Below are 72,089 nucleotides of genomic sequence, written 5' to 3'. Positions count from 1 at the left end.
ATTTGCAGTATAAAATCTGATTATGATCCCTTCATAACAACTGACTCATTGTATCTATAAGGTCATTACAATATAAAATCCTTTTTGTATGCGCCACATAGACCACAGAGTAACTCTTAACCCAAATAGAAACGGCATTGCATGAAGAGTCAAATAACATGTTATATATACTTATTTGGCATAGTTTACTTTTAAGTCAACAAAAGTCGTTGATATGGTTTTCACTGAACCCTAATGTATGCAACTGCACACAGTAGATCATAACTAAGATAAAAACAGCATAGCATGATTATGGATGATCTATGATCAGCATATAAAAAGTCAACCAAAGTCTTCTACTGATTTTCTGCTAAACCCTAATGTATGCAAGTTCATGCAATCCTTTGTGTATGCGCAACATAGATCATAGAGTAACTCTTAACCCAAATAGAAGCAGTATAGTAGGCATTTAAAAGGCTTACAATTGTAAAAAGTGTCTGTATATGCATTACATTAACATACTGAAACAATCAGCATCACATATTAAGTCAACAAAAGTGTTCGACTTCTTTTTCACTAAACCCTAATATATGTAACGGCACACAATAGGTCTTAACTCGAATTAACACAACATAGCATGAATGTGGTTAATCTGCAATTCATTGCTCAAAGTGTAACTGGTTTCAAATGCGTGACATACATCAAGTACAAACTGCATTGTCTTAGTATATTGTAGGTCAGTTAGCGTCAGATAGAAACTCTCATTTGCTTAGGATTATCGTTTCAAATAAAACATTTGCATAAAGTCTAATAATAAATAGGTAGCAACATGTTAGTAGGGTAGCTCGTTCTGCGACGAAGTACGGTATCATAGTAATCGCAATAATCGTTTTTATGAAAGAGTAATTTGGGAAACAACTAACAAATATTGTACATGCATCTTGTAGTAAGTATTAAATGGTAATTGAAACGGGTAAGAGAAATGTTATTAAAAACTGCAATAGCAGATAATGCACAGGTAACGAAAAGTTTATGCGAATAGGGGTATCATAACGGATAGTACATCAGCAATTAATTCAGTAAATGTGTTGAAATACGAACATTCAGAATTTATGATGCGTGTCAATGAATTGAGTTTTCCATTAAATTGTGAGCTTCAACATTGCTATCAGTAACATATTAAACCGAAACAAAGCTACTACAAGTAGGTAACCTTTTTTTGGCTTACCAATTTGTCGACTAACATGCAACAGGTATGTTCAGCAAAAATACAAACCGCAATACCATGTATGCAAGAATTTCATGCATCTTGCGTTCAACACGTATATCATTCGAAACAACAACTGCAGCTACACAATTAAACCGACTTAACCACAATTAAAATACATATAACTTAAGAGAAAACAAAACAACATAACAATTGCATCAGCCTAAAGGAGGTACCTTGGTTCCCTCAATTTGACGAATGTGTATTGTGAGAGCATCAGCCACGATATGACAGGGATGATTATAGTAGGTCAGGCCATTGATAACAGGTACTCATAGAGATAAAAAAAAATATATAACCCAGTTGTGTTAAAATGGATCATCTCAGAATGTATTTAAAACATAAAAACAAAACCAAAACAACGTTTGATACAGAAACAGATAAAGAAATAGTGAAAATGCCATGTATTGCTTGTCCATGATGTTATTTGGATTCAATAAAACTATGTCAAGGATGTTAACTTTTATCTTCATTAGTTGGTTAGTTCTCTAATGTGGGTGTAGAAATTGTTGAATCCAAATAACAACAGGTACATACCTGGATGTTGTCGGATATTTTCGTGACGGGTTGTTGTAATGGAATTGAAATATGTCACTCTTTCCTCCGATTGCATGTATTGCTGGTGGACTATCCTCTTCATCACGCAAAGCAATAGCACTATATGAATCACAACCCTGCATAGACTGACGACAATGATATCATCAGTTACAAAGATGGAAGCCAATACCCTAAAACACATAGAAAAATTAAAAAAAAAAAAAAAAAAAAAAAAAAAGTAGAAACAGGTAGAAGGACAAAAATCAAAACAGTATAAACACTGATAAATACAAACCTTAAAAAAATTCAAATGCTCTATAACACAAGTGATCTAGCCCGAATATGTTCAATGTCCTTATAATTCTAATCCAAAATTATCTATTTTGATCTGGACTGCTCACTTACTCCACCATAAAACTGCCTCTTTTGTCACAGATGAATACCAAAACCTTAAATTATCTAATTTATCTTGCAAAAAGTGACTAAAATACCTTAAATTAAACATTATTGTATGATTAATAAAAAAATCCTAAAAGTAAACTGTAATTGACATAAAAGGAGCAAAGATGGCAGCAGTTAAAGGAACAATCGAATCGTTCCTTTAAATGTTGAAAAATCGTTCCAGGCGAATCTATACACATATTACAATCCGTTAATTGTTATGCAGGTTAATAATTGGCCGATTCCTGTAAATCCTTTGTTGAAGAACTCGATTCCTGCAAAACATAAACTGATTAACTAAATGCAGGACCTCGCGAGTAAAAAAAAAAAACTGGGTATATTATAGAAAAGTTATACCGTATTTTGGGAAAAATTCGACCGGATTAATTATTGTAACCTGCGTTCTCTATTACGACGGCATGAGGCCGTAGTCGACGGGTCGAGGGATTTTTTTTTATTTATTATTTTGAAGATAGAGGGTTAGGGTTGGTTTTTTCGGCGTATTGGATTTACAGGGGATGGATCGGAGAGGAGCATTAGGAGAAGAAACATTAGGTTTTTCTGCATCGTGTGTTTTGATTGTCTGTGTTAAGATGCCAGCATGGATAATAAGTAGATTAATTAATATTAATTGTGATTAAGTATAAGATTTACACGTCACCAAAAGTGATTAAGGGGTAATTAAAGACTGACACGTTGGATTATATTTCACGCATCGTGTGTTTTGATTGTCTGTGTTAAGATGCCAACATGGATAATAAGTAGATTAATTAATATTAATTGTGATTAAGTATAAGATTTACACGTCAGTAAAAGTGATTAAGGGGTAATTAAAGACTGACACGTTGAATTATATTTCACGCATCGTGTGTTTTGATTGTCTGTGTTAAGATGCCAGCATGGATAATAAGTAGATTAATTAATATTAATTGTGATTAAGTATAAGATTTACACGTCAGCAAAAGTGATTAAGGGATAATTAAAGACTGACACGTTGGATTATATTTCACGATTTATATATGTTTATTATATTATTATTATTATTATTATTATTATTATTATAGATAGATTATAGATATAGATATTTGTTGTTGCCGTTAAAAAAAAAAAAAAAACCCAATAAGGGGACACATTAATTTGTTTATAAAATGGGGAAAGTAGCGCTTCTTTTTACACAATAACACATTTTTAATTTTTTTTATTGCTAAAGGGTAATGTGAATTAAGCTTTTTAACTCTATGCACGTACCCCACAAAAGGTACTCATATTGTAATGGGAATAAAGAGAGATATATGATCATATATGCACAAGTATTTGACCAAAAAGATTGGGGATTTCAATGTCGTAAAACAAACGGATTATGCTTATGCTCTATCGCCTATCGACATTCAAGATTTAAGCTCGTTTTCATTACTTTATTTCTATGTGGTCTAGAGATCTAACAAATGACTTTAGTTCGGTTACAATACCCAAAGGGAAAAAAAAATAATCAATTATAAATTATTATTGTCGTAACAAGCTATCATTATGTCACAACTAAATAAATAAATAATGTGGTAAGCTAGATCAAATTATTTGGTAAGATCTAATTGTGAACACTCTAAGACATATGCTGAAAAGTATTACGTATGATACAAGATGTTTTATGTGTGGACGTGTAGTGAAGAATTTTTTTTATGGACAAACCGTTAGAAGATTAAAAAAGTAATATACTCAGTAATAGATTAACATGTAATACACTGATAAATTCTATTGTAGGGGCGACTGACTTTAGTTGTCCTATACACAAAATCCACCAAATTTACTCTACTTAGACTACTGGTTACGTAAGTATACCCACAACGCGGGATCCTTGTTGGCACACCACCAACGCCCCAAATTTCTTGTTGTGGGTCGTGGCCGAGCAACGTTTCTCGAGCGTGAGTTAGTTTCCCACGGCTAAATCAAACGTGCGCCGGGGTGATGTGCCATCATTTAATTGGTTGGCTTTTCCTTTTAGTTTTAATATATTAGTATTATTTTTATCCTTTTTTTATTAAATCTATCATTCATATTTTACCACACCTCTCACACACTACCATAACACAACACTTTCAACTCATATTGCCACGTCGTCATCACAAAAACACACACATCAACTCACATCACTAACCCACACCACCAATTCACACCCTTCCAATAACGAATAGTCTTAGGTGTAAGGCCTAATAAGATACTACTAAATTCTGAAGAGTTCTTTTAATCATAACCTTTGTGACTATGTTTAAAACAACTATTTATGCATGATTATTTGTAAAAAAAAAAGTTAGTAAGTGGCTTATTAAGAAGTTAGTAGGGTAGTTACTATCAAGTTACAAGTCAGTTGAGCATCTCTTTAAGATCTCAAAGATAGCTTTTGGGGTTAGAAAAATTCAAATTTTAATCATGCCTGCTTAAGTAAACGCCCTTAGATGATTTTGATTTTACGAATGTGCCCTTAGAGATTTGCTAGTTTACATAATGGTAGTTTTATGAGCTAGAAATAAAAAATGGAAGACTCCATAGTGGGTGGTGAATAACACTTGGAAGCTCAGATCTCAACAATAGGTTAGTGGCATGTAAATAGATATAAATATATGTTTTACATACATCCAACACTCCCTTTGACCATACTTTTTTCTGTATTGAGATTGAGGACTATGAGAAGAATATAAGCATATTTACAAACTGACATGCCCCATAGCCATAGAGAAAAGTTAACTGTTTTGTATATACTCAAATTTTAAAATAATACTACAGTAATTGTTTTTTTTTTCTTTCAAAAACTATATATTATTCTCCGTAACATCCGTTTAACAATGTTATTATCAGTTGGTTTCGTGAATAGCCTTTTCGTTTAATTAACTATAATAAATAATAAATAATAATAATAATAATATATATGTGCCAAACATTACTAATCAAAATTTTAGCATATCACATAAGTAATGTCGTTTTGTCTGAAAACGTACATATGAATTATGATATGTTTGCTACATACTTTAAATATAATATTAGATATTAGATATTAGATATATACATATTATTACATATTTGATGTAGAAGATTCATTATATCTTCAATGGGAAGTGATCCTCACACACCACTTTTTGATTTATGTATACATAATTACCTATTTACCCTTAATTATACTTACAATAATAATATAAGTTCTAACTCCCTAGATTAACTGAGAGTTTATGAGACAAAAGTGTAAATGGATCAAAAAGTAATGTATGAGAATCACTTCTCATCTTGAATTCATAGAAGAAGAGTTACTTTTTTTTTTTTTTTTGACAAAAATATTAATATGTATATATATAAAAGAACCAAGGTTCCGGTGGAGCTACAATAAGCAGATCAAAACGATCTATAAACTGGAGTACTTGGTCACAGACTACCAAAACTCCATGACACTCACCCTATTCGTTCTAAACACACTGAACGACAACATTAAATACAGAGTGAGCACTATATGAATTACGATTGAAATGCCAAACAACAACGACAACCACCTTACCTAAGCCTAATACAGACACATAAACCCGGTCCCGAATCCAACCCCGCATCATCATCCTCAGAAACCGCCAATCCAAACCATTCACTGGGCAACCCAAGAACACCTAACCCGAGGCCTATTTACCGAAGTCAACAAAGTCGACAGCGCCGACAACAACATCAAGCCCACTAAAGACCCGACGACGGGAAAAATGGAATGAATGACCCAAACCAGCCGCAACAAATCAGAACCAAACGCAGAACCAAACCATATAGGAACCATTCATCTTCGCCAAATTTTCTAAGGACATTTACAAACCCGCAAACACCGGCTAACTAGCAGCAGTCGTTACCACTAATTGACGCCACCTAGACCCACCTTGAGCAGTTTACAGCCGCGAGCAACCAACCATGGCCGCCAGCAACCGCCAACCACCCACAATAGCGTCGACAGCGGCCGTACCAACAGAGTCATCGGGCTTCAACACACAAACACAAAACCGTGACTGAAGAAGAGTTACTTTGTACATTAAGTAGGTGCGTTTTTAATACGCAGTCAAACTAAAAAACAGTAGTCATGCTTTTAAAACGTGACTGTATCTATTGAACGTTAAATTAAATACGAGAGAAAAGATCAAACATTGAATTAAATGTCACTGTTAAATATTTTTTTATATATATATACGGAAAGATGGTAAAGAATCGGAAGTGAGTACGTGACTAAGTTTGTCACTGAAATAATATATTCTGATAGGTTATGTAACATTGCACCTTATTTTACAATTGGATACAGTGAATTATACCATCAAAGAAAATTGAGAAAAAGAGTATCTTAGACCACTTGTGTTTTCAGTGTGAGATAATTCATTTTTTTTTTTTTTTTTTTTGAAGAAAAACAAATAAAATTTTATTGATAATATTGAAATTTACAATAGGCCCTATAAAATCTATACATATATGTAAGTGGAAGAATATAATGACGAAAAAAGCCTTCAAGACATGAAAACCATAAACGCTGCGGAACTTGAAAAGACAAGCTGGGGCGAGACAACCGACAGTATCGCAGTGCGATGACAAAGTAGGCTGCAACTACCTATTTAACCAAGTGAAAATGAACCTCCTACAACTCTCCCCCAATGTGTTACACTTAACGGAAGTTCGTCAAGGAGTTATGCGACGTTTGTAGCACTGTTATTTTTTATTTTTTATTTTTTTTGGCAAAAATAACGAAAACATTAAACTTAGCCTTTTCATCGGAAGATGAAAAAGACAAACAAAGATACAAAGTCGTGCAAAACGCTCCATGAATAACTAAATTAAATCACATATAAATAATGATGTAAATTAATTTTACAATACATTTTTCTTTCACTTGTGCACCTCATACCTAACTTTAAAAATAAAATTTTGTTTTTCATTTATGTATGCACTATTATTATATGAACATTCAAACAATTTATATTTTTCCATATATAAAATAATAATTTACAATTTAATATACAATTTTTTATTTTTAACTTTTGTTTATATAAATACTAAATAATATATAATATAAGGTTAAAGTTATAAATCAGTTATTTGCTTTCATTTGTTCCGATATAAGCTATAAAAAAAATACTAGTGCATGTCTAAACTTATTGTTCACGTGTTATTATAAACATATAAAATTTTACGTGATAAATTTATGTCAAGTTGATGTGGAAATGACTTTGTGCGTACGTCCCATCTTGGTGGAATTTTACCGACGAAGAATGAAGTTAGTAAAATTGTGAGTAATTTTTTTTATAAACTTACCAAAAAAAAGTTAAAATTTCTGAGTTGAATAACATTATTTTTAACAAATCGTTCTTCTTTTTCTTTATATCTCTTCTTCTTAGTAATCCCCCAAAAAAAAAAAAACAGCCACACATAAAGTTTTTAAAATGCTAAATAATTAGTTTTACAGGTCACTTTTTGTTTACATTAGTATACATTTTGAAGTTTATGATCTACACTGATTTTTTTTAGAATATATAACCAACATCAAAATAATACTAATAATATATAATCTATTTGTAACTTCAACTCGATAATATATCCAGTTAATTTGTTTAAAAAAAAATCTAATTAAGAAATCTCATGTTGATTTTTATGACATGTTTACTTTTCGCTTAATGATCTATTTCTTATATGACTTAATTAATTCAGCAAGTAAAATTCTTATTTCAATCTACAACACTTCATAGATAATAACTAAAAATATCTTTTATTTCAATCTACAACTAGTATCTACATCTACATGCAATACTGTAAAAAATCCGATTACTCCTGATTAATCTCCGATTAGTCATTTTGTTCCGATTTTTTAAAACCCGTTTTCTTAATCAGTCAACATGGATTGATGGGTCAAAATCGAATTTGATAATCAAAGTCGGTTAAAGTCAAAATTAGTCAACATTTTAACATACATTTAAACAAAATGAATAATTCAAAGCAATTATTTTAAAATTTATGTTAATGTTTACTGCTTTCTTTTATATTTACACACATAATTTTCAAATTTAATAATTAAATGTTTTAATTACAATCCGATTACTAATTCCAAAGTTCGGACTTATTAATTCCTCGAAAAAGAGTTACATGTGCTACATATAAATACCGCAAAATATCAACCCCATTCCTACCCATCATCCTCTACATAACATAAACCGCATTATTTGCAATAATTTTTTTAAACTCAATTTCCATTTTATTATTCGTACAACAAACTCCCTCTGTTTTAGCATTATTCTTTGAAATTTTCTGCATCTTTTAAGCTATTCCTATATTTTCATTTATCATTAGCTCGTTGAATCAATAACATAACACTTCAGTACAAAAAAACATCTTTTTTTTTTGGTCTTTGAAGATTTTGAAATGATACCCAACATTGATTTCTTAGCATCAAGTTTACTGTGTGTAGAAGATAATAACTGTTTATGTTATGATGATGAAGATTATGATTTTGATAATAATCGAAGTTACACTTTTGTTAATCATTTTAAAACAGAGCACTCTGTTCTTGATATCCCTTTGCAAACTGATGAGTGTTTAAATTTGTTGATTGAAAAAGAATGTGAACAATTTGATGCATTTATTGATTATTTATATAAACTGAAAAATGGGAAATTGGATCTGGTTGCAAGACAAGAAGCTATTGATTGGATTACAATGGTTTGTGCTTTAGCATTTAATTGACTTTTTGTTTGAGCTATTATTCATATATATATATATATATATATATATATATATATATATATATATATATATATATATATATATCACTACATATCATTTTGGGATTTTTATAAGTTGCTAATGTTCTTTAATGATGTATTGTACATAGGTTCATGCTCATTTCAATTTCAGACCTTTGAGTGCAATTTTAGCAATAAATTACTTGGACAGATTTCTTGCTGTTTATGAATTGCCTGTGAGTTGTCATTTTTTTTTCTTCATAATTTATGCTTGATTTGTCAATTTATTCCTTAAATTGTTAACTATAATGAATTAATCCTTTTATGGTGTTTATTAATATAAGGCCAAAGATTGGATGATGCAATTGCTAGCTGTCGCATGTTTATCATTGGCAGCAAAAATTGAAGAGACTGAAGTACCCCTTGTATTAGATTTGCAGGTCAAGATTCTTCTTTGACTAAAGTTGTTGACATTCTTTGTGGGGTCAGATTAAATTTGACAATGAAGTTGGATTCATGATTGAATATGTAGGTTGGTGGAGCAAGATTTATATTTGAAGCAAAAACCATTCAGAAAATGGAGTTGCTTGTGCTGACCACATTGAAATGGAGGATGCAGGCAGTTACTCCATTCTCATTTCTTGATGATTTTCTTGCGAAAGTCAATGGCGGTCAACCCACTTCAAAATCTTTGATTTTGACATCAACCCAACTCATTCTAGGATTAATTAAAGGTAAGATAGAAATATTTTGTTTGATCCCATAAATTATGTTTTATACTTTTTCATGAGGGTTAAATTTTTGAATATGATAATTTAGGGATTGAGTTCTTAGAATTTAAACCTTCTGAGATAGCAGCAGCAGTGGCAATTCATGTGGTGGGAATGGGATCATCTAAAATGTCTGCTCTTTTTCAATATGTTAGAAAGGTAATGAGTGAATTAATGATCCATATATGTTGTAAACTATGTATCTTTATTTGTACATTGAACATTGAACATCAAAGTTATATAAAGTCTTTATAGATCAAAATTATTTAGCTTAAATTTTAGTAAAGATCAAGTCTTGAAAGATAAATTCTGCAAGAAAACAGAAAGGCAAAATCCAAAACAAGTGATAAGTAGACTTGTATTATAGGAGTATGCAGTTTGATGTTTCACATTTTGGGATTTTATCATGAAGGAAATAACTTCACTTCAATAGTAGTAGTATTAATTGAATGCTCTTGTTTTATCATGATTTTGCAGGAGAGTGTTCTTAAATGCTTAGAACTGTTAAAAGAGTTAAATGGTGATTGTACAAGGAGCTTAATGAGTGGTACATTTACATCAATGCCAAAGAGTCCAATTGGTGTGTTGGAGGCTGCATGTTTTAGCAGTAAAACTGATGATTCTACTAAAAGGAGGAGACTCAACAATACATCCTTTGAGTTAAAGATTTAGCTTCACATTTGGTGATTGAATTTTATTTTCCTTGATAAGTTTTTTATATTATTAATTTTTTGGTAGGATAAGTATCAGTGTGCCTATTATTAGTGATATTTCCCTAAAGGAAAAAAAAATATGATGGGCTGTTAAATATTAGACTTCTTAACAGCTTTGGGGAACAGAGTTAGGGTAACGTTGTAAAAGAAAAATGAAAATTTATACATTCTATTATTGATTTTTTAGTAGATAATATGGTTCTTGTACAACTTACATTTTGATTTAATTACTATGACCTAGATACAGTAATTGTATTGTCGATAAGGACGGGGAAATCGTTTGTATATAAAGCTGTACGTAATATTAATTCAGGTTGATCCGATCGTGGCGATTTAAATGTACACAAGTCTTTTGTATGTACACCAAAAAAGTCTTTTGTATGTACACCAAAAACTACACAGTTAAGTGTGTTTTAACATTAAGCTATTCATGAGTACATACAGTGGCGAAACTAGGAATTCTTTTTCCGGGGGCGAATTTTTTTTTTTTTTAAACCGTAGCAATTTTTTTGGACAAAATTTGAAGATTTTGGGGCAAAAGTTGGAGATTTTGGGGCAAAATTTGAAGGTTTTGGGGCAAAAGTTGGATATTTTTGGGCAAAATTTGAAGGTTTTGGGGCAAAATATGTAGGTTTCGGGGCAAAAAAAAAATCCACTGGGGGCGGGCGCCCCCTGCCCCCACACAGTTTCGCCCCTGAGTACATAGTGCAATGCCTTTTTAACACCACAAAACAACAACAAATTATTGTTTGATTTACTACAGAGATCCACAAAACTTAAGAATATTTGACTGTCATTGAGCACTGATGGACATTTAAGAGTGGTAGTTATAAGTATCTTAGTGTGGTTAAAGTATGTTTAAGTGTTTAAGACACTATTATCTACATGTTTATTGCACGTTTGCCAAAAATGTTTCGATCACAGAAGAACTTAATGAACCACACAGCACTCAAATAAATGTATGTAAAGATCAAACTAAAAATTAATCATCATTAAGCATCACTAAACATGTAAACATATAAGGTATTCTCTATTCAGACTATCCGAGAAAGAGAGTAATCTTTACCCAAATATACACAGTTTAGTTTAATTGAGTTATCCCGTAACCGTTTCCGACCCTATTTTTCGTTTTTTGAACGGCAGTATCGGCATTACCCAGAGGGGACTTAACCACCTTCACAATCATATGCCACCCACACACGTGTTAGGAGGATGACCCAAATCGCAATAACCCTGGCAGTACGGTTGAAGGTTGGAAAAACCCCCTCCGAGAAGCTAATTGATGAGTTTACCAATTAGATCTCGGCCCTTGTAATCGAACCTGCGCCTACTCGTCACCTCAAAGATATGCTGATACTTAGATCTTAACATGACACATCTTATAAGGATGACCCAAACCACTAGGTATCATTCACCATCTTTGTTATGATTTAATTATCTTCTCTGTTTGCTATACGAATCTATCTGTCAATGTATGAATTGAGATAAACTTAGACCAAGAAATTTCAACACCAAACATATAAAATCCAGATCACTTAAGTTTTGAAATTCAAATATCTTTTATCATGACCACAAAATTGTACTTAAAAATATATTATCACAGCTCAACAAGCTTATTAAACACACACCCTTCTTAACGCTTTCTACCAAGGGTGTGCTTGTTGTTATGCATCCACACTATAAAAGCCTTCCGCTTAATCCCTGTTTCCTTGCAAAAGTTATTCACTTCACATTCATTTTCTTTATTTTTTCTCCACCCAATCGAAACTGCAAACCTCAGCATTTTATCTTTTTCCTCACTAGTAAACTTCGTTCTTTGTCTCTTTCTAGCACCCGAACTTCCCTCGCCACCACTCGAGCCAGATGTAACAATTTCTTTCTTATCCTCCCTTTGAGCAGAAGGTAAAGAAAGAACCTGTGTACATTTGTCTTCATTAGGCGCATGAGATGTTGATGATGATGTCACCTGTATGTTTCCCGCGGGTACATAGTTGTGTTGGTAACGATGAACATCATGAACTTGTTGTTGCAGTTGCTGTTCTTGTTGCTGTTGTTGTCCTATTTCTTCTTTGCGGTGGAAGCTCATGTGGCATTTGCATGCCGCGCAAATTGTTGCTTCAAGTGTGTCTTCAGGTCCGCTGCTCACGAATTCACCGCAGCCATCAAATATGGGATGCATAGCATTTGGTGATACGTTCTTACGGCACTCGCGGTACCTAAAAGAAATTGGATTGTTCATTTCCTTTCCTTTGTTTGGGTTCACAACGCTTTCTTCTTTATGCACAAATTCCAAGTCCAGTTTCACATTGTTATCGTCGTGTTGTGCTACATTCAAATCGTTCACATCGTTTTCTTCTTCATGTGGAACATTCAAGTCGATGTTCCGTGCTCCTGCATGTCACAAGGATTCAACGATAATGATAAAATAAATAAATGGACTGAATTACATTAGCAGGTGGTTACCATTGTAAACGTTACAAAGGGGAAACTGAATAATAAGCTTATCTTAGCTGCTATGCATTCATACATCATAAAATCTATGACATGACAATTTAATCTATTCTCATATAAAATGTGTAGTATATGTTTCTGCAAAATGGATTATATATATGTATCTTTTATACAAAAAATATAGTAAAAATATAGTAAAAATGATTGTCTTATTGAAGCAAATGAGTTGGGTGCCCCTCGCGTTGCGTTGGGAGAACGCTAACTAAATTCGATTGGGATACATGAGAAAAACAATAGAAGTAAAAATGTTCATTTGTAAAAAGTACAAACATTTTTGCTCATTTATAAAAACCAAAAAACTTGTGCTCTTTTGTAAACATAAAAAAGTTAACTATTTATAAAAACCAAAACCTTAGTGCTCTTTTGTAAACACCAAAAAGTAAACTATTCATAGTTTTTATCTTTTAAAAGAAGGCATAATTATAAATGCCAAGTCAATGCAATTAAAAAAAAAATATGAAATAACGATTAAACCCAAAATGAACAGTACCTGACATGTTTTCAATTGATACATAGATGAAATTTACACAAAAAATATAGTAAAAATTATTGTCTTATTGAAGATAAGTATAAATATAAATGCTGAGTGAATGCAGTTTACAAAAAAAGGGAAAAAAAAAAGAAAAATGTGAAATGACGTTAAATCCAAAATGAACAGTAACTGGGATGTTTCCAAATGATATATAGATGAATATAATGCCCGTAGAGAAAAGACAAGTAACAATATGTGATTATGTTTATGACATATGATTTTCTTTTCATAATGAAATAATACAATGAAGGAACGTCTACAAACACACGTAGATAGTAGAAATATGAAACGAATCGAAGTAATTTGCATAAAACTAAGTGGTTTAATGATGTTTATGTAGCTAAGAGATAGCTACATGAACATATACTTGAGTTATCCTCTTACAAAATGTCGCAAGTTATTATGCATAGAAAATACAGTAAAACTCAGGTAAATGTTCACTTGATATAATATGTACATACACCAATCAAATTACATTCATTATAAGTTTAGGTATTGAAATAATGGAACCCAATATTAAATTTTCTGCATTGTGATAGTATGTTAGACTATTTCTAAACGTGACGATGCTATCACAGACAGTTAGTCCATTTTTTGGCCAAAAAGTGCAATTTGAATGTGATTTGACAATGTCAGTTTTTGACGTTTTTTAACCGCAGTGTCAGTTTTTTGTGTTAAATATTGGGTAGTGTGATGTGGTAAAATCTGATTGAAAATCGGGTGCAAGAAAATAAATTAAATAATAATTATAAAATTGTGTAAAGATATGATTGGTGGGTCAAAAGTCGCGGATGATTAGAAATGCGTCAATACTTCAACTAACGCCCAAAAGTCATGCATGGTTAGCAGCCGCCAGTTTATGTTAAATGTGCCACCTAGACTAACGGACGCAAGGAAACGAGGGGTTGGAATTGGTCTTATGTGTAAAAATGAAGTCAAAATAAGTCAAAACTCAATGTTAAAAACAAAAGAAACTAAGAAATACAAATTTTGATTGTTGAGGGACCAATTATGTCAATTTGTAAATTCTACTTAGTAACAAAGAGGCAGGGACGGATAAAAAGGGAAAATTTTAAGTCTTTCATCTTCATCTGAAGTAGATTCAAAGTGTGCGTGTGAATTCTCACGAGCAAAGTGGTAGAACAAGTCAAGTGTAGAAACTAATTTCGAGTAATAAACAATTTAGTGATGTTTCAACAAAGAGATCAGAAAGAAACAAGGTACGATTGCATTCCTAAGATTACAATACTAGGGTTTATGTGAAATTTTGCAGTTATTTTGAATTGATATATTTAGTTGAGTCTTAGAAGTGTAATTTCATACTGTTGGATGATTGTTTCTCGTTAAACATATGTATTTGGTGATTATGCCCTCAAATAAGTCAAGGTGCAAAATGGGTAAAATTGTTAATCATTAACCCATATGTTTTGTTAAGTTATCATATGACAAAAGATCATGATTTTAGAACTTTAATTCAATTATGTGATTTTAGAATCGAATTGAAGTATTGGAATGAAATGAGAGTGAAAGTGGGTCATAAGTGCATGTTGGGTCAAAATCACTTTTTTATTATTTGAATATAGATTTAGATATAGATATAGATAGATAAGATATAGATATATTGGTAGTTTAATGGTTTACTATGAGTTCATATAATGGTTGGTGAGCTCAAGTGATCACCCTAGAATAGTGCGGTGACACGATTAAGGATTCAAGTCAACTTTAAGTACTATATTGAGAATACCATAATTTGGGTCCGTAGCTTAAAATAGTGTGATTACACGATTAAGAATTGGGTTCCAACTTCCAAGCACTATATTAATAGTAGGGTGATTATGTTGTTATGTATCTTTTACTTAAAAAGTTTAGCTATTATTGTGATTGTAGAGTTAATATATGTATAATTACTATGATTATAATGTGTATGTCGACATTAAGGGGGTGGGGGTGGGGGTGGGGATGGGGATGGGTTTAGTTTTCTAGTGTATCATCTTATTTGCTTATTTTCATAATATAAGCTCAAATTTGTTGTTTGGGTGAGCTTATTTGCTCATTACATGCATGAAAGATAAGCTTCTAATTCTTAACTTGTATAAATATCTTCATCTAAATGAGCTTATAAGCTACTTCATATAATTTAAGACAAACACTCAAATAAGTTCCTAAATGAGCTTATAAGCTAAGACAAGCACTCAAAAATACCTTACGTGCTTGTTGCCTATAAGCTATATGCTACTTATAAGTAATAAGCAACAAAACAAACCAACAAAAAGAAGCCAATAGATATCTCCTATAGTCATGGCAAAGGCAAAGCTTCTAAATAAAACCAATACATATTCTTGTATACCATTCTATTTAATAACACAGTTTTGTAGATGTTGATAGAAATTTTTGAAAATGCTAACAAGGTCGGTAGTTGGGTCACCTATGCAGTAGCGAATCTAGGATCAAAACTCAAAGGGGGCCCGATGTGAGATAATTATATTTATTAGCTGTTTATCTTCGAAAGACCATAAATCCTAAAAACATATGGGGACATGTAGTTAAATAGTGATTTCCTAAACAATTTGATTGGTACATTGTAAAAAAAAAATTCCGAAGTAGCGGTGTCACTTGACACCGCACCTTCCTTACTAGAATCACCCCTGCACCTATGAAAGTGGGGAACTATTATCTTTCTTGAAGATGCGTTCATTTAGTTTAAGTTTTGTAAGGTACTACTTATACGTACTATGTAAAATATGTTTTATAAAAATATTTTTTGTTTATCTTTCTTATCAAATTGTAGCGCTCAGTGTAACATTGTCACACTTGTTTTCTTTTCTTATTTATTTTTTTGAAAACACAATAAAACCACTGCAAAAGATTGATCACATACATCTACATGTGCAAAGATTGCTTTGGTTTTTTTATATCTTTTTAAACATGTTTTGCCAGAAATATATACAATGCGAGTGTTGTAAGTCCTCGTACGTATTTTACTTGTTGAGTAAACTTTTTTCAGAAAGACAAATCTTACACTATCTACTTGAATAAATACTCGTTGTTTATTTTCTCTTGTTTATAATTCACACAGAATATATATGTTTGACCCAACAACGTTGAGAACTTAACAATAATAATATTTTAAGTTACTCGTCCTTTATTCAAAATCATATGAAAATCCACCAAGTAAAACTGTACGTTTAGGCATTTTAGAAAATACCATATCCGTTAATAATAGAAATTAGGTGTACATTTTTTTATGAAAAAGACACCCTTTTTCTTATGAAATAAACACCCGCAACCCTTTATACACTTTAGTTTCAAAGTGAATGTGGTATTACGAGGTCTGAATTGTTGTATCACTTTGATACCAATATGCTTCATACTTGTTAGGTTGGGTGTAACATTTTTCTAGAGATGAAATGTAGTTTGATTTCTAATTAATTGTGAGGTTGTAAAAGTCCCTAGTGTGGGATTAATGGATCGAGACCTGGAGGGATTAATTGGCCAAGTCGGGATTTATCAGATTGGATTTTTTATATTTAAATAATAAATTAAAAATAATATGTCTAAATATAGAAGAGAACAATAAATATAAATATAAACATAAAATTTAATACTCCGTATAAACAATAAATATAAACATAAACATAAAATTTAATATAATTGTTTTTTACCCAAATATCCATAGCTCCTAATTTTAATTAATATTAAAATGTTGATCAACTTTGATCAATTTTGATTGAATAAATCTGTCTTTGACCGACTATATCGGTCTATTTTGACCCGGTGACTGGCATTGACCGACTTGTTTGACTAAGATGGGCCTAGTCAAGTCGGACCACTTCCCAAACCCGACTTGTCGGGGATTAATCGGCTTAGTTCACCAACTTTTACAACATTGATTAAGCCTTATGTCAACATCTATCATTTTTCTTTTCTCTAACTTTAGGTTTGAAAACTATTCAAAATCCAAACATACGTGAATCTATTAAAAGATTAACAATTTTTAGGATCTAATAATAAATATGTGAATCGTTTACAATATCTAAAAAATTCTATTTTAGTCATAGTTAATATTAGTTTGGATTTGAAAATGCTTAAATGAAAAACACCTTACTTTGCAACTAATTAATAACTAACCCCAATTTAACTATACATCAAGAAAAAAGGCCACAACGAATCGGGATACACAGTGCAGATGTAGACAAGTAAATTGAGCGAAAATGACAATAAAAGTTTTCAAACATACCAAGAGTGTAAGCGAGTACGACCAGAATGAGGAATGAAATCATTTTCGATCGAGCGCTAAAGAACTAATTGTCTTAAGAATGAGCAAATTGAAAGGTTTACAATTTCTTGATTAGGAAAGGGGGCATGTAAAGAATGTTTAGGGCTTCGACATATATTGAATTCAGAAAGGGTAGTTTTGTCAAATGTTTCCACAAGTGACGTGGCAATGTAATTAATCGCTCGTTAAGTAACGTACGAAGGGATGATTAAATTACGTTATAATATATACTACTATTTTATTATTGTTGAAAATAAGTTAATCTTTCGATGTTTACTCTTAAGTCCACTAATCAACTAAGTTAACCTCTTTGGTTGTAAAATTTGGCCGTATGCTCCTAAACTAGTCAGATATAAAGGGCTTGTCCGACCAAACTAAGCCGAAGCCGGTCAATGTTGCCGTTTAGTCGGTCGAGGTCGGTCAAAGACTGACTAGTCCCAACTTCACTGATTAGTACCTATACCTCACATACGTGGGATTGGGTATTGTAGTTGGGAAAGAACGATTGTTGTTGTTGTGTCTCCGCTGCATGACCCCGACTAGTAATGTTGCTCTAGTCTGACCTAGTTGGCGAGCGATCCCACATCGCGACAGAGAACCAGAGAGTAGGTGCAAAAGTATAATAGAGTGTGCTGCCTATTCTATGTATTTTATGTTTTTTTTATTGTAGTTGGGAAAGAACGATTAAGTTCCCATTACTAATATGGGAACGAGAGCCTCATGACACATTCCGTTTGCGTGCAGATGTAGCTAAGTGTCTGCTATCACAAACTAGACCTTTACTGTCCTTTTTTCTCTCCTAGTGCTTCAATTAAGAAATACAGATTGCAAACTCTTCTTAACCATGCACAGGCTATGCTTAGAACCTGCGGGCCAGGCTTAGAGTGCGTGAAACTCGTCACCTCGTAAGGGTATTGAGACCATATTATGCTACACGAAAGCACCACTTTCTCTGCAGTATTGTCACACAACCCTGTTGAATCTTGATGCAAGACCAATCGGGAATGCAATGAGAAGGCATGATATGAATGCAATCAACCAATCTCGTATGTTATGAGCTATTTCTTTTATTCATACATTCCCCAAGTCAATACTTCATGTATGCAGCTAACAACTCGCTGCTCTATGTGTGTGGAAGTAAACTAAGTCATCCACGTGCATACAATTATCATTCCTTAGGCTTTGACAATATGAAGAAGCATGGTTGCAAACGACGGCTGTGGAGGCTGGTGCGTCGGTTTTGGTGACTAGCCTGTCCCGTTTCGCCTAAAACCATGTTATTGGTCGGTTAACGCTAAAAGTCAGGTCAAAGTCGAGAAAATCGGTCAATGTTGGTCAAATGTTGACTTTTCGTCTGGCCTTTTTCAAGTGTAAACGAAAATCCCAAGCCTAATTAAAAAACAGCTCGGAAAAACACGACTTACATAGTATCCCTTAAAGATAAAATAAGAAATACACTATAATTGATACATTAATAGTTACACACAACACAAAGACAAGAACAATACCCAATCCCGCGCTTGCGAGGTATGAGGAGGTGAGATGTAGACAATCCTTCCTCACCCTAGATTAGAAGGAAGTCGTAATAAATACAATATAATACTAATTATACACTATACACTATAATTAATACACTAATAATTTAATAATAAATACAATATTATCAATAAATTAATAATTATACACTATAATTAATAAATTAATTCATTAATTATTATACACTATAATTAATAAATCAATAATAAAGAAGCTATAATTAATAATTTAATAGATACATTATAATAATACAAAACATTTTAAAAAACCTATATATTATTGAATAGTCAATGCTAGTCAACGTCCGTCTCAACCCCATCTCTACCGATTCGACCTTTCAAGGTCCTCACCGACTCGTCTCCATCGCGTATTTTTCAACCTTGTGAAGAAGTATATAATACCATACCATGTTTACACCCCTCAAGAGAATCACCATGTAACTAGTTTTAATCGGCGTCTTTTTTGTAGTTTGATCAATATTTAAATGTCATACCTGATATCCAAGATTAATTCGATCCATATTTACTTTTTCAAAAACCCCATTTTAGCCAACATAGTTGAATTTCCAAGATACTAACATTATAATGCATGCATAATTTGGGTCTTACTATTTTTTAGTGACTGCAATTAAGGGTGTGTTTATATGAGAGGTACGTTAACGAAGGTACGGATTTGGTTTCGAATAAAAGAGTTTGGTTCTTGGGTTTGCCTTTTAGAATCAATATCATATATCTTTACTATGGGACCCATGGAACTAAACACTCAATTAGTGAAATTCAAAATGCTGAAATGAATGTTTATTTGATAGGTACATTAATGGTGGTGGATATATCATCTCCCATGATTAAACTCTGTATTTAGGTACAAACAGTTGAAAAAGTAGTTAATATTAGTACTTGGTAAAGTTCATTTGTGATCTGAATTATTCTGGTTCTGCTGCACGTCTCTTTGAAATCCAGCTCCAAACTTTAATGACAATTTAAAAATATCGAAGCACATAACATTAACACCAAAACTGAGCAAGACCGAGTCAATCATAAATCATGAATCTTTTTATTACAAATCTTTGATTTCACTTACAGGTATACATTTTACTGGTGGCTAGCCACATGATGTTCTCAACAAATACATCAGAGTTCAAATTAATCACAACAAATTACGAGTAACACACAACAATTAATGATGCCAAATATGATTAGCTAACCATGATGTTCACCATGTTCTCCACCGCTTGATCCTCCATAACCATGCGGACCTTGTTCATGGCCATAAGTCGGTGGAACAACAATAGGTTTCTTCTTTTTCTTGACCAAACAAAAGAGTCCTGCGGCCAAAAATGCTAGAAAGAAAGCACCGCCTAATGAAGCACAAACCGCGATGACAACAGTGTGATGGTGATGACCACCGCCACCTGGCGGTTTTGGGGGTGTTACTATTTCGCCTGATGGTGGGATGGCAGAATAAGGTGATGGTGGAATGACACTAGTGGATGGTGGATATGGGTATGTAGGTAATGGTGGTAGTGTTGCTGGTGGCCAAGGGTGGGGCGATGGTGCTGGCCATGGGTGTGGAGTGTACGGAGGATAGGGTCCTTCTGGTGGGATCACCGGTACACTTGGTGTAGATGGTTTTGGTCCCTCGGGTGGACTAGCTGTTGGCGGTTTTGGTCCGTATGGTGTTGGCGGTTTTGGTCCGTGAGGTGTTGGCGGTTTTGGTCCATGAGGTGTTGGCGGTTTTGGTCCATATGGTGTTGGTGGGTAAGCTGGCTTTTCAGGGGGTGGTGGTGGTGGCGGTGGAGAATGATAAGGATAAACAGTTGGTGGTGGTGGCGATGGCGGGGATGGTGGTGGTGGAGAACTATAATGGTAACCAGTAAGTTTTCTTGAAGAAACCATGTTTGATTAAGAAGTGTGTATGCAAAGAGTAGAATGATGGTTAGCGTAAAGAGGGATGGCAAATATATAGAAGAATAATTGTATATAGTTTTTGACCATGATACACTTGCATTAAAGAAAATATTTTGAGATTCTTATTTAACACCTACATGCAAGGTTTTAAATTTTGAAAGGTTTGACATTATGCAATATACATTTACTTTTACTTTAGTTTTATTATTTATTTATTTATTATTTATTTAAACTAAGGTGCAAATGTTACACATGGCTGACAGCGCAAGTTAGAGTATTGACCTACACAATCAAAGAACGACCTTCCTTCTACTAACGAAAACAGAGGAGCTAGTACAAATCGATTTTACTCCGTAAAACTACAGCTAAATGAATATTCTTTTTTTAGAAGGTAATAGTGCTTAACTAAATGTTCCTGCCAATATAAATTATTAGTGCACAAGTTAAAAAAGAAAAACATTTGATTGTTTAGTTCCAATTGTTTTGACTCAAACGGGTAAACATCGAAGAGGGTGAGTATTAGGTGACCATTTCCCTGGTCACTCCAATGTACTAGTATAATTTACTTCATGAAAAGGGTGCTATGTGATACACTTGTTTTAGCTTTTCTAAAAGCTAGAAAGATCATACTTCGTGATTGCTTAGTGACTCACTTTCAAGACGGGCGTTATAAGTGAAGAGTGTATGCTTTGTGAGATGCACTTGTTCTTAGTGACTCACATTCATAACAGATGTTGAAAGTGAGAAGTGTCAAGTGTGCTAGCACTTGTTGTCTTAGTGATCGAAATCTTTCTAATGATAGAAAGATTGCTCTTAGTGAGCTAAAGATTGCTTTTAGGATGCGTTTACTTACCTCTTACTTGAATGGTTGAACGTTGAATGCTGAACCATTCAGCATCAACACGTTTGTTTCTGACCTCAGAATGACGTATAGTCTGAGTGGTTCAGGATTCAGTGTTGAACCATTTGGAGCTGAAATACACTTTGTAACCATTAAGCATCCAAATTTTATGTAATATCCTTGTTAAATTATATCAAGGACATTTATTAAATAAACATATTGTTTTTTTTTATTCTTGCAAAAAGTTACTAAGTTAATTTCTCCATCATTCGTATTGTTCGTTCAAAATGATTATCAAACATATTATTGTCATTCACAACCAACTTCATTTAGAACCTTTGAAACATTTAGATTATAAACCATTCATATTATGAACCATTCAACGTTAATAATTCAGTTTTATCAAACACGACCTCAGTGGGCTAAAGATTGCTCTTGGTGAGCCTTTGTGAAATGGATCTCCACCGGTTTTGGGTATGCTTAGTGAAACTCTCAATCACTCTGGACTGAGGAGTGAGATTAAGGATAATCACCGGTGTTTGTATATCGTACTTTAAATTATTTATTTATACTGCAAACACCTATAGTTGTTTAAGAAAGCAGATTGATTTAAACCGAAGTGATTTAAAATACTCAAAAAACGACTAAGTAGCAATTTAACACCCAACTTCTAATTACCTATAGTGAGAAGCTACGCCTTTCACCTCTTAAACCTAAACTTGCAACTTATCCATTACCGAATCACCTAAAGATGCAACCACGAACCCGTCGAAACACCCCGCAGTGGATGTCTCAATGGTATCGAAAAGGAGCTAATTATTTCATGCCACGCGAAACATTTGCAACACTGAAAACCTCACCAAAGAGGCTAGCCAACTTTTTATTGTTGTCCACAGAAGCATAACTTGACGGAACGAATTTTGAACCAAGCAACCCTAGAAACTTACCACTTCTGTCGACCAAAGAAGTAGTCACCAAAAAATCCTAGTTACCCGGTGAAGCTGAGTTGATTAGCTTGCAAAACTTTTCTTGTCCGCGCATTGAACGAAAACATCCCATTTGCTACATTGGGTTACCAAAACTCCTCGGTCCGATAGGCACTTCAAGAATTTAGGCTCCGTTTAGCTCACAGAATCCAATAGGATTCTGGCAGAATCGGAATTAAATTTAGACACAAGTTGTGTCTAAATTCAATTCCAATTCCGCTGAAATCCCATTGGATCTCGTGAGCCAACGGGACCTTAGTTTCTGAAACAAAATCTAAATCAATAACAAGCACATAAAACTCGAGCTGGTCCACAACATTCTTATTGGCACGAATCTTAACACACCAAAGTCGAGAGGTATAAATGTAGTGACGAGCAGAACAATGCTCGAAAGAGACACAATCTAGATGACTAATCGACGAAATTCCCCTAGCCAAACGCACTTTACCATTTATATCACGTACATAATAGTCGCCGGAAAGCTTCTGGTAGCGGGAAACAACAAATGGCGGCACGACAACAACTGTAGTTGAGTCGGGTAGTTTCAAAGGAAAAGCTCCAAGCTGGAAACTCGCCTGAATATATAACTACCAAACTACCTATCACAATTCGTTTCATTAAAAGAATATATAATGCTTTAACCATTAATCTATTTAATTGTATAGTTCCAAACTTCCAACCCATAATATTTCTAATTGAGTTCCAAACTTAAACCCTCAACTCAACTAGTCAAAATTGAAAGAGCACCACGATACCGCTAGAATAATGACACTTTGATCTACTCCCTTCATTTTGCTTTAATTTTTTAGCTAAAACTTTCTATATTCGAGTTAAATCTTTTTGAAAAGTTTTTTGTCATCGAAATGCCCTAACACTACTCAAACTATTTTAAACACGTTTGTGGAGCAACTAAAGTGACTTCGTTATTTGGTAGAAAATTATTTTATTTATGTATATAATTTATTTTAAAATGTGTTAAACAATTCAATATATTATTTTTGAAAAATGATTGTATAAAAAGCCAACTACAAGAATATGTATATAATCATTGTCATTGTCATGACTTATTATTAGAAGATAAACTACCACCACCTTTCACACATTCTTAAATAATAATATTTGTTTAAGACTCTGAATATATATGGTAATTACATATGAGCTGCCAAAACGGTGAATGTATGCATGATGGCAGATTAGCAGCCCTAATTATTTTTAAATCTCCTATTGCTTGGTTAGTTGGTTGTGGAGTTGGTAAAAAGTCTTCGGACTAATATGTAACATTATATATGTAACATTACTTCTAATACTCCGTATGATTTTTGCACTTTGTTTATTTGCGGAGCAGTTATATTTAACAGTGTCATTTATTATTATTATTATTAATTTTTTTTTTTGCCATATATATACGTAATGACAGTTAGAAAAACATATGACTCAATGACAGCTATCATGCATATATCTAATGACAGTTAGAAAAACAATACACACTACAAGAAAAATGTTTATTTGTGACGATCTTTTAATGACGACTCAATATTTGGTCACTAATAATGCTATTTAGTTACCATTAAAAAAGTGGTCACTAAATTTTGGTCACTATACGATATTAGTGACCAAACATATGGTCACTACAGTGACCAATTTTGATATTTTGGTCTCTAAAATTTTTTTGTGACGCATCTATAGTGACAAGAAGTGAACAACCTATTTTGATCACTAACTCGATTTAGTGACCAATTTAGTGTTATTAATAGCCAATAGCCTGTGTCACTAAAACTCATTTTTCTTGTAGTGACTCTTGAAGATATAACAGACATAACACTCAACACAATAACACATTACCTAATTAATGTAGCAACTAGCAATTCAACAGTTTGGGCCGGGCCAATTCGGGTTGTTGAATGTGTGAATAAGTTGAGCTACTCGCAAACTATTTAAGCTCGACTCGTTAAGAGCTCGATTCGAGCCGTGTTTAAGCAAACTCGAGCCCAAACATGAATAAATTTTTAGATCTTTTAATAAACGAGCTCGACCTAGATTTTTATATATGGAGTTTTAAAAAGCTTGTGCACCTAAATGAACGTGTCATTAATGTAAATTAATAATTTGTCAATTTATAATTTATCTTTATAATAATACTATATAAAAAAAAATATAAAAAAAATATAATACAATCTATATCTATTTGATATTATATATAATAACAAAGTCATCTTTTGCTAATCATTTTAAAAAAAATTTAAATGGAGAAGAAGTAACCCTTAGATCAAGAACCAACTTTCAATATCACCCATTAGATCAAGTGATCACTCAACAATTGTCTCTCTCCTCTTTTTCTATTGTTTATTGACAAATATACCCTAAAAAGTACGGAGTGAAAGCACGGGGGGTCTGGTACTCTTCCCATCATCACAAAATCATTATCACAAAATCAATGAAACAAATTGAATAAAAAATACACATCTCTCTCTACAATTCTTAAGATAATGGGACGATGCAAGAGATCGATAGAAGAAAAATCACGAACAATTAGGGTTCTTACAGTAGCAGATGCAGATCGACACTATGTGCATTCGGTGATGACAAAAATGGCGTTTTAGAATCGTATGCGAAGCATTCATCCATACAAAATTAAATTTAGGGTTTGAAACGGCAAATGCAGAACGATATTTTTTTTATTGAGCTTCGTACCTTACATTGAAATTTTTGCAATATTTGTATCATATTTGCCAATGTAGTTATCAAATGAGGTTGATCGAAACACTTGCATATAAACACTATTAGGAGTTGTCAATAATAAGGGTACTATCAGACCTGGCGTTGATTTAATTTTTTAAAATTTCAAGTAATTGGCTTAAACGGGTTAGGGTCAAAATGGGTTACTTCGAATTTATAATGGGTTGAACGATCTATGCAGCTGAGCTTAATTGGGTACTTTATGCTATAGGTTGCTATGATGGGAATGGGCTATATGAGGTGCTTATGGTTGAAACTTAAAGTATAGAAATTGATGCAAAATCAGTTGTTGATCAAATTTTAGGTGTAGCTTTGCCATCACCAGAGTGTTGTGCACTTTGATTTAAAGCAAGAGGTATGTATTTTTTATATATGGACTTAATTGGATCCATTTAAAGTGCACTTCATATTCATAAATTGCTAAATTTTTCAGCAGTGCACCTAAGGTTAAGAGACAAAGACTGTGTGGTCCCGTTTTTTTATCTACAATTTTGTCAATTCATAAATCTGAGCCTCACCTTTCCATTGTGCAACAATGCAACATTGAAGGTATATTTATCTGACTATAATATTTTTAGTCGTTATAGGGTGTTTAAATTTGTGTTTTAAGAATTGACTTTTTATTAATTCATTTTATGTCTGCTTTGCTATTAATGTATAAGTTTTATGCCAAACATGTTAAATTCATGTAGCGATTAATGTTTTTTTTTTTTTTTTTGTTCTTTATGGTTCACGTAGCATTCGGGTTAATGGATGTTGAATCGATTTTCTGATATCTTTGATAGTCAGAAAATTCTTGAATGAGGTCTAGCAAATGGTTCGTGAATTTGTTTCATACTAAAGTAATCTTTGTAAGTACCTTTTCATACCGGCCTGAAATTATAGATTCATATATCTTATACGACCTTAATAAATGGTCTTGCTTACATTTCAATTGTAACATCGTCATTCATTAATCTGCATTCATTATGTAAATCTCATTGCAAATAACAATAATGATATGTAACTACCAGATTATAAATAGTATATATGTCAAATATTATGTCCATTTGGTGATCCTTTGGTGCCAATTCGGTGAACTGTTGTGTATGTTGCATGACTGATTAATGTGTCTGTGATTTTTGCAGTGTTGTATTAGGGCTTCAGAAGTAGACACTGATGGCATGAAAGTTGGGGCACTCAAATTTGCTATTGGAATTCGAGAAATTAGACATAGTAAGTTATTTTCTTTCACTTTTATGTATCATTTGTTTGTAACAGTTTTGCAATGTTTTTTATGTTAGTTGTCATAATGTGACGTACAAACCAATTTGAATAGACTTTAATATATTGATACGATCATTTAGACTAATTAAAAAGACTTGTATTTATAATCCCGCGAAGTCGCAGGCTATAAACTAGTATAATATATAATAATAACTACATCCTCCCTACGTCCCCTAAAATTACTCCGTATGCCTTAAGAAAGTTTGTTAATTAGTGTATAATCTATAATAATAACCACTTCCTCTGTCACTTGAAAATTACTTCGTATGTTAAATTGCTCAAAAATGGAGTGTGACTAGAGTGTGCACATAATGTGCAATTTACCTGGTACTAGGTCTCGCGCTCGAGAGGCTTGATCACCCGAAATTTTACCTTTTATGGGGGGAGTCAATGTGCTCGTTCATAGGAGGGTTTTCTCGCTCACCAAAAAAAATGTTGTTGAATTTAAGATAGTAATGATAAATGTCATTTTTCTCTGTTATTCAACGTAAATTTCACTAAATTCATTTTAAAAAATGATTGATATTAGTAAATTAGGGTAAATTTGTTGGTGATTTACATGCAAGCAAAAGGTTATTGACTTGTACTTATTAACGGGTTCGGCGAGTGTGGAGTACACGCCCGTAAGAATTAATTCATGCACGCGAAAATGGCCGGGTTCAGGGGCTGCGCCCCCTTGTGGGTCCAAGGGGCAGTCAATCCACCATGTCGAATATACTTGATTAATTATCATTTTTTGATATCGTACATTCTCTTTTTGATTTTTAAAAAAAAATAGTAATCTTATTAAACTCTCTTGCAAAAATAGAAATTTTACAAAATTCGTTACGAAAATGGTAAAACCGAAGTTCCAAACTTCGGTTTTGCCAAATCCGAAGTTTGGAACTTCGGTTTTAGGTGAGGTATCAGTGGAAAACCAAAACCGAAGTTTGGAACTTCGGTTTTGGTCAAATCCGAAGTTCCAAACTTCGGTTTTGAGTTTTCTGTATTTTTAAACCCTAATTTACTTAAATAACTTAGATTTAATAGTTTTTTTTTTTATGAAATTCAACATAACAACAAGTTCTTAATGTCAACATAATCACAAAACCATTTTATGATAGTTAAAGAAAGTGGAAGCATGATTGTTTATAAAAACAAGTTTATATGTTAAACCATTTTGAATGAATTCCATATTGTTATCAAGTCTTGAAACATATGCTTACATATAAGAAAAAGGAAGTAAGATATATACCTCCTCAAGTGTGTTTGAGGGCTGTTTTCAAAAGAGCAAGATGATGATGAAGATTATGACTGAAAGCCTCTAACTTGAAGCCTCAAGTGTGAAAATACCCCAAGCTTTTGATACACCAACACCACCTTTGATAAGTTAGGATTTTAGACACTTATTCAACTAGATTACCAAGCAAAAACTCCATTCTTTCTCCTTGGTATGTCACGGCCAGCAGCAGCTCAAAACAAGGAGAGAATAACTTTAACTTGTTGTATCAAAATGAGTAAGTCAATGCTTGGTTAAAAGAGTTGCATGCACTTGAGGAATGTCATATTAAAAGTAACAAAGACTAGCATGGGTTGTTCCCCTTAGAGTCCCAAAACGTACACCATGGGAGTATTATAATACCATTTGCAATTTTTATAAACTTGTTATAAAACACCATGTCTTTATTAAGTTACTTGCATATTTTATAAACCATTTATAAAATATAACACAACATAATTATTTAAACCTATAAATAATTAAATCCTTATCATATAAATTATCCAAATAATTTATCTCAAGTGATAATATTTTAGAAAACCGATTTTCTAAAATCCAAGTGTCGCGTATTTATTTAATGATCCAATCGTTAAGATTAAATACGTATAAGGTGTCGGTAAGCTTGTTATTGGGTATGACCCGACTTGGATCAAAACATATTAGCCACATTAATTTAATATGTCTCTCGGGCATACGAAATACCTTCATTTTTTACAGTTATATACGCTACTATTACCTTAAAATCAATAATAACATTACAAACAATAAAATATTAGTAATAGTAGTAAGATGCAAATACAAATATTTTGAACAACACTTTTATTAATATCAAAATCACGGTTACATTTTTTTGAAAATAAAAAATACGTAATTAAAAACAAAAATAACACATACAACACATAGAAATTTAACACATAATTAAATTAGATGCAATGAAAGATGTTGGTTTTTCACAATTGCTTCATTTTTGATTAAATTCCATTCATCTTCCTCGCAAAGATGCTCGAATTTTCCTTTACCTTCATTCCAAAACATCACGCCCGAGTGTTTTCGTAGTGTTTTCTTTCAGCCACTCAAACACCTTTGAAATTGTCCGACTAACATCCACATTTTTAAAGTACTTATATTTGTACCCATAGTAAAACTTGAATTGTGGTGAAAACTGATCATTCCAATACACATTAATCTGAACAATAATTGGTGACATGTTTACAAATTTAAAATTTAGGTTTGAAGAAGAGAGTGATACATCCGTTTCTTCTAATAGATGTTGGTTTATATAGAGTAGTTTATAATTGAAAACTGGCATTTCAAAATTCGGTTTCAGTAAAAGCTGCCGAACAGTAAAAGGTAACAGGTAACAGTAAAAGGTAACAGTCTAGTACCCGAGAAACCGAAGTTTCAAACATCGGTTTTGCATGCTTTTTCTGAAAGGTCTGAAACCGAAGTTTAAAACTTCGGATTATTTGTAGATTTACGATTATAAAAGTGAATTTTGATTGTTTCATAAACACATAATAAAAATGGATTCGAAATACGTTTCGACGTGTATCATGGCTGTGATTTTGAATGGAATGATGGAAAAACGGAACTCTCTAAAGGGCTTAAAATGACGTTTGATAAGTAGATGTTCGGGGCTTTAATATGGAGAAGTTGAATCAGTTTCTTCGAGAAAAGCTAGAAAAGAATCCATGTTCAATGGACATATACTATGAAATGTCCTGTTCATATTGATTATCAACGTTCCATATTAATTGATTTCGTTGCGAGGTTTTGACCTCTATATGAGACGTTTTTCAAAGACTGCATTTATTTTTAAAACAACCATAACCTTTATTTTATCAATAAAGGTTTTAAAAACATTACGTAGATTATCAAATAATGATAATCTAAAATATACTGTTTACACACAACCATTACATAATGGTTTACAATAGAAATATATTACATCGACATATGTTTCTTGAATGCAGTTTTTACATAATATCATACAAACATGGACTCCAAATCTTGTCCTTATTTTAGTATGCAACAGCGGAAGCTCTTAGTATTCACCTGAGAATAAACATGTTTTAAACGTCAACAAAAATGTTGGTGAGTTATAGGTTTAACCTATATATATCAAATCGTAACAATAGACCACAAGATTTCATATTTCAATACACATCCCATACATAGAGATAAAAATCATTCATATGGTGAACACCTGGTAACCGACATTAACAAGATGCATATATAAGAATATCCCCATCATTCCGGGACACCCTTCGGATATGATATAAATTTCGAAGTACTAAAGCATCTGGTACTTTGGATGGGGTTTGTTAGGCCCAATAGATCTATCTTTAGGATTCGCGTCAATTAGGGTGTCTGTTCCCTAATTCTTAGATTACCAGACTTAATAAAAAGGGGCATATTCGATTTTGATAATTCAACCATAGAATGTAGTTTCACGTACTTGTGTCTATTTTGTAAATCATTTATAAAACCTGCATGTATTCTCATCCCAAAAATATTAGATTTTAAAAGTGGGACTATAACTCACTTTCACAGATATTTCCTTCCTCGGAAATAAGACTTGGCCACGGATCGATTCACGAACCTATACAAATATGTACATATATATCAAAGTATGATCAAAATATAATTACAACCATTTTTATTATGTTTTAAAGATTTGAGTGTATTAAGTCAGCTGTCCTCGTTAGTAACCTACGACTAGTTGTCCACAGTTAGATGTACAGAAATAAATCGATATATATTATCTTGAATCAATCCACGACCCAGTGTATACACATCTCAGGCTAGATCACAACTCAAAGTATATATATTTTTGGAATCAACTTCAATCCTGTATAGCTAACTCCAACATTACTGCATATAGAGTGTCTATGGTTGTTCCAAATAATATATATACATGGGTCGATATGATATGTCAAAACTTTTGCATACGTGTCTATGGTATCCCAAGATTACATAATATATTAGAATACATGTATAATACAATATAAGTTAGCTAAGATATGATTTGTATAGATTTGTGAAACATTTTCCGTAGCTAAAAAGATCAAAAATATCCAATCTTGTTTTACCCATAACTTCTTCATTTTAAATCCGTTTTGAGTGAATCAAATTGCTATGGTTTCATATTGAACTCTAATTTAAGAATCCAAACAGAAAAATTATAGGTTTATAGTCGGAATTTTAAGTTACATGTCAATTACTAAAGAGGTAGTCATTTCCGTCGAAAGAACGACATCTTGATGACCATTTTGAAAAACATACTTTCACTTTGAGTTTAACTAAGATTTTTGGATATAGTTTCATGTTCATATGAAAAATCATTTTTCCAGAAGAACAACTTTTAAATCAAAGTTTATCATAGTTTTTAATTATCCAAACCAAAACAGCCCCCGGTTTCACTACGACGGCGTATATCCGATTTTATGGTGTTCATCGTGTTTCCAGGTTATAAATCATTAAGTTAGCATATCATATAGATATAGAACATGTGTTTATTTGATTTTAAAAGTCAAGTTAGAAGGATTAACTTTTGTTTGCGAACAAGTTTAGAATTAACTAAACTATGTTCTAGTGATTACAAGTTTAAACCTTCGAATAAGATAGCTTTATATGTATGAATCGAATGATGTTATGAAAATCATTACTACCTCAAGTTTTCTGGATAAAACTACTGAAAATGAGAAAAATGGATCTAGCTTCAAAGGATGCTTGGATGGCTTGAAAGTTCTTGAAGCAGAATCATGACACGAAAACAGTTCAAGTAAGATTTTCACTCGAAATAAGATTGTTATAGTTGTAGAAATTGAATCAAAGTTTGAATATGAATATTACCTTGAATTAGAAAGATAACCTACTATAAATAACAAAGGTTCCTTGATCTTAGATGATTACTTGGAATGGATTAGAAAGCTTGGAAGTAGACTTGCAAACTTGGAAGTATTCTTGATTTTTATGAAACTATACTTATGGAATTTATGAAGAACACTTAGAACTTGAAGATGGAACTTGAGAGAGATCAATTAGATGAAGAAAATTGGTTGGTATATGGATTAGATATAAAGGATATGTAATTTTGTTTTCATGTAAATAAGTCATGAATGATTACTAATATTTTTGTAATTTTATGAGATATTTCATGCTAGTTGTCAAATGATGGTTCCTACATGTGTTAGGTGACTCACATGGGCTGCTAAGAGCTGATCATTAGAGTGTATATACCAATAGTACATACATCTAAAAGCTGTGTATTGTGCGAGTACGAATACGGGTGCATACGAGTAGAATTGTTGATGGAACTGAACGAGGATGTAATTGTAAGCATTTTTGTTAAGTAGAAGTAATTTGATATGTGTCTTGAAGTCTTTCAAAAGTGTAAGAATACATATCAAAACACAACATGTATATACATTCTAATGGAGTCGTTAAGTCTTCGTTAGTCGTTACATGTAAGTGTTGTTTTGAAACCTTTAAGTTAACGATCTCAATTAATGTTGTTAACCCAATGTTTATTATATCAAATGAGATGTTAAATTATTATATTATCATGATATTATGATGTATGAATATCTCTTAATATGATACATACATTAAAATATCGTTACAACGATAATCGTTACATATAAGTCTCGTTTCGTAATTCTCGAGTTAGTAGTCTTGTTTTTACATATGTAGTTCATTGTTAACACACTTAATGATATATTTAAATATCATTTTATCATGTTAAATATAGTGTATCAATATCTTAATATGATACATATGTATTTAGTAGACGTTATCATAACGATAATCGTTATATATATCATTTCGAGTTTCTTAACTTAGTAAACTCATTTCTTATGTATATCACACATTGTTAATATACTTAGTGAGATACTTACTCATCATAATCTCATATCAACCATATATATATGTCTATATATACCAAAACATGTAGTTTTCACAATTTTGTAACATTCGTGAATCGCCGGTCAACTTGGGTGATCAATTGTCTATATGAAACTTATTTCATTTAATCAAGTCTTAACAAGTTTGATTGCTTAAAACGTTGGAAACATTTAGTCATGTAAATATCAATCTCAATTAATATATATAAACATGGAAAATTTGGGTCACTACAGTACCTACCCGTTAAATAAATTTCGTCCCGAAATTTTAAGCTGTTGAAGGTGTTGACGAATCTTCTGGAAATAGATGCGGGTATTTCTTCTTCATCTGATCTTCACGCTCCCAGGTGAACTCGGGTCCTCTACGAGCATTCCATCGAACCTTAACAATCGGTATCTTGTTTTGCTTAAGTCTCTTAACCTCACGATCCATTATTTCGACGGGTTCTTCAATGAATTGAAGTTTTTCATTGATTTGGATTTCGTCCAACGGAATAGTGAGATCTTCTTTAGCAAAACATTTCTTCAAATTCGAGACGTGGAAAGTGTTATGTACAGCCGCGAGTTGTTGAGGTAGCTCCAGTTGGTAAGCTACTGGTCCGACACGATCTATAATCTTGAATGGTCCAATGTACCTTGGATTTAGTTTCCCCCGTTTACCAAATCGAACAAAGCCTTTCCAAGGTGAAACCTTAAGCATGACCATTTCTCCAATTTCAAACTCTATATCTTTTCTTTTACTGTCCGCGTAGCTCTTTTGTCGACTCTGGGCGGTTTTCAATCGTTGTTGAATTTGGATGATTTTCTCGGTAGTTTCTTGTATTATCTCCGGACCCGTAATCTGTCTATCCCCCACTTCATTCCAACAAATCGGAGACCTGCACTTTCTACCATAAAGTGCCTCAAACGGCGCCATCTCAATACTAGAATGATAACTGTTGTTGTAGGAAAATTCTGCTAACGGTAGGTGTCGATCCCAACTGTTTCCGAAATCAATAACACATGCTCGTAGCATGTCTTCAAGCGTTTGTATCATCCTTTCACTCTGCCCATCAGTTTGTGGATGATAGGCAGTACTCATGTCTAGACGAGTCCCCAATGCTTGTTGCAACGTATGCCAGAACCTTGAAACAAATCTACCATCCCTATCAGAGATAATAGAGACGGGTATTCCATGTCTGGAGACAACCTCCTTCAAATACAATCGCGCCAACTTCTCCATTTTGTCATCTTCTCTCATTGGCAGGAAGTGTGCTGACTTGGTGAGACGATCAACTATTACCCAAATAGTATCATAACCACTTGCAGTCCTTGACAATTTAGTAATGAAATTCATGGTAATATTTTCCCATTTCCATTCCGGAATTTCAGGTTATTGTAGTAGACCTGATGGTTTCTGATGTTCACCTTTGACCTTAGAACACGTCAAACATTCTCCTACATATTTAGCAATATAGGCTTTCATACCCGGCCATCAAAAGTGTTTCTTGAGATCTTTATACATCTTCCCCGCTCCGGGATGTATTGAATATCTGGTTTTATGTGCTTCTTTAAGTACCATTTCTCTCACATTTCCAAACCTTGGTACCCAAATTCTATCAGCCCTATATCGGGTTCCGTCTTCCCAAATATTAAGATGTTTCTCTGATCCTTTGGGTATCTCATTCTTCAACTTTCCTTCTTTTACAACCCCCTTTTGCGCCTCCTTTATTTGAGTAGTAAGGTTAGTACGAATAATTATATTCATAGCTTTTACCCGTATAGGTTCTCTGTCCTTTCTACTCAAAGCGTCAGCTACCACATTCGCCTTCCCCGGGTGGTATCGAATCTCAAAATCATAATCATTCAACAGTTCAATCCACCTGCGTTGTCTCATATTCAGTTGCTTCTGATTAAATATATGTTGGAGACTTTTGTGGTCGGTATATATAATACTTTTGACCCCATATAAATAATGCCTCCAAGTCTTTAATGCAAAAACAACAGAACCCAATTCCAAATCGTGAGTTGTATAATTTTGCTCGTGAATCTTCAATTGTCTAGACGCATAAGCAATCACCTTCGTTCGTTGCATTAATACACAACCGAGACCTTGCTTTGATGCGTCACAATAAATAACAAAATCATCATTCCCTTCAGGCAATGACAATATAGGTGCCGTAGTTAGCTTTTTCTTCAATAACTGAAACGCCTTCTCTTGTTCATCCTTCCATTCAAATTTCTTCCCTTTATGCGTTAATGCAGTCAAGGGTTTTGCTATTTTGGAGAAATCTTGGATGAATCTTCTGTAGTAACCAGCCAATCCTAAAAATTGACGTATATGCTTCGGAGTTTTTAGGGTTTCCCACTTTTCAACGGTTTCGATCTTTGCCGGGTCTACCTGGATACCTTCTTTGTTCACTATGTGACCGAGGAATTGAACTTCTTCCAACCAAAATGCACACTTTGAAAACTTAGCGTACAGTTTTTCTTTCCTCAATACTTCTAGCACTTTTCTCAAATGTTCTTCGTGCTCTTGATCATTATTTGAGTAAATAAGTATGTCATCGATGAAAACAATGACAAACTTGTCAAGATATGGCCCACACACTCGGTTCATAAGGTCCATGAATACAGCTGGTGCGTTAGTCAATCCAAACGGCATAACCATAAACTCGTAATGACCATAACGCGTCCTAAAAGCAGTTTTTGGAATATCATCCTCCTTTACTCGCATTTGATGATATCCAGAACGTAAATCGATTTTCGAATAAACCGACGAGCCTTGTAGTTGATCAAATAAGTCGTCAATTCTCGGAAGTTGATAACGGTTTTTGATGGTAAGTTTATTCAACTCTCTGTAGTCAATACACAACCTAAATGTACCATCCTTCTTCTTGACAAACAAAACAGGAGCTTCCCATGGTGATGTGCTTGGTCAAATGAAACCACGTTCTAATAGTTCTTGCATTTGGCTTTACAGTTCTTTCATCTCGTTGGGTGCGAGTGTAGTGACCCGAACTTTTCCATGTTTATATATATATTAAATGAAATTGTTATTTACATGATTAAGTGTTTCCAACATGTTAAGCAATCAAACTTGTTAAGACTTGATTAATTGAAATAGGTTTCATATAGACAATTGACCACCCAAGTTGACCGGTGATTCACGAACGTTAAAACTTGTAAAAACTATTTGATGACATATATATGGTTATATATATAGTTAACATGATATTATGATAAGTAAACATATCATTAAGTATATTAACAATGAACTGCATATGTTAAAACAAGACTACTAACTTAATGATTTTGAAACGAGACATATATGTAACTATTATCGTTGTAACGACATTTAATGTATATATATCATATTAAGAGATATTCGTACATCATAATATCATGATAATATAATAATTTAAAATCTCATTTGATATTATAAACATTGGGTTAACAACATTTAACAAGATCGTTAACCTAAAGGTTTCAAAACAACACTTACATGTAACGACTAACGATGACTTAACGACTCAGTTAAAATGTATATACATGTAGTGTTTTAATATGTATTCATACAATTTTGAAAGACTTCAAGACACTTATCAAAATACTTCTACTTAACAAAAATGCTTACAATTACATCCTCGTTCAGTTTCATCAATAATTCTACTCGTATGCACCCGTATCCGTACTCGTACAATACACAGCTTTTAGATGTATGTACTATTGGTATATACACTCTAATGATCAGCTATTAGCAGCCCATGTGAGTCACCTAACACATGTGGTAACCATCATTTGGCAACTAGCATGAAATATCTCATAAAATTACAAAAATATGAGTAATCATTCATGACTTATTTACATGAAAACAAAATTACATATCCTTTATTTCTAATCCATACACCAATGACCAAAAACACCTACAAACACTTTCATTCTTCAATTTTCTTCATCTAATTGATCTCTCTCAAGTTATATCTTCAAGTTCTAAGTGTTCTTCATAAATTCTACAAGTTCTAGTTTCATAAAATCAAGAATACTTCCAAGTTTGCTAGCTTACTTCCAATCTTGTAGAGTGATCATCCAACCTCAAGAAATCTTTCTTATTTATAGTAAGATATCTTTCTAATATAAGGTAATACTCATATTCAAACTTTGATTCAATTTCTATAACTATAACAATCTTATTTCGAGTGAAAATCTTACTTGAACTTGTTTTCGTGTCATGATTCTACTTCAAGAACTTTCAAGCCATCCAAGATCCTTTGAAGCTAGATCCATTTGTCTCTTTTCCAGTAGGTTTATCCACAAAACTTTAGGTAGTAATGATGTTCATAACATCATTCGATTCATACATATAAAGCTATCTTATTCGAAGGTTTAAACTTGAAATCACTAGAACATAGTTTAGTTAATTCTAAACTTATTCGCAAACAAAAGTTAATCCTTTTAACTTGACTTTTAAAATCAACTAAACACATGTTCTATATCTATATGATATGCTAACTTAATGATTTAAAACCTGAAAATACGAAAAACACCCTAAAACTGGACATACGCCGTCGTAGTAACACCGCGGGCTGTTTTGGGTTTGATAATTAAAAACTATGATAAACTTTGATTTAAAAGTTGTTCTTCTGGGAAAATGATATTTCTTATGAACATGAAACTATATTCAAAAATCATGGTTAAACTCAAAGTGAAAGTATGTTTTTCAAAATGGTCATCAAGACGTTGTTCTTTCGACTGAAATGACTACCTCTTACAAAAATGACTTGTAACTTATAATTCCGACTATAAACCTATACTTTTTCTGTTTAGATTCATAAAATAGAGTTCAATATGAAACCATAGCAATTTGATTCACTCAAAACGGATTTAAAATGAAGAAGTTATGGGTAAAACAAGATTGGATATTTTTTATTTTTGTAGCTACGGGAAATATTAACAATTCTATACAAATCATATCCTAGCTAACTTATATTGTATTATACATGTATTCTAATATATTATGTAATCTTGAGATACCATAGACACGTATACAAATGTTTTGACATATCATATCGACTCATGTATATATATTATTTGGAACAACCATAGACACTCTATATGCAGTAATGTTGGAGTTAGCTATACAGGGTTGAGGTTGATTTCAAAAATATATATACTTTGAGTTGTGATCTAGCCTGAGACGTGTATACACTGGGTCGTGGATTGATTCAAGATAATATATATCGATTTATTTCTGTACATCTAACTGTGGACAACTAGTTGTAGGTTACTAACGAGGACAGCTGACTTAATAAACTTAAAACATCAAAATGTATTAAAAGTGTTGTAAATATATTTTGAACATACTTTGATATATATGTACATATTTGTTATAGGTTCGTGAATCGACCAGTGGCCAAGTCTTACTTCCCGACAAAGTAAAAATCTGTGAAAGTGAGTTATAGTCCCACTTTTAAAATCTAATATTTTTGGGATGAGAATACATGCAGGTTTTATAAATGATTTACAAAATAGACACAAGTACGTGAAACTACATTCTATGGTTGAATTATCGAAATCGAATATGTCCCTTTTTATTAAGTCTGGTAATCTAAGAATTAGGGAACAGACACCCTAATTGACGCGAATCCTAAAGATAGATCTATTGGGCCTAACAAACCCCATCCAAAGTACCGGATGCTTTAGTACTTCGAAATTTATATCATATCCGAAGGGTGTCCCGGAATGATGGGGATATTCTTATATATGCATCTTGTTAATGTCGGTTACCAGGTGTTCACCATATGAATGATTTTTATCTCTATGTATGGGATGTATATTGAAATATGAAATCTTGTGGTCTATTGTTACGATTTGATATATATAGGTTAAACCTATAAATCACCAACATTTTTGTTGACGTTTTAAGCATGTTTATTCTCAGGTGATTATTAAGAGCTTCCGCTGTCGCATACTTAAATAAGGACAAGATTTGGAGTCCATGCTTGTATGATATTGTGTAAAAACTGCATTCAAGAAACTTATTTCGTTGTAACATATTTGTATTGTAAACCATTATGTAATAGTCGTGTGTAAACAGGATATTTTAGATTATCATTATTTGATAATCTACTTAAAGTTTTTTAAACCTTTATTGATGAAATAAAGGTTATGGTTTGTTTTAAAATGAATGCAGTCTTTGAAAAAATGTCACATATAGAGGTCAAAACCTCGCAACGAAATCAATTAATATGGAACGTTTTTAATCAATAAGAACGAGACATTTCAGTTGGTATCTGAGCGTTGGTCTTAGAGAACCAGAATTTTGCATTAGTGTGTCTTATCGAGTTTGTTAGGATGCATTAGTGAGTCTGGACTTCGACCGTGTTTACTTGAAAAATGATTGCTTAACAAATTTTGTTGGAAACTATATATTTTTAACATGTGAATATTATGTGATATATTAATCTCTTAACGTGTTTGATATTATGTGATAAATGTCTACCTCTAGAACAAGTCCCATTGACTCACCTAATAATAATGAAGAGTCAAATGTAAATTGGAATGATTCGTGGACTAATTCACAAGTTCCCGAAGAGGAACCGGAAGAAGAGTCGGAACCGGAAGAAGAATCGGAACCGGAAGAAGAAATAGAACCAGTGGGGGAAATAATAAAATGGTTAAGTAGAAGAAAATCCTCAACCAACCGATCAAGGTTAATTATGGTCAATGGTGTTTCCGCCAAGGAAGCAAAGTATTGGGAGGATTACCAATTCTCCGATGAATCGGATCCCGACAAGAATTCCGATGATGTTATAGAAATTACCCCAACACAATTTAATAAGGCAAAAGAGAACAATAAGGGAAAGGGCATAAAAATAGAGAAATTTGATGCCAAACCCGATGAACTTTATATGTATCGTCAACACCCGTATTTCTTAAGTTGTGATAATAACCCGGGAACCTCTAAACCACCAGGTTTTTCTAAACCAATGTGGAAAACGACGGCTCGTATTAGGAGAACATCATATATCCCTAGAAACTTGGCAAAATGAACCAAAACCGAAGAAGAAGAAACGACCGAGTCGGAATAAGATATTTGTATTCGTGTGGTGTAATATATATAATATAGTGTGCTTATGCTTTATGATATATGTAAAAATTACTTGTATTAATAAGTATTTTTTTATGAATCTAACTCTTGTCTATTTTACAGTATAAAAACACAAAATGGATAGACAACCAATATTTTAAGAGACCTACCTGGAGACATGATTGATGAAATCTTGTCTAGAGTCGGTTAGAATTCCTCGGCACAACTATTTAAGGCGAGATCAGTTTGTAAGACATTCGAAGAACGTTCCAAGAATGCCTTGATTTATAAAAGTCTTTCGTTCGAAAGATGGGGGATATCACATTGGGAAATCCATAAGTTACGATGTGTTTACTTTGACGCATATATTGCGGGGAACCCAAATGCTATTTTACGCAACGGGTTAAGAAATTATTTTGACTCAATATATCCGAATATAGGACTTCATGATTTAGAAAAAGCGGCTAACATGCAACATAAAGAAGCATGTTATGCTTACGGGTTAGTAATGTTCGCTTCTCACCAAAGTGAGACCAAGAACATCGGGCTACAACTATTATACAAAACGTTCCCACAAGTGACGAAGTCGGTAATTGGGGTAAGAAATGAGGTTTTTATGTTATTACGAGACTGTTGGTCATTACGTAACCTTCATCCTTTTGACGACGTTACAACACATTGTCTTACTATCGATCACAACTGTTATGTTCCACAAAACCAAGGATGGGAAGTGGTATTAGTAAAACCAGAATGCATGACTTGTTTCTGGACGTATGAATTATGTGTCTTTATTGCCTTTGCTGAACGCCTTATTTACTTATTAGAATTATCTTCGCAACTACTTTGTATCAAAGTTTTATGTGCTATGTTTCATGCTATATGTAAAATAGTGGTATTGTAAGTTTGCAAGTTATTGTATAAAGGTTTGAATATGATATATATTTTTTTTGTGATTAGTTTTTCATATAGAATTGTAGTAGTTGAAATGGTATGTTAGCTACTAAGTATGAACTTAACGGGTATGTACTACCCGAATTAAAGAGTATAAAACGCTAATATGAAGAAAGAGCTTTTATAAATAAGTTCATATTACGCTACAAAATACTATTGACTACTCTTGATATTCTATATGATTAACTTGTTTCATTTGACTATTTTTGAAGGAAATGGCACCGACTACTCGACACACCTTGAATATGAGCGAAGAGGAATTTCGTGCCTTTCTTGCTTCAAACATATCCGCAGTACAGGCCGCGCTACATACCAACAATAACTCTGAATCTAGTAATACAGCTAACGGCACAAGAAATCGTGTAGGATGCTCCTACAAGGAATTCACTACCTGCAAACCTTCAGAATTTGATGGGACCGAAGGACCAATCGGATTGAAACGGTGGACCGAGAAAGTTGAATCGATCTTTGCCATAAGTAAGTGTGCTGAAGGAGACAAAGTGAAGTACGCTACGCATACCTTCACAGGTATTGCGTTAACATGGTGGAATACCTATCTAGAGCAAGTGGGACAAGATGCTGCTTATGCGCTACCGTGGTCAGCATTCAAGCACTTGATGAACGAGAAGTACCGTCCTAGAACCGAGGTCAATAAGCTCAAGTCAGAACTTAGAGGGTTACAAACACAGGGATTTGGTATTACTTCGTACGAAAGACGACTCACAGAATTGTGCCTATTGTGTCCGAGAGCGTTCGAAGATGAGGAAGAGAAGATCGACGTGTTTGTGAAAGGGTTACCGGAGAGAATCCAAGAAGATATAAGTTCACACGAGCCTGCCTCAATACAAAAGGCATGTAGAATGGCTCATAAACTAGTGAACCAGAATGAGGGAAGAATTAAAGAACAGGCGGCTGAAGAGGCCAACGTGAAGCTAGTCAAAAGAAAGTGGGAGGAAAACGGTGATAAGAGTCACCAAAACAACAACAACTATCCCAACAATCGCAACATCAATCGCAACTACAATAAACGACAAAACAACAACAACAACAACTACAACAATCATTCCAACAACAATAACAACCGCAACAACAACAACAATCAGAAGCAGCTATGCCAAAGGTGTGAAAAGTATCACTCGGGGTTCTGCACCAAATTTTGCAACAAGTGTAAAAGAAATGGTCATAGCGCGGCGAAGTGTGAGGTCTACGGACCAGGGGTTAACAGAACGAAAGGAACAAATGGTGTCGGAACGAGTAATGGCGGAGCAAGTAGTGTCGGAGCAAGTTATGCCAATGTAGTTTGTTATAAATGTGGAAAATTGGGCCACATTATTAGAAATTGCCCGAACTAGGAGAACACGAATGGACAAGGCCGCGGAAGAGTTTTCAATATTAATGCGGCAGAGGCACAGGAAGACCCGGAGCTTGTTACGGGTATGTTTCTTATTGACAATAAATCTGCTTACGTTTTATTTGATTCGGGTGCGGATAGAAGCTATATGAGTAGAGATTTTTGTGCTAAATTAAGTTGTCCATTGACGCCGTTGGATAGTAAATTTTTACTCGAATTAGCAAATGGTAAATTAATTTCAGCAGATAATATATGTCGGAATCGAGAAATTAAGCTGGTTAGCGAAACATTTAAGATTGACTTGATACCAGTAGAGTTAGGGAGTTTTGATGTGATGATCGGTATGGACTGGTTGAAAGAAGTGAAAGCAGAGATCGTTTGTTATAAAAATGCAATTCGCATTATACGAGAAAAAGGAAAACCCTTAATGGTGTACGGAGAAAAGGGCAACACGAAGCTACATCTTATTAGTAATTTAAAGGTACAAAAACTAATAAGAAAAGGTTGCTATGCTGTTCTAGCACACGTCGAGAAAGTACAAACTGAAGAAAAGAGCGTCAATGATGTTCCCGTCACAAAAGAATTTCCGATGTATTTTCGAAAGAATTACCGGGACTACCTCCACATCGATCTGTTGAATTTCAAATAGATCTTGTACCAGGAGCTGCACCAATAGCTCGTGCTCCTTATAGACTCGCACCCAATGAGATGAAAGAACTGCAAAGCCAACTGCAAGAACTATTAGAACGTGGTTTCATTCGACCAAGCACATCACATGGAGAGCTCCTGTTTTGTTTGTCAATAAGAAGGATGGTACATTTAGGTTGTGTATTGACTACAGAGAGTTGAACAAACTTACCATCAAAAACTGTTATCCACTGCCGAGAATTGACGACTTATTTGATCAACTACAAGGCTCGTCGGTTTAGTCGAAGATCGATTTACGTTCTGGATATCATCAAATGCGAGTAAAGGAGGATGATATTCCAAAAACTTCTTTAGGACGCGTTATGGTCATTACGAGTTTATGGTTATGCCGTTTGGATTGACTAACGCACCAGCTGTGTTCATGGACCTTATGAACCGAGTGTGTGGGCTATATCTTGACAAGTTTGTCATTGTTTTCATCGATGACATACTTATTTACTCAAAGAATGATCAAGAGCATGAAGAACATTTGAGAAAAGTGCTAGAAGTATTGAGGAAAGAAAAACTGTACGCTAAGTTTTCAAAGTATGCATTTTGGTTGGAAGAAGTTCAATTCCTCGGTCACATAGTGAACAAAGAAGGTATCCAGGTGGACCCGGCTGTGATGACCCGGAAATTTTTGACTAAATTTAAACTTAATCTTTAACGTTTCCGACAAGATAAGCAAAGTCTGTAAAGTTGAATCTCAAAATTTTTGAACTACTTTTATATATTTAAATACCCTTCGGTTATTTTCGACGATTCGCGAACAATTATATGTAAATAGATACATATATACTATAACTTGAAAAGGTAACAATGTATTAATTATTTGATACCGTACATTAAACTTATTGATTTAAATATCTATTTGAATATATATGATAAGTTGAAATATTAAAATTTATTTATAAATAACTTCCAATGTGTATTTAAAAACTGATTTATGTATATTAAAAAGATATATACATATATATAATTTCAAGTTATTTAGTAACGATAGTAACATTCGTTTATTGATTCGATTGATATTTAGATAAGTTAACTAAAGCGTTTAAGATGAACCAGTAAAACACTAATTTGCTGCAGTATTTTCAAATTGCTACAGTACCCAAAATGCTACAGTGTTTTCAAAAATCACTAATTGCTACAGTGAATTGCTACAGTAAAAATTGACTTTGCTACAGTAAAACACTATTTCAAAATGAAAATGTATGTATTATATATATATATATATATATATATTAGAAGTAAATGACCAAAATACTCGAAAGTTTAAGATATACTTTGAGTGGTATGGTTTAGGGATAATTTAAGACTATATTTTAACAAAGGTACGAGTCACGAAACGTAAAAAGCGAGTTTTCTAAGTGTACGAAAATACGTTCGAAAACCGGAACCGGGACATAAGTCGAGTAACAACGTACGACTTATCGGAACGAAAACTACAAGTCAAATATGCACGTGAATTTAATATAATATATAATTAATTATATAAATTATATATATTATATATATAATTAAATATTATGTCGACAAACAAAGAAACAAAAATATGTGAGCTGGTATCCTGGGCCATGCGATCGCATGGCCATTACTCACAGAAACCATGCGATCGCATGGTGTCTGAAATCTGGCCAACTCTATAAAAGCTCGAACGTTTTTGATTTTTGATGCATTCATTTCTCTTTCACACTCTTATATTTATATTTATTATTATTATTATTATTATTATTATTATTATTATTATTATTATTATTATTGTTATTATTATTATTATTATTATTATTATTAAGATTAATAATATTATTAATCTTATTATTATTAGTAGTATTATACATAAAATACTACGACGAGGTTATGAGCGTGTCACTTTCAAAATGAGTTTTCGAGCGGGATAAAGCTAAGGAAATTATGGGTTATTGCCAAGGAGGTTATGGGTAATGTTCGGGGGTATATTTGTGAATCAAACCTAGTGTTTATCATCTCCGTTACGTCTACGTACTTTCCTACAATATTGGATCTCAATACTGATACGTTGAGATCTACGGTTATTTGGTAATCTGAGTTTCGGTCACATTTTGGTGAACGACTATATATGCTGCTAAGGTGAGTTTCATTGATCCCTTTTTAATTGCTTTTGCAATATATATTTTTGGGCTGAGAATACGTGCACTTTATTTTAAACGCAATGGATACAAGTACATACTAAATTCTACACTGAGTTTGAACCGAAAATCCCTTAGCTTTGGTAACTGTTAACTGCCAGTTATAAGAACTGGTGGGCGCGAGTAGTAGTATATGGATCCATAGGGCTTGATATCCCCGTCCGAGCTAGAGCACTAGCCTTTTAACGGACGTATGCTATTTGAGAAGCGTACACGTTGGTTTGCGTGTATTATTAAGATGATTATACAAAGGGTACAAATTATATATACGTTAAGTTTAGTTATCAGGGTGCTCAATCTTGTAGAATCTTTTGATAAACATTTTGGATGAAACAACTGAAATCTTGTGATCCACTTTTATATACAGATTATGCCAAACACTAAAACTATGAACTCACCAACCTTTGTGTTGACACTTGTTAGCATGTTTATTCTCAGGTTTCCTAGAAGTCTTCCGCTGTTTGCTTATATGTTAGACAAGCTATGTGCATGGAATCGTACATGGCATATTTTTCAAGGAAACGTTGCATTCACTAAATCATCACCATGTATCTTATTTTGACTGCATTGTCAACGGAAGTACTATTGTAAACTATTATTTACAGTGATTGTCTATATGTACAAATCATCAGATGTCGAAAACCTTTGATTTAAATATTCATTTATGGTATGCCTTTTCAAAAGAATGCAATGTTTACAAAACGTATCATATAGAGGTCAAATACCTCGCAATGAAATCGATGAATGATGTGTTCGTCCATATGGATTTGGAGCGATCGTCACACCGGCAAAGATCGAAACCGTTGAAAAGTGGGAAACCCCAAAAACTACGAAGCATATACGTTAATTTTTAGGATTGGCTGGTTACTACAGAAGATTCATCCAAGATTTCTCCAAAATAGCAAAACCCTTGACTGCATTAACGTATAAAGGGAAGAAATTTGAATGGAAGGATGAACAAGAGAAGGCGTTTCAATTATTGAAGAAAAAGCTAACTACGGCACCTATATTGTCATTGCCTGAAGGGAATGATGATTTTGTGATTTATTGTGACGCATCAAAGTAAGGTCTCGGTTGTGTATTAATGCAACGGACGAAGGTGATTGCTTATGCGTCTAGACAATTGAAGATTCACGAGCAAAATTATATGACACATGATTTGGAATTAGGCACGGTTGTTTTTGCATTAAAGACTTGGAGGCACTACTTATATGGGGTCAAAAGTATTATATATACCGACCACAAAAGTCTTCAACACATATTTAATCAGAAACAACTGAATATGAGACAGCGTAGGTGGATTGAATTGTTGAATGATTACGACTTTGAGATTCGTTACCACCAGGGGAAGGCAAATGTGGTAGCCGACGCCTTGAGCAGAAAGGACAGAGAACCCATTCGAGTAAAATCTATGAATATAATGATTCACACTAACCTTACTACTCAAATAAAGGAGGCGAAACAAGGAGTTTTAAAAGAGGGAAATTTAAAGGATGAAATACCCAAAAGATCGGAGAAGCATCTTAATATTCGGGAAGATGGAACCCGGTATAGGGCTGAAAGAATTTGGGTACCAAAATTTGGAGATATGAGAGAAATGGTACTTAGAGAAGCTCATAAAACCAGATACTCAATACATCCTGGAACGGGGAAGATGGACAAAGATCTTAAGAAACATTTTTTGGTGGCCAGGTATGAAAGCCGATATTGCTAAATATGTAGGAGAATGTTTGACGTGTTCTAAGGTCAAAGCTGAACATCAGAAACCATCAGGTCTACTACAACAACCTGAAATCCCGGAATGGAAATGGGAAAACATTTCCATGGATTTCATTACTAAATTGCCAAGGACTGCAAGTGGTTATGATACTATTTGGATAATAGTTGATCGTCTCACCAAGTCAGCACACTTCTTGCCAATAAGAGAAGATAACAAGATGGAGAAGTTAGCACGACTGTATTTGAAGGAAGTCGTCTCCAGACATGGAATACCAATCTCTATTATCTCTGATAGGGATGGCAGATTTATTTCAAGATTCTGGCAGACATTACAACAAGCATTAGGAACTCGTCTAGACATGAGTACTGCCTATCATCCACAAACTGATGGGCAGAGCGAAAGGACGATACAAACGCTTGAATACATGCTACGAGCATGTGTTATTGATTTCGGAAACAGTTGGGATCGACATCTACCGTTAGCAGAATTTTCCTACAACAACAGCTACCATTCAAGCATTGAGATGGCGCCGTTTGAAGCACTTTATGGTAGAAAGTGCAGGTCTCTGATTTGTTGGAGTGAAGTGGGGGATAGACAGATTATGGGTCCGGAGATAATACAAGAAACTACCGAGAAGATCATCCAAATTCAACAACGGTTGAAAACCGCCCAAAGTCGACATAAGAGCTACGCTGACATTAAAAGAAAAGATATAGAATTTGAAATTGGAGAGATGGTCATGCTTAAAGTTGCACCTTGGAAAGGCGTTGTTCAATTTGGTAAACGAGGGAAATTAAATCCAAGGTATATCGGACCATTCAAGATTATTGATCGTGTCGGACCAGTAGCTTACCGACTTGAGTTACCTCAACAACTCGCGGCTGTACATAACACTTTCCACGTCTTGATGTTGAAGAAATGTTTTTCTAAAGAAGATCTCACTATTCCGTTAGATGAAATCCAAATCAACGAAAAACTTCAATTTATCGAAGAACCCGTCGAAATAATGGATCGTGAGGTTAAAAGACTTAAGAAAAACAAGCTACCAATTGTTAAGGTTCGATGGAATGCTAGTAGAGGACCCGAGTTCACCTGGGAATGAGAAGATCAGATGAAGAAGAAATACCCGCATTTATTTCCAGAAGATACGTCAACACCTCCAACTGCTTAAAATTTCGGGACGAAATTTATTTAACGGGTAGGTACTGTAGTGTCCCGAACTTTTCCATGTTTATATATATATATATATATATATATATATATATATATATATATATATATATATATATATATATATATATATATTAAATGAAATTGTTATTTACATGATTAAGTGTTTCCAACATGTTAAGCAATCAAACTTGTTAAGACTTGATTAATTGAAATAGGTTTCATATAGACAATTGACCACCCAAGTTGACCGGTGATTCACGAACGTTAAAACTTGTAAAAACTATATGATGACATATATATGGTTATATATATTGTTAACATGCTATTATGATAAGTAAACATATCATTAAGTATATTAACAATGAACTACATATGTAAAAACAAGACTACTAACTTAATGATTTTGAAACGAGACATATATGTAACGATTATCATTGTAACGACATTTAATGTATATATATCATATTAAGAGATATTCGTACATCATAATATCATGATAATATAATAATTTAAAATCTCATTTGATATTATAAACATTGGGTTAACAACATTTAACAAGATCGTTAACCTAAAGGTTTCAAAACAACACTTACATGTAACGACTAACGATGACTTAACGACTCAGTTAAAATGTATATACATGTAGTGTTTTAATATGTATTCATACACTTTTGAAAGACTTCAAGACACTTATCAAAATACTTCTACTTAACAAAAATGCTTACAATTACATCCTCGTTCAGTTTCATCAATAATTCTACTCGTATGCACCCGTATCCGTACTCGTACAATACACAGCTTTTAGATGTATGTACTATTGGTATATACACTCTAATGATCAGCTATTAGCAGCCCATGTGAGTCACCTAACACATGTGGTAACCATCATTTGGCAACTAGCATGAAATATCTCATAAAATTACAAAAATATGAGTAATCATTCATGACTTATTTACATGAAAACAAAATTACATATCCTTTATTTCTAATCCATACACCAATGACCAAAAACACCTACAAACACTTTCATTCTTCAATTTTCTTCATCTAATTGATCTCTCTCAAGTTATATCTTCAAGTTCTAAGTGTTCTTCATAAATTCTACAAGTTCTAGTTTCATAAAATCAAGAATACTTCCAAGTTTGCTAGCTTACTTCCAATCTTGTAGAGTGATCATCCAACCTCAAGAAATCTTTCTTATTTATAGTAAGATATCTTTCTAATATAAGGTAATACTCATATTCAAACTTTGATTCAATTTCTATAACTATAACAATCTTATTTCGAGTGGAAATCTTACTTGAACTTGTTTTCGTGTCATGATTCTACTTCAAGAACTTTCAAGCCATCCAAGATCCTTTGAAGCTAGACCCATTTGTCTCTTTTCCAGTAGGTTTATCCACAAAACTTGAGGTAGTAATGACGTTCATAACATCATTCGATTCATACATATAAAGCTATCTTATTCGAAGGTATAAACTTGAAATCACTAGAACATAGTTTAGTTAATTCTAAACTTGTTCGCAAACAAAAGTTAATCCTTCTAACTTGACTTTTAAAATCAACTAAACACATGTTCTATATCTATATGATATGCTAACTTAATGATTTAAAACCTGGAAACACGAAAAACACCGTAAAACTGGACATACGCCGTCGTAGTAACACCGCGGGCTGTTTTGGGTTTGATAATTAAAAACTATGATAAACTTTGATTTAAAAGTTGTTCTTCTGGGAAAATGATTTTTCTTATGAACATGAAACTATATCCAAAAATCATGGTTAAACTCAAAGTGAAAGTATGTTTTTCAAAATGGTCATCAAGACGTCGTTCTTTCGACTGAAATGACTACCTCTTACAAAAATGACTTGTAACTTATCATTCCGACTATAAACCTATACTTTTTCTATTTAGATTCATAAAATAGAGTTCAATATGAAACCATAGCAATTTGATTCACTCAAAACGGATTTAAAATGAAGAAGTTATGGGTAAAACAAGATTGGATATTTTTTATTTTTGTAGCTACGGGAAATATTAACAATTCTATACAAATCATATCCTAGCTAACTTATATTGCATTATACATGTATTCTAATATATTATGTAATCTTGGGATACCATAGACACGTATGCAAATATTTTGAAATATCATATCGACCCATGTATATATATTATTTGGAACAACCATATACACTCTATATGCAGTAATGTTGGAGTTAGCTATACAGGGTTGAGGTTGATTCCAAAAATATATATACTTTTAGTTGTGATCTAGCCTGAGACGTGTATACACTGGGTCGTGGATTGATTCAAGATAATACATATCGATTTATTTCTGTACATCTAACTGTGGACAACTAGTTGTAGGTTACTAACGAGGACAGCTGACTTAATAAAATTAAAAAATCAAAATGTATTAAAAGTGTTGTAAATATATTTTGAACATACTTTGATATACACGTACATATTTGTTATAGGTTCGTGAATCGACCAGTGGCCAAGTCTTACTTCCTGACGAAGTAAAAATCTGTGAAAGTGAGTTATAGTCCCACTTTTAAAATCTAATATTTTTGGGATGAGAATACATGCAGGTTTTATAAATGATTTACAAAATAGACACAAGTACGTGAAACTACATTCTATGGTTGAATTATCGAAATCGAATATGTCCCTTTTTATTAAGTCTGGTAATCTAAGAATTAGGGAACAGACACCCTAATTGACGCGAATCCTAAAGATAGATCTATTGGGCCTAACAAACCCCATCCAAAGTACCGGATGCTTTAGTACTTCGAAATTTATATCATATCCGAAGGGTGTCCCGGAATGATGGGGATATTCTTATATATGCATCTTGTTAATGTCGGTTATCAGGTGTTCACCATATGAATGATTTTTATCTCTATGTATGGGATGTATATTGAAATATGAAATCTTGTGGTCTATTGTTACGATTTGATATATATAGGTTAAACCTATAATTCACCAACATTTTTGTTGACGTTTTAAGCATGTTTATTCTTAGGTGATTATTAAGAGCTTCCGCTATCGCATACTTAAATAAGGACAAGATTTGGAGTCCATGCTTGTATGATATTGTGTAAAAACTGCATTCAAGAAACTTATTTCGTTGTAACATATTTGTATTGTAAACCATTATGTAATAGTCGTCTGTAAACAGGATATTTTAGATTATCATTATTTAATAATCTACGTAAAGTTTTTTAAACCTTTATTGATGAAATAAAGGTTTTGGTTTATTTTAAAATGAATGCAGTCTTTGAAAAAACGTCTCATATAGAGGTCAAAACCTCGCAACGAAATCAATTAATATGGAACGTTTTTAATCAATAAGAACGGGACATTTCAGCGAGTCTGTAAGGAGAACGAGCTATTGGTGCAGCTCCTGGTACAAGATCTATTTGAAATTCAACAGATCGATGTGGATGTAGTCCCGGTAATTCTTTCGAAAATACATCGGGAAATTCTTTTGCCACGGGAACATTATTGATGCTTTTTTCTTCAGTTTGTACTTTCTCGACGTGTGCTAGAACAGCATAGCAACCTTTTCTTATTAGTTTTTGTGCCTTTAAATTACTAATAAGATGTAGCTTCGTGTTGCCCTTTTCTCCGTACACCATTAAGGGTTCTCCTTTTTCTCGTACAATCCGAATTATATTTTTGTAACATACGATCTCTACTTTCATCTCCTTCAGCCAGTCCATGCCAACTATTACATCAAAACTCCCTAACTCTACTGGTATCAAATTAATCTTAAATATTTCGCTACCCAGTTTAATTTCTCGATTTCGGCATATATAATCTGCTGAAATTAATTTACCGTCTGCTAATTCGAGTAAAAATTTACTATCCAACGGCGTCAATGGACAACTTAATTTAGCACAAAAATCTCTACTCATATAGCTTCTATCCGCACCCGAATCAAATAAAACGTAAGCAGATTTATTGTCAATAAGAAACGTACCCGTAACAAGCTCCGGGTCTTCCTGTGCCTCTGCCGCATTAATATTGAAAACTCTTCCACGGCCTTGTCCATTCGTGTTCTCCTGGTTCGGGCAATTTCTAATAATGTGACCCGGTTTTCCACATTTATAACAAACTACATTGTCATAACTTGCTCCGACACTACTTGCTCCGACATTACTCGTTCCGACACCATTTGTTCCTTTTGTTCTATTAACCCCTGGTCCGTAGACCTCACACTTCGCCACGCTATGACCATTTCTTTTACACTCATTGCAAAATTTGGTGCAGAACCCCGAGTGATACTTTTCACACCTTTGGCATAGCTGCTTCTGACTGTTGTTGTTGTTGTTGCGGTTGTTATTGTTGTTGGGATGATTGTTGTAGTTGTTGTTGTTTTGCCGTTTGTTGTAGTTGCGATTGATGTTGTGATTGTTGGGATAGTTGTTGTTGTTTTGGTGACTCTTATCACCGTTTTCCTCCCACTTTCTTTTGACTAGCTTCACGTTGGCCTCTTCGGCCACCTGTTCTTTAATTTTCCCCTCAATCTGGTTCACTAGTTTGTGAGCAATTCTACATGCCTTTTGTATGGAGGCAGTCTCGTGTGAACTTATATCTTCTTGGATTCTCTCCGGTAACCTTTCACAAATGCGTCGATCTTTTCTTCCTCGTCTTCGAATGCTCTCGGACGTAATAGGCACAAATCTGTGAATCGTCTTTCGTACGAAGTAATATCGAATCCCTGTGTTCGTAACCCTCTAAGTTCTGACTTGAGCTTATTGACCTCGGTTCTCGGACGGTACTTCTCATTCATCAAGTGCTTGAATGCTGACCACGGTAGCGCGTAAGCAGCATCTTGTCCCACTTGCTCTAGATAGGTATTCCACCATGTTAATGCAATACCTGTGAAGGTATGCGTAGCGTACTTCACTTTGTCTCCTTCAGCACACTTACTTATGGCAAACACCGATTCAACTTTCTCGGTCCACCATTTCAATCCGATTGGTCCTTCGGTCCCATCAAATTCTGAAGGTTTGTAGGCAGTGAATTCCTTGTAGGAGCATCCTACACGATTTCTTGCACCGTTAGCTGTATTGCTAGATTCAGAGTTATTGTTGGTATGTAGCGCGGCCTGTACTGCGGTTATATTTGAAGCAAGAAAGGCACGAAATTCCTCTTCGCTCATATTCAAGGTGTGTCGAGTAGTCGGTGCCATTTCCTTCAAAATAGTCAAATGAAACAATTTAATCATATAGAATATTAAGAGTAGTCAATAGTATCTCGTAGCATAATATGAACTCATTTATAAAAGCTTTTTCTTCATATTAGCATTTTATAATTTTAAATTCGGGTACTACCTTCCCGTTAAGTTCATACTTAGTAGCTAATATACAATTCAACTACTACAATTCCATATGAAAAACTGATTATAATAATATATCACATACAAATATTCTTCAAATTTACAACTTCGCTATATTACATATAATATAGTACACTATGATACAGGACAGTTTTGAAGATAAATCTAGTTAATACGCAAGTTGTTCAGCAAAGGAAATAAAGACACGTAATTCATAAGCCCAGAAACAAGTCATGCATTCTGGTTTTACTAAGACGACTTCCCATCCTTGGTCTTGTGGAAAATAACCTTTATGACCATTGGCTAGGCAGCATGTTGTAATGTCGTCAAAAGGACGAGGGTTTCGTAATGTCCAACAGCCCCGTAATAATCTAAAAACCTTGTTTCTCACCCCAACTACTGAATCCGTCACTCGTGGGAAAGTTTTATTTAAAAGTTGCAATCCGATGTTCTTTTTCTCACTTTGGTAAGAAGCGAACATCACTAACCCATAAGCATAACATGCTTCTTTATGTTACATGTTAGAAGCTCTTTCTAATTTACGAAATCCTATGTTGGGATAAGTTGAGTCAAAATAGGTTCTTAACCCGTAGCGTAAAATTGCATTTGGATTCCCCGCATTTAACGCTTTAAAGAAAACACGGCGTAACTTAAAGTCTCCCTAATGTGATATACCCCACCTATCAAAGGAAAGCCTTTTATAAACTAAGGCATTTCTGGAAAGTCTTTCAAATGTTTGACAAGTTAATTTTGCCATAACTAAATGTGCTGATGAATTCTGACCGACTTTAGACAAGATTTCCTCAATCATATCCTCTGGTAGGTCTTCTAAAATATTCGGTTGTCTACCCTTAACGTCCATTTTGTTTTTATACTGTAAAATAGACAAGGATTAGATTCGTAATAACAAACAATACAAACAATTTTTACATAGAACATAAAAGTACAAGCACACTACAATACATTTATTACACAACATGCTCACACCCCTCTAATCTGAATCACTGGTTTCTTCTTCTTCGGACTTGGTTCTTTTTCCTAATATTCTAGGGATATATGATGTTCCTCTAATACGAGTCGTCGTTTTCCACATTGGTTTAGAAAAACCTGGTGGTTTAGAGGTTCCCGGGTTATTGTCACGATATTGAAAATACGGGTGTTAACGGTACATATAAAGTTCATCGGGGTCGGAATCAGATTTATCTATTTTGATGCCTTTTCCCTTATTATTTTCTTTTGCCTCATTAAATTGGGTCGGGGTAATTTTTATAACATCATCGGAATCCTCATCAGGATCCGATTCATCGGAAAATTGGTAATTTTCCCAATATTTTGCTTCCTTAGCGGAAACACCATTGACCATTATTAACTTTGGTCCATTAGTTGAGGATTTTCTTTTATTTGACCGGTTTTCTGTGGTTCCTACTATTCCCCCCCTCTGGAAACTCTTCTTCTTCTTCTGGTTCCTCTTCTTCTGGTTCCTCTTCTTCCGGTTCCTCTTCTTCTGGTTCCGTTTCCTCTTTTTCCGGTTCTTCGGGAACTTGTGAATCTTGCCAATATATATTCGACTCTTCGTTATTATTAGGTGAGTCAATGGGATTTGTGCTAGAGGTAGACATCTATTACACAATATCAAACATGTTAAGAGATTAATATATCATATAATATTTACATGTTAATAATATATAGTTTCCAACAAAAATGTTAAGCAATCATTTTTAAAGAAAACACGGTCGAAGTCCAGACTCACTAATGCATCCTAACAAACTCGATAAGACACACTAATGCAAATTTTTTGGTTCTCTAAGACCAACGCTCGGATACCAACTGAAATGTCCCGTTCATATTGATTATAAACGTTCCATATTAATTGATTTCGTTGCGAGGTTTTCACCTCTATATGAGACGTTTTTCAAAGACTGCATTCATTTTTAAAACAACCATAACCTTTATTTTATCAATAAAGGTTTTAAAAACATTACGTAGATTATCAAATAATGATAATCTAAAATATACTGTTTACACATGACCATTACATAATGGTTTACAATAGAAATATATTACATCGACATATGTTTCTTGAATGCAGTTTTTACATAATATCATACAAACATGGACTCCAAATCTTGTCCTTATTTTAGTATGCAACAGCGGAAGCTCTTAGTATACACCTGAGAATAAACATGTTTTAAATGTCAACAAAAATGTTGGTGAGTTATAGGTTTAACCTATATATATCAAATCGTAACAATAGACCACAAGATTTCATATTTCAATACACAACCCATACATAGAGATAAAAATCATTCATATGGTGAACACCTGGTAACCGACATTAACAAGATGCATATATAAGAATATCCCCATCATTCCGGGACACCCTTCGGATATGATATAAATTTCGAAGTACTAAAGCATCCGGTACTTTGGATGGGGTTTGTTAGGCCCAATAGATCTATCTTTAGGATTCGCGTCAATTAGGGTGTCTGTTCCCTAATTCTTAGATTACCAGACTTAATAAAAAGGGGCATATTCGATTTTGATAATTCAACCATAGAATGTAGTTTTACGTATTTGTGTCTATTTTGTAAATCATTTATAAAACCTGCATGTATTCTCATCCCAAAAATATTAGATTTTAAAAGTGGGACTATAACTCACTTTCACAGATATTTCCTTCCTCGGAAATAAGACTTGACCACGGATCGATTCACGAACCTATACAAATATGTACATATATATCAAAGTATGATCAAAATATAATTACAACCATTTTTATTATGTTTTAAATATTTGAGTGTATTAAGTCAGCTGTCCTCATTAGTAACCTACAACTAGTTGTCCACAGTTAGATGTACAGAAATAAATCGATATATATTATCTTGAATCAATCCACAACCCAGTGTATACACGTCTCAGGCTAGATCACAACTCAAAGTATATATATTTTTGGAATCAACCTCAATCCTGTATACCTAACTCCAACATTACTGCATATAGAGTGTCTATGGTTGTTCCAAATAATATATATATACATGGGTCGATATGATATGTCAAAACATTTGCATACGTGTCTATGGTATCCCAATATTACATAATATATTCATGTATAATAAAATATAAGTTAGCTAAGATATGATTTGTATAGATTTGTGAAACATTTTCCGTAGCTAAAAAGATCAAAAATATCCAATCTTGTTTTACCCATAACTTCTTCATTTTAAATCCATTTTGAGTGAATCAAATTGCTATGGTTTCATATTGAACTCTAATTTAAGAATCCAAACAGAAAAAATATAGGTTTATAGTAGGAATTTTAAGTTACATGTCAATTACTAAAGAGGTAGTCATTTCCGTCGAAAGAACGACATCTTGATGACCATTTTGAAAAACATACTTTCACTTTGAGTTTAACCAAGATTTTTGGATATAGTTTCATGTTCATATGAAAAATCATTTTCCCATAAGAACAACTTTTAAATCAAAGTTTATCATAGTTTTTAATTATCCAAACCAAAACAGCCCCCGGTTTCACTACGACGGCGTATATCCGATTTTATGGTGTTCATCGTGTTTCCAGGTTATAAATCATTAAGTTAGCATATCATATAGATATAGAACATGTGTTTAGTTGATTTTAAATGTCAAGTTAGAAGGATTAGCTTTTGTTTGCGAACAAGTTTAGAATTAACTAAACTATGTTCTAGTGATTACAAGTTTAAACCTTCGAATAAGATAGCTTTATATGTATGAATCGAATGATGTTATGAACATCATTACTACCTCAAGTTTTCTAGATAAAACTACTGGAAATGAGAAAAATGGATCTAGCTTCAAAGGATCCTTGGATGGCTTGAAAGTTCTTGAAGCAGAATCATGACACGAAAACAGTTCAAGTAAGATTTTCACTCGAAATAAGATTGTTATAGTTGTAGAAATTGAATCAAAGTTTGAATATGAATATTACCTTGAATTAGAAAGATAACCTACTATAAATAACAAAGGTTCCTTCATCTTAGATGATTACTTGGAATGGATTAGAAAGCTTAGAAGTAGACTTGCAAACTTGGAAGTATTCTTGATTTTTATGAAACTATACTTATGGAATTTATGAAGAACACTTAGAACTTGAAGATGGAACTTGAGAGAGATCAATTAGATGAAGAAAATTGAAGAATGAAAGTGTTTGTAGGTATTTTTGGTCGTTGGTATATGGATTAGATATAAAGGATATGTAATTTTGTTTTCATGTAAATAAGTCATGAATGATTACTAATATTTTTATAATTTTATGAGATATTTCATGCTAGTTGTCAAATGATGGTTCCTACGTGTGTTAGGTAACTCACATTGGCTGCTAAGAGCTGATCATTGGAGTGTATATACCAATAGTACATACATCTAAAAGCTGTGTATTGTACGAGTACGAATACGGGTGCATACGAGTAGAATTGTTGATGAAACTGAACGAGAATGTAATTGTAAGCATTTTTGTTAAGTAGAAGTACTTTGATATGTGTCTTGAAGTCTTTCAAAAGTGTAAGAATACATATCAAAACACAACATGTATATACATTCTAATGGAGTCGTTAAGTCTTCGTTAGTCGTTACATGTAAGTGTTGTTTTGAAACCTTTAAGTTAACGATCTCAATTAATGTAGTTAACCCAATGTTTATTATATCAAATGAGATGTTAAATTTATATATTATCATGATATTATGATGTATGAATATCTCTTAATATGATACATACATTAAAATATCGTTACAACGATAATCGTTACATATAAGTCTCGTTTCGTAATTCTTGAGTTAGTAGTCTTGTTTTTACATATGTAGTTCATTGTTAACACACTTAATGATATATTTAAATATCATTTTATCATGTTAAATATAGTGTATCAATATCTTAATATGATACATATGTATTTAGTAGACGTTATCATAACGATAATCGTTATATATATCATTTCGGGTTTCTTAACTTAGTAAACTCATTTCTTATGTATATCACACATTATTAATATACTTAGTGAGATACTTACTCATCATAATCTCATATCAACCATATATATATGTCTATATATACCACAACATGTAGTTTTCACAATTTTGTAACATTCGTGAATCGCCGGTCAACTTGGGTGATCAATTGTCTATATGAAACTTATTTCATTTAATCAAGTCTTAACAAGTTTGATTGCTTAACACGTTGGAAACATTTAGTCATGTAAATATCAATCTCAATTAATATATATAAACATGAAAAAGTTCGGGTCACTACATACTACTACAAACCAGGAGTTGCTGAACCAGAAGTGATGTGCTATGATGAAGAATGGTATACATTAGTAGGGAAAGCGTGTATACTTTCAGAAAATATAGAGTTGTATGTTTTATTTGAAGTTTTTGAAGACGCACTTGAGTTCGATATGATGTATGATACTCATGGTGAATACTATTATGCACCTAGACCTTTTATAAATTAAAGTTACTTGTAATAGATTAGTACTTGAATAAGATTAGTAACGCGCAATTTCATTATTTCAACAACACTTTTTTATTCATAAACATAATTAGCAATTACAACAAACAAAGTACAACAAATCACTACTAAAAACCTATGGCATTCTCGTAGTTGAACGGGTATTCCTGTTGTGACCTACAGCCCTGCATATACCACACTTTGATTTTTGCTTTTCACGTTCATCCATCTGGTTCTTAATACATTTTAATTTCTTCCTCCCCCTGTGCTTAATCAATCTAGCAAGATCGGCCATAATGTCCCATTCTATATGTGCCCAGTAGCTCGCATCTCTTAGTGGATTAAAATGATGGCTATATTGCTCTCTCCATGTAGGAGTTGTGTACTTTTTACTGATGCATTTATTTATATCCTCGTTTAGATGGCTATACACGGAAATGGCATGAGAGCAAGGTAATCTTTGGTGTTGCCAAATTCCATATGAACCCCTTTTCTCTTTAAACTCCATTTTGTAATTGGTGCCATCTCCACCACTTCTTTGATAAGTTGATTGAACCTTGAACACACCTTGTTGTTCATTATAACATGTTGTTTTATATCTTTGAGCTCTATTTGCCCGTTCGTTAAAGATGTTAAACATGTTCTTGGACAGTGTTGAATTACATTGCCTTGCATCTCGACTTTGATCGTAGAAGTGTTGTCTAGTGTAATCAAATGTATATTCAATACACACTTTGATCGGCATCATTCATGAAGCGACCAGTCCTAATCCATAAGGACGAATACAATAACATATGGTTACATTGTGAGGTATTTGACCTCTATATGATACATTTTACAAATATTGCATTCGTTTTTAAAAGACAAACTTTCATTACATCGAAAGTTGACAGACATGCATACCATTTCAAAATATCCAAACTATAAATGACTTAATCTATCATTTACTCAATAATAATTTTTATTGAACTCAACGACTTGAATGCAACGTCTTTTGAAATATGTCATGAATGACTCCAAGTAATATCTTTAAAATGAGCAAATTGCACAGCAGAAGGTTTCTTTAATACCTGAGAATAAACATGCTTACAAGTGTCAACCAAAAAGTTGGTGAGTTCATTAGTTTATCATAATTGATATCGGCCAAAAAGTCACGTTTTTACCCCCCGATATTGAGCCCTAAAACCATAAAGTTCCAAACTTTATCGCTAAAATAATCACTTTGTTGGTTAATTTGGTAGATTTAGTCATTACAAAGCCTATGTTTCAAGAATCACTAAAAACGGATGAGAAACGAGGAAAAACGAGCAAAACCGGCTAAGACGATTAACTCGCGTTTAAATAACTTATTTTATAATTTTTGGAAAAGTTTAATTACTTAACCTCATGTTGTAGGATATTCAATTACGAATGCGTGGGCACAAGAATCGTCAAAAACGGAGCTAAAACGAAGATTCTAGAGCGAAAACGGTGAAATCAAGTTACGATCTAGTGAATCAAGGCTGACCAACACAAAATCCGGCTTGCCATACCCCTTGCCATACGCCCTGCCAGTACCCCTTGCCATACGCCCTGCTATACCACCTGCCATACCACTTGCCATACCACCTGCCAGGCGTTTTTCAGAAAATATCCCCCTGCCATACCCCTTGCCATACCACCTGCCAGGCGTTTTTCAGCCAAAAATTACAATTTTGCCCCCAAGCTTTGCTTATAAAAGGAGGGCTTCATTTCTCATTTCAACACACCAAAAACACAACAATTCCTCACTTCTCTCTCTAAATATCTCTCTATAGTCACTCTCTAGTGATCTATAGGAGATTAGTTCTCTCTCTACTTTCTCTCTCTAGTTTCTAGAGAGAGAAAAGTACAGAGATTAGGAAATGTAATTATCTCTCTATTGTCGCTCTCTAGTGATCAATAGGAGATTAGTATGTAGTTAGTAGTAGAAGCTATCAAGCATTGTAACGCTATGGATATTATGAAGTAATACAAGTGTTATTCTGCCGACATTATCCGGTACTATCTATCCTTTCTTTTATCAGTTTATTATAATATTCTTGTTTGATGTTTATGATTTACTGATGTTAGAAATACTTGTTGCCATGATGTGTGAGTAATTGTTTGATTGTTTGCCATGATTTAATAATGTTAGTTAGGGATAATTATCGTCTCGTACTCGCTTTCTGTCTATGATATTAAACCTCGTTATTATCGTCCTTCCACCAATAAACGTGATTAAAACCTTTTATAAAGTCGACATTATAAAGGTAATTAGTTATATGTGTTTATACATTGGTCAAGGTATGAACCCATCGAAAATACTATAAAATACATGGGGAATTACCATAGGACCAGATCAAGACATTGGTCAAGAGTATAAGACTCGAGGAAATACTGTTATAACAGTGGAGTACAGTGTTGATGTACTATAGGACCACTTGAGCATGGTCAAGGTTAGAAGCTATGGAACCACTATAAGTCTAGTACATGGTGGATAACTAAGAGATTTATTGGGTAGATTTAAGTAAGGGTTGGTTTAAGTCATAAATGGGAGTTTAACGCACTATAATACAAACTAAGTTTAGAAATCTTTAATGATGACTGAGAACTAGAAGAGGTTCTAATTTGTCTACAAACCCTTAGATTTTACTAAACATTTAACAGAAAGGGATTCGAAACACAATCATAACCACTCACTTGGGTGATGCACTAAGGTGTTAAGAAAGGTTGGATATCATCTACATAAGGCTATGCTACTTTATTCGTGCGCTCAAGGTATGCACTGCATCCAAGATGGGCCGCTTATATCCTTAAACCAGATAAAGCGTCGGGAGTTGAGCATAGTCCATCCGATCAGAATCTTCAAAGCCTAGTTCCTCGTGACATGCTAACCGGGAAACCGCTTAGTAGGGAATCTAGTGTTCACACCAAGGTATATCTATCCAAGGAGTGCTTCATAATCATCCCGACACTACGTTATCTTAAATCATGGTGAACCACGTCTTCTCTGTCCTTAGTTGTTGCATGCTAGCTAGCTTATTTTAATTATATTGTTTTAATATTTTAATTACAATTATATAAACAAATCAACCCAACTATTGCCTTTACACAATTTGATATTCCGGATAAAGTGGTGTCTAGAATAAACCGGTTGGACTTGGTTATTGGATTTTCCGAACAGTCGCCAATTTATTGGGACTAAAAGGATCCTGCCTCTCCACACAAGGTGTACCTGGCCACTAGTCTTGGATACTGAATTGTGTACAAACCCATCTTAATCACTAAATTATCTAGATAAGCTCCACTTCAAATTCGACCGCTCAAGGAACGACCCTAGGTCATATTTGCCCTTGCTAACCCATAGGAAGGAATAATAGATTTAGGCCCAGCATATATAAATTAAACAATCAACTTCTCCCGTTGATATCCTGAACTGATGCTTTGCGACCTAACGACTCCGCATAGATAAACCGTCCGATTCCGGCATATCACGGGGTAGTTAAATTTTTGGCGCCGCTACCGGGGAGCGGTTGTACGATTTGGAGACTGTTTAGATTAGTTAGTTTTTAAGAGAACCTTTTGATAGAAACTAGCTTTGTCAGAAGTTACTAGTTTACCGTAGTTAGGTTAGATAATATTAGCTTAAAATTGATAATAACGATAATTTTAAATAAAACGGTAGTTTTAAATTCTATACTTTTAATAATACTATATTCTTAATAAAAATGATAATTCTTAATGATAATAATAATTTTTAATAGAATGATAGTTTTAATAAAAATGATAAATTTTAAATGATAATTGATAGTGTCGGTACTTTAATATTAGTAAAAAAAATAATATAATTTATCTTAATAATAATATTTACTATATATAATAATTATCATAATAAGAATAGTAATAATAATATTTTATAAAAAAATAATTCTATCAAAAATGATAATTTAATAATAATCCTAATATGATAATAATGATAATATTTTATAATAAAAATGATATTTCTATTGGAAATGATAATTTTAATAAAAATGACAGTTTTAATATTAATAATACTTTTAATAATAATAATAATAATAATAATAATAATAATAATAATAATAATAATAATAATAATAATGATAATATTACTAATAACCTTGGTGATAATAACGATAGTATTAATAATAACAATAACAATTCTAATAATAATACTTATATTGATAACGATAATGATAATAATAATAATAGTTATTAGATAATAATAATAACGATAACTATAACGACGATAGTAATAATAATAATAATAATATTAGAATTAATGACAATTCAATTAACCATATCTTTTAATCCGTTCATCGAAACCCTACGCTTTCTAAATGAAAAGTTATTAATTTTTTGCCAGCTTTCCAACGACATGCATATCATATGCCTTATACCAGTAATATATGTATTAAATTCGTGATTCATCAAAAAATAACTAACGACAAAATTAAGCATACAAGCATGCATAAACATATATACTCGAGCACTAGTCAGGGATACACTCTTAATATATAAAGAATAGGATATGAATGCTCACGTATCAATATTGAGATTCAATATTGCAGGAAAGTATGTCGACGCAACGGATATGATAAACGCTAGGTTGACCTCCCAAGCTATACCCCCGAACCATACCCATAACCTCCATAGCTATAACCCATAACTTCCTTAGCTCTATCCTGCTCGAAAAACTCATTTTGAAATATCTCGCCTATGACCTCGTCGTAGTATTTTATGTATATTACTAATAATAATACACATACTACTAGTTAAGATTAATAATAATATTAATCTTAATAATAATAATAATAATAATAATAATAATAATAATTATAATATATATAAAGAGAGATTGAGAGACAGAGGTAGATATGTGTGTGTATATGTGAACGAATTCGCCCGATTTATAGATGTGGCCTGACATTCCCATCCATGCAATCGCATGGATGTTGTGAGTGATCTTCATGCGATCGCATGACCACATATTACAGCTCACATTCGTTTTGATCTTATCCTGCCGACAGTTTTATTATAAATTAATATATATATTTATTTAGTTTATATAATTATATATATATTATATTATATTTACGAGCATAGTCGACTTGTAACTTTAGTTTCGATGACTTTTACGTTCACGCTCGACTTACGTCCTGGTTTCGGATTTCGAACGTTGTTTCGTACGCTAGAAAACATGTACTTTACATTTCGTGACTCGCATCCTTGTCAAAATATAGACTAAAATCATTGATAATCTATATTACACGAAGTGTAACTTATATATTTGAGTGTTTTGGTCATTTGCTTCTGTAAATCAACTTCTCGTTGTTTATTAAAATATATTTAATAATATATTTAAAATATTATTCAAATCAAAACATTTTATAATTATATTAATATTACATTATAATATATATATATATATATATATATATATATATATATATATATATATATATATATATATATATATATATATATATATATATATATATATATATATATATATATATATATATATATATCTTCATTTAGAAATATAATTTATATATAATTGGAATAAAATATTTAGTTTTTTAAAACTAATTATATTTCAAAATCCGTTTTATATAATTTAAACTTCGTTTAAATAATAGAAGTTATTATTTCAAATAATGTTTTTAATAATATGAAAACTAAATAATTAATTTATCAAAGGACACGAGACAATCAATGTAAAGCACGCTTTTGAAATTTAAACGGGACTCTCCACTAACTTTTGACTAACTCTCGTTAATGACACTGTTGTTCTTACATGAAAATCATTTTACCAAATATTCCGAATACCGTTAAAAAGAAAAGATTTCTTAAATCACAGTGGACCTCACAACAAAGACCCAAAATCATATCTTAATATATCTGATAAATCAATCATTTGATATTATCATTTAATTTCGCCGATAAATATATAGAAATGAATACCATCATGTAAAGTATTATACATCTAATACTTTGTTAATGTTTTCAAGTTATAAAATCTATACATACATAAATACATATTCATATCTAGTTATATAATGGTTCGTGAATCGTCGGGGTTTAGTCGAGATTAGATGAATGTATGAACACAGTTTAAAAATTTTGAAATTTAACTTAACAAACTTTGCTTATCGTGTCGGAATAATATAAAGATAAAGTTTAAATTTGGTCGGAAATTTTCGGGTTGTCACAGTACCTATCCGTTAAAGAAATTTTGTCCCGAAATTTGATCGTGGTCGTCATGGCTAACCATAAAAAATGTTTTCATGACGAATCTGAGTCGATAAATAGAGTTTTATCATCATTGAGTAGTATGGATAAAATAATTTGATTACGCGAAGAGTATAAGTGAAGCTTTCACAAAAGAGTGAAATGAGAAAGGTAAAGTTTCGTCATATCTTTTGACGTAGATAGGGTTGATTTCCAGAGTTCAAGGGATTTGGAAAAAATCTTCGTAATAATATTTGATTCTTCGGTAATTAAGAAAATTAGGATCTTCTTTGGTTAAATGCAATGATCTATTTCGATTGCTCTGTCGGATGTTTCACTATAAATCCACCCCTTTTATTTCCTTACTTCCACATCTCCCATCTTCTGTACTTTCTTCCCCAATTCATACTTCTAAAACATTTGTCAATATGCTTGATCCAGTTCTGATCCTTGATATGTTCCTAACTGTCGCAACAATTATACTTCTTTTCCAACTCCCTCCGGAGGAATCTGTTTACTTCTATTTCGCTCTTGGGGTGGTGATTTTCATAATCCTTCCTTGTATTTCTCTCTCTATAATTATTGACATCTACGGTTAATGATCTTTTCCATTTGCTGCGATTTATACTGTGACGATCGCTCCAAATCCATATGAATGAACACGTCATTCATCGATTTCATTGCGAGGTATTTGACCTCTATATGATACGTTTTGTAAACATTGCATTCTTTTGAAAAGGCACACCATAAATGAATATTTAAATCAAAGGTTTTCGACATCTGATGATTTCTACATATAGACCATCACCGTAAATAATAGTTTACAATAGTACTTCCGTTGACAATGCATTCAAAATAAGATACATGGTGATGATTTGGTGAATGTAACGTTTCCTTGAAAAATATGCCATGTAAGACTCCATGCACATAGCTTGTCTGACATATAAGCAAACAGCGAAAGACTTCTAGGGAATCTGAGAATAAACATACTAATAAGTGTCAACACAAAGGTTTGTGAGTTCATAGTTTTAATGTTTTGCATAATCTGTACATAAAGGTGGATCACAAGATTTCAGTTGTTTCATCCAGAAATGTTTATCAAAATATTCTACAAGATTGAGTACCCTGGTAACTAAGCTTTAACGTTATAATAAGTACCCCTGTTTTAACATACATGCAACCAACATGTACAATACACACAATTCAACGTGTACTAAACTCAAATAGTATACGTCTGTTTTATAGTTCAAGCTAGGGTTTCTATACCTAGAACAGATGGGGATGTCAAGCCCTATGGATCCATATATAACTACTCGCGCCCACCAGTTCTTATAACCGGCAGTTACTAGTTACCAAAGCTAAAGGATTTTCGGTTCAAACTCGGTGTAGAATTTAGTATGTACTTGTATCCATTGCGTTTAAAATAAATTGCATGTATTCTCAGCCCAAAAATATATATTGCAATTAAAAAGGGAGCAAATGAAACTCACCTTAGCAGCACATAAAGTTGTTCACCGAAATGTGATCGAAACTCGGAATATCAAATAACCGTAGATCTCAACCTAGAGAACATATGTTGGTCAATAAATGTCTATCAAGCTAGGTCAGGTCATAGTGTATCACAATCCTAATGCTCGAGATCGACATACAAAAGTTATCAAAAGTCATTTCAAAAAGTCAATTTGACTCAATACTATAGTTGAATGATCATGTCAATCGAAACATTTTAACATTTCACATAGTTTCCCAATTCTTGTAAAATTAAACTATAGTTTTTATAAGGCTTTAAAATATGATAAAACAATCAATTTTGACAATTGCTCAACAAGATGAGACGTGCCTTATATAAAAATTCATTTACTCGATTAGTAATATTTGAAAATTCAATTTATCAATCTTATAAACAAGTTGTTTAAATATCAATTGCAGATTCAAAAGAAATTTCAATTAATGTTAATCATAATTCAGTTGACCATATCTTTAAATTCGTTCATCGAAATTACGCGATTTCTAAATGAAAATTTATTGATTTTTCGCCAGCTTTCCAAAAACATGCATATCATATACCTTATATCAGTAATATTTGTATTAAATTCGTGATTCATCATAAACTATATAACGACAAAATTTAGCATATAAGCATGCATAAACATATATGTTCGAGCACTAGACATGGATACACTATTAATATATAAAAGATAAGATATGAATGCTCACGTATCAATATTGTGATTCAATATTGCAGGAAAGTACGTAGACACAACGGAGATGATAAACACTAGGTTTGACTTGCAAACAATACCCATGAACATTACCCATAACCTCCATAGCTATAACCCATAATTTCCTTAGCTTTAACCCGTTTGAGAACTCATTTTGAAAGTGACACGCTCATGACCTCGTCGTAGTATTTTATGTATAATATTACTACTACTAATAATAATAAGATTAATAATAATAATATTAATCTTAATAATAATAATAATAAAAATAATAATAATAATATAAATAATAATACGGAGTAAAGATAGATAGATGTGTGTGTTTGTGAAGTAAATTGATCGAGCTTTTATAGATGTCTTCTGAATTCAGACCCAATGCGATCGCATGGGTTCTGTGCCTATATGCCATGCGGTCGCATGGCTGCTCCTGCCAGCTCACATTTGTTTTGTAATTTAGCTCGTCGACATAATTAAATATTAATATAATATATATAATTTAAATTAATTAATTATATATTATATTATATTCTCGTGCATAGTTGATTTGTAATTTTTGTTCCGATAAGTAGTACGTCGTTACTCGACTTATGTCAAGGTTCCGGTTTTTCGAACGTTACTTCGTACGCTTAGAAAACTAGCACTATACGTTTAGTGACTCGTACCTTTGTCAAAATATAGACTTAAATTATTCATAAACTATACCACTCGAAATATAACTCATACATTTGAGTGTTTTGGTCATTTACTTCTATAAATCATCGTCTCGTAATTTATTAATATAATAGTATTTATCAAACGTTTCATAACTAAGTTAACACTATTTGCTACAGTAAAATACTATTTGCTACAGTAAAACACTATTTGCTGTAGTAAACACTATTTGCTACAGTAAAATACTATTTGATGTCGACGAACTAGCAAACAAAAACAGGATAAGGCGGCCATGCGATTGCATGGCAAAAATACTAAAAACTCATGCGATCGCATGAGGTACTGTAGCAGGCCACATACTATAAAAGATCGATTCATTCCTCTGTATTATTATTTTTTTTATATTGTTATTATTATTATTATTATTATTATTATTATTATTATTATTATTATTATTAAGATTAATATTATTATTATTAATCTTATTATAATATTATTATTAGTAGTATATATACCTAAAATACTACGACGAGGTTATGAGCGTGTCACCTTCAAAATGGGTTTTTGAGCAGGATAGAGGCAAGGAAATTATGGGTTATTGTCAAGGAGGTTATGGGTAATGTTCGAGGGTATATTTGTGAATCAAATCTAGTGTTTATCATCTATGTTGCGTCTACGTACTTTCCTACAATATTGAATCTCAATATTGATACGTAAGCACTCATATTTTATCTTTTATACATTAATTGTGCATCCATGTCTAGTGCTCGAGTATATATATTTATTCATGCTTGTATGCTAAATTTTGTCGTTAAACAGTTATGATAAATCACGAAGTAAATACATATATTACTGGTAAAAGGTATATGATATACATGTTTTTGGAAAGCTGGCGAAAAATCAATAACTTTTCATTTAGATATCGAATAATTTTGATGAACGGATTAAAAGATATGATCAACTGAATTATGATTAGCGTTAATTGAAATTGCTTTTGAATCTACAATTAAGATTTAAACAACTTGTTTACGAGATTGATAAATTGGATTTTTGAATATTACCAACCGAGTAAATGAATCCTTATATAAGGTATGTCTCGTTTTGTTGAACTATTGTCAAAATTGACTTTTTGAAACGACTTTGGATAACTTTTGTATGTCGATCTCGAGCATTAGGATTGTTATACACTATGACCTGACCTAGCTTGATAGACATTTATTGACCAACATATGTTCTCTAGGTTGAGATCTACGGTTATTTGATATTCCGAGTTTCGGTCACGTTTTGGTGAACAACTTTATGTGCTGCTAAGGTGAGTTTCATTGATCCCTTTTTAATTGCTTTTGCAATCTATATTTTTGGGCTGAGAATACATGCACTTTATTTTAAACGCAATGGATACAAGTACATACTAAATTCTACACTGAGTTTGAACCGAAAATCCCTTAGCTTTGGTAACTGTTAGCTGCCAGTTATAAGAACTGGTGGGCGCGAGTAGTAGTATATGGATCCATAGGGCTTGATATCCCCGTCCGAGCTAGAGCACTAGCCTTTTAACGGACGTATGCTATTTGAGAAGCGTACACGTTGGTTTGCGTGTATTATTAAGATGATTATACAAAGGGTACAAATTATATATACGTTAAGTTTAGTTACCAGGGTGCTCAATTTCGTAGAATATTTTGATAAACATTTCTGGATGAAACAACTGAAAACTTGTGATTCACCTTTACATACAGATTATACGAAACAATAAAACTATGAACTCACCAACCTTTGTGTTGATACTTGTTAGCATGTTTATTCTCAGGTTTACTAGAAGTCTTCCGTTGTTGCTTATATGTTAGACAAGCTATGTGCATGGAGTCTTACATGACATACTTTTCAAGGAAATGTTGCATTCACCAAATCATCACCATGTATCTTATTTTGACTGCATTGTCAACGGAAGTACTATTGTAAACTATTATTTACGGTGATTGTCTATATGTAGAAATCATCAGATGTCGAAAACCTTTGATTTAAATATTCATTTATGGTGTGCCTTTTCAAAAGAATGCAATGTTTACAAAACGTATCATATAGAGGTCAAATACCTCGCAATAAAATCAATGAATGACGTATTGTCCATATGGATTTGGAGCGATCGTCACAGATGTAATACAGATTTAATGAGTTAATATCATATTAAGCTCATTTGATTTTTGGCTTAACTTAGAAATGATTAATCTCTAAAACATTAGAGATTACATAATTTTCGTGGAATATTTCACTAATGAAATCAATACTTCATTATTTATTCTTATTGATATTCCCCGGTGAAGGATGTTGGTGCTAGTGGAATTTTTGTGAACCTTACAAGGCACAGATGATGTTTTCTGGAAAGTTTTGAGTACATCGAAAATGAAAATGTAAAATCAATTATGTAATTGAATAATACACTTGGTTTATTAGGAAATGGAATTCATTGAGTTGAAACAGAGATTGTAGTTAACGATGGTTAAGTCGTTAACGAAGGATGTACATCATAGCATATTAGTAATATGAATTAACCGAGTAGTATCTACCCCTTAAAATTCACGCGTAATAGCTTTAGTACGAAAAGATATATTAGGGTTTCGAAATTTATATATATATATATATATATATATATATATATATATATATATATATATATATATATATATATATATATATATATATATATATATATATATATTTTGAAATAATGAGTTAATACTTCATAACTCGTTATCTTAATATACCCATTGGTGATTGTGGTGTCGATATCGTCGATGGTTATGGAGTTGGTGGAGCTTGTGGTGATACAGGCGTTGCTAGTGGTACTTCTGGTGATACTGTATAACAAGTCTAGCTTGTAAATCACGTACCATTCCTGTCAGGGTTTCAATTCTTCCTTCTATCATCTCTATTCATCTGATTTACGGTTAGAACTGGGATAAATAATCTCTAAGATTTTAGAGATTACATAATCACCGTAGAATATTTCTCTGATGAAGTTATGAATCAATACTTCATCGTTTATTGTTGTTGGTACTCCTTGGTACCTATGGTGCGTATGATGTTGATGTTCGAGGTACAGATCGTGATGTTGAGGCGTGTGATGTGGATGCGGTTGTTGGTGGTGGTAATGGTACTGTTGGTGTTGTTGTCAGTGGTACTGTTGGCGCTGATGCTGGTGGTGCCTGTGATGCCTGCAGGTTGCGCATCATGTTCTCCAAAGTCACTACTCGAGCGCGAAGCTCGTTGACTTCTTCTATTACACCGGGATGATTGTCAGTTCAGACGAGCGGATGAATAAGATTTAGAATATGGGATAGTATATAATCGTGACGAGATACTCTGGAAATGAGAGAGAAAATGGTGTTTCGAATTGTTTCGCCGGTAAGTGCTTCAGGTTCTTTGCCAAGAGGTGAATGTGGTGGATGGAAGGGATCACCTTCTTCTTGTCTCCAATGATTAAGTAGATTACGAACCCATCCCCAATTCATCCTGAATAGATGATGGCTAATTGGTTGATCCATTCTGGTCACGCTGCTTTTGGAGCTTGAATGAAACTCCATATCGAAATAGCTGTCGGAATCTGAGGAATTCGAACTAGATGCGGAGTTCATCTTACACGGTTAGATAAATGATTTTTGATATGAAATGATTTTCGGATATCTGATGATATTCTAATTACATAAAATACCTATATATAGTATAAGGGATCCCGCAAATTACGGAGGAACTTTCGGAAGCTATCAGGCAAAGTTTATAGTAACAGATACGTTAAGATATGAATTTTGTCTATA

General features: G+C 33.0%; 2 protein-coding genes and 1 long non-coding RNA gene across 4 annotated transcripts; 2 read left to right on the top strand and 1 right to left on the bottom strand.

Moving 5' to 3' along the window:
- Nucleotides 1–8,635: 8,635 nt before the first annotated feature.
- LOC139867163 (cyclin-D4-1-like) lies at nucleotides 8,636–10,397 on the top strand. The gene is made up of 6 exons (XM_071855496.1): nucleotides 8,636–8,932; nucleotides 9,105–9,191; nucleotides 9,300–9,395; nucleotides 9,488–9,689; nucleotides 9,775–9,884; nucleotides 10,203–10,397. The coding sequence occupies exons 1-6, from the start codon at nucleotides 8,636–8,638 to the stop codon at nucleotides 10,395–10,397; spliced, it is 987 nt and encodes a 328-aa protein (XP_071711597.1).
- A 1,674-nt stretch (nucleotides 10,398–12,071) lies between these two features.
- On the bottom strand, nucleotides 12,072–13,446 carry LOC139869263 (zinc-finger homeodomain protein 2-like). The gene is made up of 2 exons (XM_071857579.1): nucleotides 13,440–13,446; nucleotides 12,072–12,829 (listed from the first exon to the last, which is right to left on the bottom strand). The coding sequence occupies exons 1-2, from the start codon at nucleotides 13,444–13,446 to the stop codon at nucleotides 12,072–12,074; spliced, it is 765 nt and encodes a 254-aa protein (XP_071713680.1).
- Nucleotides 13,447–26,480: 13,034 nt separating this feature from the next.
- LOC139865736 (uncharacterized) lies at nucleotides 26,481–51,492 on the top strand. 2 transcript variants are annotated; one of them, XR_011765086.1, is made up of 3 exons: nucleotides 26,481–26,614; nucleotides 26,891–26,978; nucleotides 51,343–51,492. It is a non-coding gene; the product is annotated as an uncharacterized lncRNA (long non-coding RNA). The 2 variants fall into 2 exon arrangements; XR_011765087.1 differs by lacking the exon at nucleotides 51,343–51,492 and adding an exon at nucleotides 32,007–32,071.
- Nucleotides 51,493–72,089: the final 20,597 nt, after the last annotated feature.

The sequence above is a fragment of the Rutidosis leptorrhynchoides genome, chromosome 9, assembly GCF_046630445.1.
Source record: "Rutidosis leptorrhynchoides isolate AG116_Rl617_1_P2 chromosome 9, CSIRO_AGI_Rlap_v1, whole genome shotgun sequence".
Classification (NCBI taxonomy): Eukaryota; Viridiplantae; Streptophyta; class Magnoliopsida; order Asterales; family Asteraceae; genus Rutidosis; species Rutidosis leptorrhynchoides.
Note: the sequence above shows the minus strand (reverse complement) of the source record. Positions and strands in the feature narration are given on the sequence as shown.

Bases quoted from the DNA above. Each gene is read 5' to 3' on its own strand.
- LOC139867163 (XM_071855496.1), top strand. From the start codon at position 8,636: ATGATACCCAACATTGATTTCTTAGCATCAAGTTTACTGTGTGTAGAA. The intron at 8,933-9,104 runs GTTTGTGCTTTA...TATTGTACATAG, and splicing joins CTATTGATTGGATTACAATG to GTTCATGCTCATTTCAATTT. The intron at 9,396-9,487 runs GTCAAGATTCTT...TTGAATATGTAG, and splicing joins CCCTTGTATTAGATTTGCAG to GTTGGTGGAGCAAGATTTAT.